Source organism: Haliotis cracherodii, unplaced genomic scaffold, assembly GCF_022045235.1.
Source record: "Haliotis cracherodii isolate W230 unplaced genomic scaffold, xgHalCrac1.p SCAF_4, whole genome shotgun sequence".
In the NCBI taxonomy this organism is placed as follows: Eukaryota; Metazoa; Mollusca; class Gastropoda; order Lepetellida; family Haliotidae; genus Haliotis; species Haliotis cracherodii.
Genome location: NW_027266297.1, coordinates 22,545,671 through 22,610,944, shown reverse-complemented (window position 1 = coordinate 22,610,944; position 65,274 = coordinate 22,545,671). Strand labels below are relative to the sequence as shown.

The 65,274-nt window shown below is 40.2% G+C and overlaps 2 protein-coding genes across 2 annotated transcripts; both read right to left on the bottom strand.

The window, feature by feature from the left end:
- Window positions 1-28,671: 28,671 nt before the first annotated feature.
- On the bottom strand, window positions 28,672-50,472 carry LOC139479323 (outer membrane protein A-like). Its single transcript, XM_071262183.1, has 2 exons — window positions 50,399-50,472; window positions 28,672-31,081 (listed from the first exon to the last, which is right to left on the bottom strand). The coding sequence occupies exons 1-2, from the start codon at window positions 50,470-50,472 to the stop codon at window positions 28,672-28,674; spliced, it is 2,484 nt and encodes an 827-aa protein (XP_071118284.1).
- Window positions 50,473-51,609: 1,137 nt separating this feature from the next.
- LOC139479779 (transcription factor Jun-like) lies at window positions 51,610-53,109 on the bottom strand. The gene has a single exon (XM_071262651.1). The coding sequence runs from the start codon at window positions 52,932-52,934 to the stop codon at window positions 51,987-51,989; it is 948 nt and encodes a 315-aa protein (XP_071118752.1). The 5' UTR covers window positions 52,935-53,109; the 3' UTR covers window positions 51,610-51,986.
- Between the last annotated feature and the right edge of the window lie 12,165 nt (window positions 53,110-65,274).

The following is a 65,274-nucleotide window of genomic DNA, read 5'->3' as shown; positions in this document are numbered from 1 at the left end:
AACAAATGTATATATGGAACGTAACCATGTCCATAATCAAAAGAAATCTATGCAGAAAGCAGAGTCCGTTGTACGATTCCAGCTGTAGAGGAATATGACTTTATCACTAACATGTTTTTTGTGAATCACAATCAATAACGGGTGATACTATAGCTATTCGCGAAAAGGTGCGAGGTATCCTAACCCACCGCTGGCATCCGTCACAAACACTGACAACAGTGACGTGGTTATTAACACCATTCGTCAGTGTGATGTACGTATTTATTATCCCCCGCCCAACAAAGTTGGCGGGGTATATAGAAACGCGCTCCGTCCGTACGTACGTCCGCCCGTCACGTTTCGTTTCCGGAGCATAACTCATAAACCGTTCAATATTTTTTCATCAAACTTTGCAGGTCTGTCAAGTACATGCTGAACTGGTGCCTTTTGCTATATAGAAATTTTAGAATTTTTTATTTTTTACTTTTCCGTGGCAACAAGATAGACTTAGGTTCCAAACTCTTCTTTTTTTACAATTTCCATGACAAGTTCCACCTCAGTTAAAAAAGGTTATGGTTTGTTTAGATTTAATTATATCATAAATCTGCAACAGGGGTGGGGGATATAGCCACGTTAGTGGCAAACTCTTGTTGGTAATTAATAACTTTCATCTCCACGTTCTGTTACAACAGGATATGGAAACCTTCCACTGCTTTGGTATTGACGATAGGTGGCACGGGTGACCTAGTCGCCTATAGCGACGCAATTCGCTGTGCAGAGATGCGTTACTTCGGCACGCCTGAAATCTGTGCGTTCGAATCCCGGTTCGCCCCGATTATGTTTCTAGGTTTGTCAGTACTATACACGTGGTCGTGGGTTTTACCAAAGTGCATCACTTCGGTTTTAAATTTCCTACCATATTCCGCTAAAACGCCGTGATATATAACCATGACAAATGGAATATTGTTCAAAGCGGTGTTAAACCCAACTCACTGACATTGACGATCATTTGACGTCGGTACATTCAAGTCGTCATGCATGTGCTGTAAATTTGTTGAGGCGGTTCTTAATATATAGACTCACTCACTCTGAATAGATGGGCACTACTGTTTAATACATCCTGCCTTCTGTGGGTTAACAAACAATACAATGTTATCTTACACTGTTTGTAATTTCTCTAGGATCTGATTACTTCCGCGATATTGTAGTTAAATAACTGTCAGGTCGTATGCACCGAACAACCAAATCCCATTGAGATACAAATTGACAACACAAATATAAGAACTGGCAGTATTAGCATACAAAAACTGTTTTCGGAATAATATTCATATCGAAGTATTAAAATATATGAATAAACATGACCGACACATATCAAGTTTTAAAAGCAAAAACAAAATTAAGAACGTCAGACGTCGTGACAGTTGAACAAATGCCAATATCATTTGAAATTGTGTTGTATAACTCTAACCAGTCAGTGTTTGGTGATAGAGAGGCAAGTAGCTCCTTCTGGCTTCTTTAGGCAAGGCTAAAATCATTAAAGCCTGAAATGATTTGTAATCTCTGTTTTCAAAGACGATGTGGTTGTTTATAATTTTCAGGTTAGTTTTGAAATACCACTTTGATGGTAGTTGAAGAGCCAACAGAAAGAGAAGTGTCAGTACTCTTTTTAAAGATAATATGAGACTTTTTGAGAATTATTTTCTTAACATATGGTACTAAAACTCCCATTGTGTCCTCCCTCTTTTTTAATCAGAGTAAATGGTCATTTCCGTTTTAGATATACAAAACAACACACACACACACACACACACACACACACACACATACATAGGCAAAAATGTATACATGGCTACATTGATACATTTGAACATTATCTAGGGACTGGTCATTTATTAAAGGGGTGGGTGGTATAAAAACAAGTTTACACAAATTGAGGAGTCAGCAAAATAATATGCATTCCCGAGACCAGTCCAAAGCCACCCCTGCCCTCAACCCATTATATATTACAAGCCCCTACTGGATTTCTGGCGCGCTTGTCATCTAAGGGTTGTCTCCCTTGGATCATCCCAGCCCGGTGATGCGGCGGGTTGATAAACGCGTCGGGGGCCGAACTCAATCTGGAACCAAGTCCAGTACTTAAAAAAGCTTATATAAACGGTCTTTTCGTCTAACTGTGCAATTGTGTGATTTTGGCAGTTCGCGTTCTGTAGTCGTGTAATTTTGTGAATAAAAAATCTCCAAATGAGTTTGTAATAGTGTTCGAATACCTTCTATTTTTTACACATATATAGTCCAAGTGTTGTTTTTTAAAGCAAACTGTGAAACCTATGATTGGGTTCGAATCCTGGTTCACCCCGATTATGTATATAGGTTTGTCAGCACCATAGCCGTGCTCGTGGGTTTCACCGAAGTGGTAAACGTCTGAGACCTGCATCACTTCGGGCTTTCCTCCCACATTAAACTGACACGGCGCGATATAACTGTAAAACTGTTAAAAGCGGCGTTAAGTCCAACTCACTTAACTTAACTTAAGATACGATAATACTAGGGGCAACTTCAGATTGTATAGCACGGGGCGAATATATCAAGACACAGGTATATCAATATCGCGTTTGTATAAATTGTTTAAGGCGTACCAGGAAATATTATGACTAACATGAAGACGCTACAGAAGTGTGTCATAGACAACGTTTACAATTTCAGCATTACTCGTCATCCGAGCTGAATTAAGATATTGGGTCATTGGCGCAGTCAGGTTGTATTGCAGTTCTCGAGTACTTTGCTTTCCTACTATGACACACCAGGAATGGAATTTAGCGTGAATAATTCAATATTACCACCACAGCAGAAACGGGAAGAAAAAGTCAGTTTGTTAGTGAAGAGGTTGCTGTGTGCGCTGGCCCATGAGATGGAAATGCTTGAATCATCGTTTTCTGTTTAAATTAAATGACGGGGAGAGCATTGGCACACAGCAGGGTAGACGCAGCTTTAATATTAATTGATAGTATGTTGATAGTGTGCTCACGTGCCGTGACGTTTCCCACGGGCTAGTTGTGTATCGGCAAGCTGGAATTTGTTTTGTTGTAACTACCATCCTCATGTCAGCGTTTGTGTCTGATCTACTTTCAGCCTAATAACGCAGGCCATTTAGTTTTGAGTTCTTATGTGAAGTCTCATATGCTGAAAAATGATATATTCATATTTATAAAATTAATGAACATTTAGCATTTCAAGTATAACTCTTTACGAACATGATAACCTGGTCACAACGAAATATTGATGACGAACTACATGTGTATATGATAAACAAAACACACGCTTTGACTTAATTTATTGCATCTTTGAAAATAAAATGTGTTAAGCTTGTTTCGCATTATAAGCTTGTTTCGCATTATAAACTTGTTGAAGCTTAACCTATTAGATGTTTGAACTTATATAATTGAAGAGGGGGGTAGTAAGATTCAAGTTAAGAATATATAATTAGTTTAAACATATTTTATTCACAAATTGAGAAGGATTAGGAACAAATTATCCAACTAAATCAGTCGCAAACGGGAAAGAGAGTTCTCAATACTTTTGCATGTGCGGCGACTAAACTTTAAATTACCATGTGTGACCTTGCTTATCCTACGCTTGTTCATGCCGTCATCCACTAGTTCTGCTGACGCCCATTTGGTCATGTAGAGCCGACCCGTGAAGTTCCGGGGTAGAATAGGTCTTCAGCATCCCATGCTCGCCGTAAAAGGTGACTATGCTTGTCGTAAGAGGCGACTGACGGGATCGGGAGGTCAGGCTCGCTGACTTGGTTGATGCATGTCATCCTATCCCAATTGGGTGGATCGATGCTCATGAAGTCAATAACTGGATTGTCTGGTCCAGACTCGATTCTTTACAGATCGGCGTCATATAGCTGGGATATTTCTGAGTGTGGCGTTAAACAACAAACAAACAAACAAATCATGTAGAGCCGTCATGGTGTTGCTGTCATATTGTAGATTATGTCGAAGACAGAGCGCAAGCTGTAAATATATTGAAGCGCTCCACAAATCCCTTTGTACTTTTCTCATCCTTCGTTGCGGCGAAGTTCGTGTCAAGGTCTATTGGGCCGGTATGAGTCATCCTCGATGTGCCCATCAAATGCACCACGCCGGAAAATCCTCATAATTCACCTCCTCTACACGTCTAGAAGGGGTTCCTTCAAACACCACAGCCTCAGCGCTCAGTGTGCTCAGCGGAGAGACAATTGTCTCCGCTAATCCGGTTATAATCACCGCCTATCTTGATGTATTGAAATAAGATGCCGGGTTATAAACTTTATGGGGGATGTTTGTTGGGGTTAACGTTTAATGGGTTTTGTTGAGGGTTTAGTGTTTTGCATGAATAGGATAGTGTGTGTGCGTGATATACAGGACCTGGATATAGGGAATAGCTCCAAATAGGAACGGTAGTATATATTATGGCATTATACTATGCGGCAAAAATGTGTGAATGAGAGAGATAGACAGACAGACATATGAGGTGAGGCAGAGAAGAGAGTTTGTCTCTCAGACTCTAGAGGAATTTTTTTTAAAAATTCTGACTCAAGTTTAAAATGATTTGGCATGTCTAGGTTGCTTCAGTTCAAGGAAATTAAGCATTCTGGACTCCATTTGAATTTTATTTTGTAATTTGTAGATAATATTTAGATAAGATTTAAATTTACTTAATTTCTTGGACTAAATGTTAGCCTAGGGGAGAGAAAGAGAGAGAGATATTAAGGGATACATCCGAATTCGGTGTATGCATTATTATAATGTGTCAAGGCTCACGAGAGAAATATAATTCGTCATTTAATTGTATTATCATTATATGACCTTGATTTTATTGATGGAATATTTGTCGAAGACATGCCTTTAGTGTACATCACACATGAAGCAACAGACGTATCAGCTCCCTGTCGAGGTAAGCAGACTTCAGGGCCAAGGGGGCCAAATATTTGTACAAGTATCACTTGTCCCCAACTTGATTCAAATAAAACTGTTTTTTACAAAAAATCTAGGGGGGCAACTGCCCTCCCTGTCCCCCGGCTGGCTACGGCACTGATAACAGTACTTTGTATATTGTATACTGTTAACGACATATGTCTCTCATAACCCACCTTGGGTGGCATTTGTACTCTATGTATATATATACTGAGTCAAATTAAAAACTTCACATTTTAAAAAGTAATCTCATATATGATATACAACGGACAAATGTATCAGAGAAGGTAATTTTTAATCATTAATGTCCAAAGAAGGATTTTAATTAACGGTGGTAACCATAATTTGTTCCAGGCACCTACGGTATTCGGTAATAACATCAACAGTTTAAATCATTAGTCCCAAGCACGAGAATCTGATGGCACACAAGTTCAGTAGCGTGTATGGCCACCATGTGCGTTGACAACTGCCACACAACGCCTCCGCATGGAGCTTGTGATGCTTGTGAACACATGAATGGAAAGACGACACCATTGTTGCTGCAATATGGTGCCAAGATCTTGCAAATTCTGTGGTTGGTTCTGGAGAGTGCGCAGACTTCTGCCAAGAGCATCCCAGACGTGTTCGATGGGATTGAGGTCTGGAGACCTTGACGGCCAGTCCATGACGTTAACTCATGACGGAAATTCCTTGTCAAAATTGCTGTGTGGGGTCTGGCATTGTCGTGTTGGAAGATCAAACCGGGTCCATGTGCTGCCATAAAAGGCAGAAGTTCTGGTGCCAGTACCTGGTCGCGGTAAGCAGCAGCGTTGAGGTTGCCACGGATGACAAGAAGCCTGGAACGTGCATTGCCACAGAAAGCACCCCACATCATGACACTACCGCCTCGAAATCTGTCAACTTCCTGTACACAACACTGGGCGTAACGTTCTTGACGGCGCCTCCACACCCTCACCCTACCATCAGCAAATCGAAGATTAAATCGGGATTCATCACTGAAGACGACTTGATTCCAATTCTTCTGAGTCCATCGTAAGTGTCGCTGTGCCCACAATTGACGTTGACGTCTGTGTAATTAAGTCAGAATCAGCCCGCAGTTTGGCCGTCGTGCTTGAAGGTGCGCACTCAGTCTACCCCTAAACAGTTCATTTCTGGTTGATGGAGCCGTCAAAAATCGGTTACGGAGGTGACGTAAGAAACAGTCCGTCGACTTCAACCCATCGTCCTTGCGACTTCAGCTACGGACGTTCCCGTCTGCAACATGCCGATGGCACGCTCACGTTGCACATTTGAAAGGCGTGGCATGACAAATGGCCGTAAAGACTTGTTTTTTCTTCTTTTCTTTCTTTTTTTGTTAATGACTGCTAACAAGTATGGCTGAAAACACGTGCGGTATTATGGCCACGTGACCAGTTGCACGTGAAAAACCACTTTTGCCACTATAGTGCTGTGCACATGATTTTGATCGATTCACCTGCACAAAAACGGGTGTTATCTGAAGAAAATACGTGGCCATTACTGTTTAAATACACAATAAGGGCCCACAATGATAACTGGTCAAAATGTTAAAATTTAAGGAATGTGAAGTTTTGGTTCAGTATATTATCGTACTTGTCTGTATTTTTTTAATGCTATATTCTGTACAAATCGCGAGACTATAATTTGCTAATTTGTGTTGTATTTGAATTGTATCAATTCTGCAAGTAATTTTCAACAACGATTTTACGAGGGTTGGGCATTCCGTAATTCAGAGTAAGTCATTCTTTATATTACCCATTGTCTTTTTTGTTGAACATATGTAGAAATATTGGGGTGATCTCAAGTAATTACATTAGTTCCGCTACTGTATTTTTGGAACGATGTCACGTCGTTTGTGACGTCATGCACAATGGATGACGTTATTTTCAAATTATTTGCGACAATACATGTGAGTGTGTTTGGGGATAGTTATAATATCCTGCATTAACAATAAACATTGTATTTAGCAAGCCTTGGTGAGCTAAATACATAGTGTTTATTCCTAATATAGGATATTTACCATTCCCAAACACACAAGCGTGATAACCTCTTTATCATATAATGTTTCATATACAGTGGCGAAGCAACTTATAAGTAAAACAATAAGTGTTTTACTTGCCTTTCGCGGTAATCCATCGGTCTGTCCGCTGGAGTCACTGCCCTTTGTCAAAGGGAACCTACTCTAACCCTAGTCCATGAGACGTCACGGCCACGTTCAGACGTTGTTGACAGTCGGCCTATCCCGTCATAACGTTAGGAATTGCAGTCATATGTACACACAGCGACAAAACGAAACAAGGTAACAATTCAAACATATTTCGCCCAAATCCCACTATTTTAATTTGTGGAAAAGGTTTCAAGTTCTACAAGCACAGATATGGCTACTGATCCCGCCTGGCTAGGCCTTGTGCCCTCGCAATTTATTTCTAAATTTATATCTCCAAAGTTGCCAAAACTTATAAAAATGCCTTAGCTACGTCACAGTTAGACATTGATTTTCAGTATATTAGACTGTTCTTTTGATAATGACATCAATTATCCCTGTAGTTTATCCAGTTTCGCGATGGTTAATTCTGACTCGATCGCCGAATGACAAGGGCGACGCCATGTTTGTTTATAAACGCTGAAAGTAGTCCTACTTGACCTTTGATATTTGCATCTCTATCCGCATATGACCCCAACGGATATCGTTTTTATCCGTTGGCTTTATCCTGCCGGGAAACCTACCCATCATATGATAAATTCATTGACGTCATTGTTCGTTTGTTTTACGCTGCACTCAGCAATATTCCACCTATGACCACAGCCTGTAAGTGATCGACTCCGATTGATCTTATGAGCAGCGATCTACGCCCTTGGGCTTCGATGACATGCACTCAGCCTAGTCTCCAAGCCTAACCACCCTATCCATTTGATCGTCTCTGCCTAAACAGTAAATACCTGTCATGCTATATAGTCTCTACTGTTAAAAAAAACATGTTGTTATGGTAAACTTTTGAAACGTGTCACACTTCGTTTCACAGATTCAGTTTATAAATAAAGTGACATCGTTTAACACATAGTCCAGTGATTGATATCATGAGCATCATCCACGCAATGGGATACGATGACATGCACCAACCAAGTCACCGAGCCTGACCACCCAATCCCATTAGTTGCCTCTTACGAGAAGCGTAGTCGCTGTTTACGGCAAGCATGGGTTGCTGAAGACTATTCTACCCCAGATATTCACGGGTGCACGGTGAAATGAATCGCTTCAAACATCTCGAATTCTTACAATAAACATTAATATACTTCTTTTTTTAAAATATCTTTGTCTTCAGTTAGAACGACTTAAAAAAAACGAAAACGAAAAGAAAACATGTTGATTACCATTACCATTTATTTGTGATACATTAAATCAGAAGCTTAAAGGAATGAATGTCATCTGTTTCAAGCGCATATTATTTTTTTAGCAAAGATTATTTTTGTGTTTATTTTCACATTGAGAAGATTATTCTTTTTAATGACCAGAGAAAGTGTGACTGTTTTCAGCCTAAAAATGATTTGTCGAATCAATAGGGATGTAAACACGTCAAGAGCAAACACGTTAGTTTCAAAGTAAAGCTTACTAGTTCTCGTACAGAAATCATTACATAATCGTTGTTAAGAAATGCCCAAAGTGGTCAACATTATCAATTTGTCCCTTGCCTTGCCTCTACCGTCAAACCAAAGTACCAAGCATACACAGGTTTCTATACAAAGCTAGCAGGCATTCCAGCCACCATGCTTTGGTCAAACAGCGATTCAAAAGTTTGACATTTGTGTGCATAAACCAAATGTGTGTGACCTCGATTACTCCTGACATTGATCTTGAAAAGCGCCCAAGAAAAGCATGCATTTTGTGTGCACGACCCCAGTGACCCTAGTCGGCCCGGCCATGCTGGGGGGCTCGAACTGCTTGAGACATGCGCGGCTTCAGACGTAAACAGAGGCTGGGGCTGCCGATACACCAGCTGGCGAACAAATACTCATCGGGGCTTTCGAATGTTTGAAATGTTCCGAAGACCGGATTTTTTATGAATAATATCAGTGACGTCAGAAGGGCTACTTGACTTTGTTCCCGGTTGAAGTATGAAGCAAGTGTATGCCGTATGTGAGGATATTTCGGTATAAACGGATATCCAACTAGATAGGAGACAGACAGATACACGAGGGTGAACAGTAGTAACGATAACTCCGGATGACGAATATCATTTCGTATAGTTGGTTGTTCGTTGTTTAATGCCGCACTCAGCATACGTGGGATATACGTGGGAAGGGTCGGTTTCATATGTATTGTTTCTAAAAAAACCGATTTGGGTTTTATGCCGCTTTAACAGTATTTCGCTTCAATACAATTTGTCAAATGTCATTCTCGATTATCCGTATATTAAATGTGATACACTGGATAATCGAGCAAGGTCCAATGGGGAACGTATAAAAAGTATTGCAGTTCGTGAAACCTAACCAGAAAACGATTTGAACGAGACAGATATTATTCAAGTAAGTGTTGTCAACGATTTTTCAAAATACGTAAATCCATGGAGATATCGGAAGCGTTTGCATCAAAGTAATAACGCCATGTTTAAAGACGTTTTGTACATATACACATCATTTACTTGTCACATGTAACATTAACATGGAATGTCTACTACCTTAAAGACCGAGAACGGTGGAATTTGCTTCAAGTTGTTGCTAATTGTTTATCAAAATGTAAGTGACAGGTGGACATGAGATTTGGAATCTACTGATAAGGGCAAGGGGACTATGATGGCTGGAATGACCTCTTTGTTTATACACAGTGGGAGCTTGCTTCTGCTGCCTGTCTCCCAATCTCAAGCATCTCCCCACTGTTAGTCCTGCACCATGACTGTGGAATATATTTATTTTATGAAAAAAATAATAATCTAGAAACGCATACAAAAGCAAGTTAGCCAGCTCCAGCTAGCTCTATTCCACAGCATAGGGAATTTTTATTTTATTTTAAGAGTCAAGAAGGATATTGTGTTATATAAGATTTCAGAGACTAAATGTTAGTCCACCCAACTGTCTGCTGTTAGCCTTGCTCCTTGTATTGAATGATAAGTCCATGGGTGTAAAGTTGTTCTATCCTTATAATAGGCAAGTCTAGATAATCGGTCAGTATGAGGATGCAAGTCTTTTATAGGACAACTTATTATTATTTATATAATCTAGAAATTATTATTTAAAAGATTGATTGTTGCCTTAGAGACTTGTGAAAGTCTATTTCTTTTGTCTACTTGCCACTTAGGTATGGAAAACAAGGAAACACACACAATACACTTTATACACTATAAACACTATATGCATGTCCTTATATCACCGAGTCAGTATCATGTAGTCAGTCACCAACAGACAATGTTTGCTCTTCAGAGTGGGTTTTTTATACAAATGATCCATTGTGCCAAGGTATTCAGCATGAAAACAGTAATATTAATTACCACTGCTGAAAGCAAACACCTATTTCTACATAATATATGTTGGTTGTACAGTTCATGTTCTCTGGGAATAATCATACATAAATATAAATATTTGCAAGTCAGCATTATTATGAACAGTTACTGGAAATATTCGGCAAAACTACAATGAACATTCTTCAAAGAAAAAGTACTACCTCTACAATAAAATAAAATTGTTTGTTATCCCATCTTGACGTCTGTGGCAATAAGGATACAATAGTACCAGTAAATTAATATTGGTATGTCAGCATTATAATGAACAGTGTCTCAAAATGGCATCTAGGATTCCGACAATTTGCATTTGTCATTGCAAATAACTTCTTCCACACTAGATTTGCTACTCATACCACTTCTGTTGTGATAAATATACATGAACATAAATGCACATCTTTCATTACTCGAAATTCGGGATCAAAAATCAATTTTCATGTATGGAAAAACTATACACAAGGTACTGGTGGGTTATAGCCAACAAGGGAGGCTGAAATGATGAGCGATATGTTGCAAAGAAAATGAATGTTGGTGGAGGAGAATGGGCAGTAACCAACAGAAGAGAGATAATGCCACTCTGTCTTGATGAAGACAAGAAGTTTATACCCCAACATAGAGGGGCAACCATACCTTGGACATAAGTGGGAATAGGACGACATATATTCCCAAGGAATAATACCTGTAATGTTCAACATATAAGATTATGTTTGTTTGTTGTTTAACGCCGCACTCAGCAATATTACAGCTATATGACGGCGGTTTGTAAAATAACTGGACCCGACAATCCAGTGATTGACACCATGAGCATCGATCCATGCAATTGAGATCGATGACGTGCATCAACCAAGTCAATCACATAAGTGTCAAAAGGACAGAAAATTCAATGATGTAAATGATTTCATTGGATTTATCAAGGACAATTATTTTTTATTATTATTATTATTATTATTATTATTATTGTATCAGCAGATAATAACCAAATAAACCTGTGTGAAGACTTTGCCTAGTTGACCTGATTAGACATCCTGAACATTTGTGTTTTGACTGTTGAACATCTGGTACATATCAAAGTATCAGCATGGTCATTTGTTGGACAGAAAACATGGTAAGAGACCTTATCAGATGAAAGTCCTGACAGGGGCAGTGTGCCTGCCAGTTGGTTTCCCAGGGAAACTAATTCCACCGTTCACGGTCTTTAACTGCAAGCATAATGACAACTGAAGTTATTCAATTTTGCGATTCGCGTGTGCCCAATGTCTGAAATAACATCTGTTCCTGATCACATTATCAGCACGAAAATAGATCACTTCTCCATTTTCTTTGTAAATTGGGTGTTGATTCCGATAAAAAAAATATTGGCTGTCCCTTAACCTATCTTGAAGACATTAATCTGAAGTTACTCATTTTAATTTCGATTTTGTAAATAATTAATAAGTCTTAGTGGAAGTCACTTTTATCGCATTCAGAATGTGTCGAAAACAAGACTTCCATCAATTATATATCACCGCATTCAATCTTTTGTTTGAAAACTCCCCACAAATTGCCCTTTTTGTAAGTTATACTGTTTCCTATGCACACTATTCTTTTTTATTGAGCTAAAGAGTCAAAGTAATCATGACCTAGATTTTACTGCATTTTGATGTAGTCCTCTATCATATAAGTTGGAATACACACATAATATAGGGACCAGCCAAATCGTGACAGCTCGTTAAACTTCCTGTGTGTGTCGAGTTGGCAGGAACGGAAACAGTGGAAGCCATGCATCTAGACGACCCGGACATTGATGGTTATGCAGGGCTGTTTGATGGAAAAGTAACTAAAGAGGCTGAATCTCTTATCTCTTATGGGGATCGTTTCAAATTAAATGGAGTTTGTTTCTATCAAAATTATATATTTCCAGGGACTAAGCTTGTCTGTAGTGCCGACCCTGAAACAAATATATCCAATATAGCCCATGTAAGTCTATATTGTTTAGCATGTCTGAAAATGAAAGTTTCTGGGCTGCTTTTTATTATATGTTATAACTATAATGTACCAACTGTTTTTTTCTGTACAAATTGTTCGTTTCAGACACTAGCTGTTAGTCTATAGGACTAAGCGTTAGTCTACTGGTTTTACAGTCACCTTTGTTGGTGAAGCTTAGTGTCAAATTCACTGTTCGTGTATGACGATATCCGCCAACTGATATGGAAGTTATATGATATTAATTAATGATTTAACTCTCACTGTTGGTTATGTGATTATATACATGATAATGGCGAATTGTGAACAAATACTATATAGGTGAATTGAACACGTATATCAAATTTTTGATGTACCGTTTTGTTTCTTATTTTTACAGAAATTGTAGCGGTTAAACTGTTTCATAAAGTGTTGATATAAGATAGTCAGTAATTATGGTTTAAATCACAGTATTTTAGTTTAATGACGGTGTATCAGTTTGGGAGGAAAGCCCGAAGGGATGTAGGCCTTATGTATTGATGTAAGACATATATTTGTTTATACTGGAGAGTATAAATATTTAGTAAATTACCTAGTCTCAAGTGGACGTATTTCGTAACTGTAACCGCAACGTCACGATACGCCCTGCTACACCACATACAGCCCATACACAGAGATTATGTTGAGAGGGCGTGAGGAGTGGGACATAATGCGATAACACCCGACTTACAATCACTTAATAATACGCAAGTTAATATGATTGGGTCTTATTTATAATCAATTGTACAATTTATTGAAATGATATTAACTGATATATTATTGATAACATTGGTGAATAATAAGATATGGACGATTACACAAGGTGGATATTAGATAAGTCGTGATTACTCATTTGAATTGCGTGATGTGAGGTGAAATGTGGTTTAACGTTGCGTTCTAGATTATTGCACTTAGATCGTGTGTGGCTGCTCGTTCTATCCCAGACTAATGTCAATTGGGATACCATGCCGCAGTTTAACATGGATGCCCCACCCAGACACAGTACACTGACTCCAAGCCGACCAGTCCTTGTTGTATCTCCGTAATGCGGTAGCGCCAGGCAGGGTAACAACAAGTACCACCTTTCAACGTTTTTTGGTATGACGCGACCGGGGTTCGAACCACCGACGCTCTACCACTAGACCAGGGAGGTTGTCGATTTGTATTGGAAGAGATCAGTTATGTTGTAACCTTCAAATTATCGACAAAGGATTGACATGGGAGTGTATACTTATCTCATAGTCAGCTACAGTGACGTTCCGCACATGATCAACAACTGGGTAGGACGTGGTTATTTAGCTAAGGTTAATTAAACACAGAGATTAAGAGACACAACACATAGGATAGGAAACAGTGACAAGGGATGGATCCTCTAGCACAGTGGGATAGGAGCTTATGGTGATTGCAGCAATTTGAAACATCAAAGTACGATTCAAATTAGCCTTGCTTAAAGGCTGTAGTTAATGATAAGTCCATTGGTGTATAATAATTCTATCTTTATGATAGGCAAGCCTAGATAAGCGGACAGTCTAAGGGCGTTAGTTTTTTATAACTTGTTCTTTTATATATATTTAATCTAGACATTTTGATTTAAACTAATTATTGCCTTAGAGACCTGTGCATGTCTTGATTCAAATATGACCATGTGTCCCACCTGCTTGGTGGTCGGAAATAGACATTCATCCTGAACACAAATATCAACATTTAAATACAAGGAAACATAGGTATATGACGTTTTATATATATATTTTTATAGAGTATATGAAGTTTATGTATATGATTGGGAAGTATGGAACAACTCATTGTTCACACAAACAACTAAAACATGATATATAATGATGTGAATAAATATAGTATCACTCTCGTCTGTGTTTTTGTGGTGGTTTCAACCCCTGGTAATCCCTGAAGAATTCAGGAGTGGGCTCTTCTATACTCATATCCCCTGAATTGATAAACCAAGACTAGCATAGCAAACCCAGATCACCAATAACTTTGAATTGTTGGATAGGCATTTCTTAGACGTTGACAAAGTAGGCACAATTTATGGATAACAACTTCTTTGTTTTACTGGGGGCGGTCGGGTATCCTGGTGGTTTAAGCGTTCGCTCGTCACACCGAAGACCCGGGTTCGATTCCCGACATGGGTATACAATGTGTGAAGCCCATTTCTGGTGTCCCCCGCCGTGATATTGCTGGAATATTGCTAAAAGCGGCGTAAAACCATACTCACTCACTCACTTGTTTTACTGTAATGGCGACGTTTCGGTCTAGATCCGTGTGACCTTGTCAAGCACCAATTACTTATGTCTCTCTTATGGGCAAACATTAGGTGACGTGGATGGACGCCGTGTGATTGCTACTGTGTTTACTTATGTGGGTTCGCTTTGCAGAGATGCCTACCCTAGGCGTGGGTTCGCTTTGCAGAGATGCCTACCGTAGGCGTGGGTTCGCTTTGCAGAGGCGCCTACACTAGGCGTGGGTTCGCTTTGCAGAGATGCCTACCCTAGGCGTGGGTTCGCTTTGCAGAGATGTCTACCCTAGTCGTGGGTTCGCTTTGCAGAGATGCCTACCCTAGGCGTGGGTTCGCTTTGCAGAGATGCCTACCCAAGGCGTGGGTTCGCTTTGCAGAGACGCCTACCCTAGGCGTGGGTTCGCTTTGCAGAGATGCCTACCCTAGGCGTGGGTTCGCTTTGCAGAGATGCCTACCCTAGGCGTGGGTTCGCTTTGCAGAGATGCCTACCCTAGGCGTGGGTTCGCTTTGCAGAGATGCCTACCCTAGGCGTGGGTTCGCTTTGCAGAGATGCCTATCCTAGGCGTGGGTTCGCTTTGCAGAGATGCCTACCCTAGGCGTAGGTTCGCTTTGCAGAGATGCCTACCCTAGGCGTGGGTTCGCTTTGCAGAGATGCCTACCCTAGGCGTGGGTTCGAACACCAGATTTGTTAAGTTTCTGGTCTGTTAGCACTATACCCCTGGTCGTTTGTTTCACCAGAGTAGTAAAAGTCTTAGACCTGCATTACTTAAGACTTTCTTCTCACGTGAATCTAACATAACTGATGTAATATGTCGAAAGAGGCGTGAAACTAAACTCACTCACTAATATGGCTCTTCATCTTGTGAGCTTCATCCCTTGGCTTCATCCCTGGTCAGCAATTGTTAGCCAGTTTGTTATTTTAATAAATATCTGTTTAGGTTTTGTGTTTTGAGCCCTGTCTTTCTTGATACAGCACCTTTTGGTCACAATGAATCAAATCTATCAAAGAATCTTTATTTCACTTCATGACATGAGATAAGGCGTAGGTATTGGAAACAAGTTGTCTTCGGACACTCGATTACCAGTTATGCGTAGAATCGTTGTCTGTTGATATCAATGACTTCCACGTTTGAAATGCATATGCAAAACCCAATCGCGGACAAACCTGATGCGATGACGTGTTTACGTTACCATTATCATGTATGGCACAGATAATGAAGTGTAAGATTCTGTTGTCATCGAAATATCTACCATGCCTCTAAATGTATATGTAGAGTTACCCGCCCTTGCCTCTAAACCATCCTCTTTATGCATAAAACGAACTATATAGATCTACATAAAACAATCAGATTTAGACTCCCCGCTAATAATACGCCGTCGGCAATGACATGTCATGACAATTCATCCAACGTAGGCCTTTTTTAGTGACAGATTCATATTTGAGAGCCAAAGAACATCGCAGCCGTTGTTGGTTCTCAAACGCACGACTTGCACGGGCTGTATGCGAAGGGTCCGCAGGGAGTTGAAAGTGGGTCAGAGAGTGAAGGCTTGTTGTTGTTTATGAACAGCTCAAGGTGCACTATTAAAGACACAAGACGACACATCTCCGCTAGACATACTCAGTTCATTCCAGGGTCAAGTGCCCCTGGCATTTTAGTGTCAACCTTCAATTTGTATATACACACTGAACTAAACATTTGAATATATCGAATACATTACTTATGGTGTGGTACTGAACAGTATTATTTTGTGAAGCAAAAACAATTGACAGAAATGTTCAGTTGGAACCTTAAGCCGTCGCCGCACATGCATGCAAGAGTCTGAAGATTTTAGGAAGATATTAAATCTTGCTCTACTTTGTAATTTATGTGTGTGAATCTTAGATGTTCATGGGTACATCTGTTTATAGTTACATCTCGAGTTACAAATTGCTAAAAACTATTTTACACACGGCTAGTATATATGTTAAGGCAGAGACCATAAAATATTATATGGTCTCTAGTTAAAGTCACGAGTGCAAGGAGCGCATCGTTTAAACAACTTTAGAGGTATCAAATGAGAAATAACCAGCGATCAGTGCTGTCATCTGTCAAATAAATCAGGAAAATTATGAGGCCAGGGTCCTGTTCCACAAAGCGCTATGACTATCGTAAGCCTATGTTAATGCATCATGAGAGTTACGATCACCTCAGCACTAAGACTACCATAAGCCTATGTTAAAGCTTATGGGAGTTACGACCACCTTAGCGCTACGACTATCGTAAGCCAATGTTAAAGTATAGGAGTTACTATCATCTTAGCACTAAGACTCACGTAAACCTATGTTAAAGTACATGGGAGTTACGATCATATTAGCACTAAGACTATCGTAAGCCTATGTTAATGTATCATGGCAGTTACGATCATCTTAGCGCTACGACTTTCGGAAGCTTATGTTAACGTATGGGAGATACGATCACCTTAGCGCTACGACTATCGTAAGTCAAAGCTAAGTATATGGGAGTTACGATCATCGGGAGTTCGCTTTGTGGGACGGGGCCTGGTCGACATAACCGATATAACACAAATAGCCGCTGCTGTTCTCATGCACCGTAATTTGATATATATTTACATCAACAGTGGACTTTAATTTCCAGTATTCAGTAATTCCAGTTGTACACAGATCGCTTAAATTTTCGCATCTCTAAATGGTATCATTACAGCCGAATGGCGTATATCTGTATTAAAGCTCGGCAACTAGATCTGTTGATGTACAACAGCTGGTTCGAGATGTACATTTTAAAACTGTGTCACATGAAACTTGTTTTTGTTGTCTCGTCTGGTAGGTTTCTGACGCCAGTTTATTTTCACATCGAGACAATGATAGACTTTGTAGCGCCCGCGTTTCCTGAGCGGAAAACGAAACATGATTATTGTCGGGAACTGTGTCCACTGATGTGCATAAAAACATTTATTCATTCCTAAAATTTATTTTGTCTGTCCTGCTTGAAAGCATGTAATAAATATGTACATGCAACTGCATCTATCTCGAACGCGGACAGCTCGAAATATTGCACCTTTGTCGAACGTTACCAAACCACAAGTCCATGTTTGTAACTCGAACACCTGGTTATATCGAATGAATCGTTTAATCTGATAAAACATGCACTGACATTTATATTAGGGACTGGTGGGGATGTGGAGATTTGTTTTCATTTAGTGGGTGATATCCTCCTTTGACGCTGTATTAGCAAATTGTTTGATTAAAACTGACAAGAACAGTATCAATATGTCACACTGTTACATGTAACTGTCTCCTTGTATCACAGCCTCCGCTAACTATTCATCCCGATGCTGTCCACGAAATCTGATAAGTCAATAAATTATTTTTTTTAGAAATAGTAATTAAACCATCCGTGGCTTTTTAAAATCCAAAAAGTCAAATATCTCTGAGAAAGAAACGTTCTTAAAGCCCCCACGCTGAAGATTCGCGAATCGATGAAACTTGACCTTCTATCCCGAAACGAACTCGATGACCTTTCCGACGTTATGCATGCTGTTTGTTACGGTCCCAGCCAAATTTGCACACACTAAATCCAGGTCGTTGCTTCACATGCGGAATGGCAAAAACATGAAAATCTTGAACTTGAATCGATAAGACGTTTATGTAAACTTGCAGAGCTTGTCCCGGCTTGTTGTATGTTGTGTGTAGACACAGACGAAACACAATGAATTGTTGCTTTAAACGACAAATTTATGAAGAAATGTCTCATTTTGTCATCTTGTGACCTCTTTGGCGAATTTGTTCCGAGGAAAAATTCAAGATTCTGCGTCGCTATGTTTGTATTCAATGAGATAATAGTTTAGGATTATCAATAATTAATCTTTGACGCAGTTTAAGTATATAGGGCAGGATTGCAAACTATGGCAATCTTCTAACTAACAGCTATAATTGTTAATTACTTTCATGAATGCGTCCCTTAATATTATGCATTTGGGAAGTATTGACGCACTTTGTATAATTACCGTTTACCTCATGGTTTCAGAATGAATATGGTACCTATCATGTTAATATGCGAGCATCATAACATATTATTATCATTCATATTTTGTTTTCACGAATTAACAATATGTCTGGAAATTAGACACACACAAAATTATCTAAATTTATTTTTTCTACCGTTCTACATTTGTAAAACAAATGTTTCTCCGTTGTAAGTGTTTAACGCTGCAGCCATCAATATCCCAGCTGTATGACGTCTGAGTGAGTGAGTGAGTATGGTTTTACGCCGCTTTTAAATATTCCAGCAATATCACGGCGGGGTACACCAGAAATTGGCTTCACATATTGTACCCATGTACGCCATCTTCGGCGTGACGAGCGAACGCTTTAACCACTGGGCTACCCGACCGTCCCTTGTGACGTCTGAAGAAAGCCCTATCTGGACAAGGCAAACGAAGCTAGATAGGAGGACACTGTTGTTTTGTTTTTTCATGAAATGACGGCAAGATAGACACATTTTTTATGGATAACAACTTCTTTAATACTGTAAAAAGGCGACGTTTCGGTATAGATCCTTATACCGTTGTCAAGCAAGACTGAATGAGGGACATAGTGCAGAATATACTGTAAAAAGGCGACGTTTCGGTATAGATCCTTATACCGTTGTCAAGCAAGACTGAATGAGGGACATAGTGCAGAATATGTACTGCCTTTTTACAGTATTAAAGAAGTTGTTATCCATAAAAATTGTGTCTATCTTGTCATCCGTCAACTTCTAAGTAATGCCTATCAAACAAGTTATGAAATGACGGGTTTCAAATGACATTTCCAGGATGTAAACACTTTTCAGTCATATTTAACCATAAGGAATAGAATATATGAAAGTCAATTTTTTCATTAGGAGGAACACAACGTTTCGGAGTACTAGTATATGCTCACCCCTTCATCAGGTGAATAAATGCTATGAGGCAGAGTTGGTTGGTTGGTTTGTTGTTTAACGCCGCACTCAGCAATATTCCAGCTATATGACGGCAGTCTGTAAATACTAGTAATCGAGTCTGGACCAGACAATCCAGTGATTATTACAATGAGCATCTATCCACGTAATTGGGATACGATGACATGCATCATCCAAGTCAATGAGTCTGACCACCCGATCCCGTTAGGCGCATCTTACCACAAGCATAGTCGCCTTTTACGGCAAGCATGGGTTGCTCAAGATCTATTCTACCCCGGATCTTCACGTGTCTATGAGACAGAGGGCATATTTATGTACCACATATACATGTATCACGTCTAAATGCCTTTCAAAGACTTGATATTTAACCATGTTACGTACAAACGTGGCATGTAATACCCTGTTATCATCAATGATCTTATTCTTGCGATGGCATTATCCAAGTCTAAACGAAATGCGCCTATCTTGATTGGTAACACCAGAGGTATGGTAAGTAATATTTAGTTTTTGAAACGACATGACTCGTTCACTGCAGAACGGCTGACTCAGATTTCACCGAGGCGAATTATCACCTCAGTTTGCCCATCCTTAAAATTCTAACTATGTTTAAATCTCCAAAACTTCCTTACTTTCAAAAGCAGTTTTTACTGTATGGCTTCTCAGTGCGTGTCGTACGGTGGATGCTACTATCCGGGTTCGTCAACCGGTTTTGTTTTGCTGACGCAGGTGGCATGTGTGTGTAACATCCACCGTCAGTTTCCGTTTACAACGTGACTGTCAGTTGAACATAATGTTCGGGGGCGGTCGGGTAGCCTAGTGGTTAAAGCGTTCGCTCGTCACGCCGAAGACCCGGGTTCGATTCCCGACATGGGTACAATGTGTGAAGCCCTTTTCTGGTGTCCCCCGCCGTGATATTGCTGGAATATTGATAAAAGCGGCGTAAAACCAAAACTGACTCACTGAACATAATGTTCTGTCATATTAGCAAGTCCTACGTAGGAGATAGTAAATACCTAAGATACTAAGTAGTAAGTCCTACGTAAGAGATAGTAAGTCCTACGTAGGAGATACTAAGTCCTACGCAGGGGATACTAAGTTCTACGTAGGAGATACTAAGTCCTACGTAGGAGATACTAAGTCCTACGTAGGAGATACTAAGTCCTACGTAGGAGATAGTAAGTCCTACGTAGGAGATGCTAAGTCCTACGTAGGAGATAGTAAGTCCTACGTAGGAGATACTAAGTCCTACGTAGGAGATACTAAGTCCTACGTAGGAGATACTAAGTCCTACGTAGGGGATACTTAGACACAAAATAATGTCCCCTTGGCCCCACTACGCTTCCATAGCTAGCACTATAGTTTTGTTCTATTTTTGTTCAACAGTAAAGTGTAAGGGTCCCTGATACAAGATGTCCCGGAGCTGTGCAGTCGGTGACAGTGACAGGTCACAGCAGTAAGACATATCTACTTGTGTCAACGTCATATGCCACATGCTACCAACATGCTATCGACATCGTGTTGTATCCCTAATCAACACCGTATTCTACACCCTATTCAACATCCTAATCAACACCATACTCTACATCCTAATCAACATCGTATTCCGTACCCCAATCCATATTACACGTCCTAATAAACATCGTATCCTTCACCCTAATCAACATCATATTCTACATCCTAATCACCATCTTATCCTACATCCTAATCAACATCATATTCTACATCCTTATCAACATCTTATTCTACATCCTAATCAACATCATATTCTACATCCTAATCAACACTCGTCACTATATGGCTGAGATACTGCAGATGTGACGTTAAATTTTAACTCACTCACTCACACTCCTAATCAACATCGTATTTTACATCCTAATAAACACCATATTCTACGTGTCAAACCTTTTTTCTTTATTTCATCCCATTTCCCTGTATTATCCCAATATACATCCCAATCCACATTCCAACCTTTATTCCCAGCCCATATCCCACCATTTATTACATACAATTCCACACCCAACTTCCAATCTCACCCAATCAGCGCAATCTGCCCAACTTTCTCAGCTGAGAATCCCTATTGAATGGTGAAAGTTCTTTCCAGTTCACACGTCATGTCCGAGAGTACTCGTGTCAATGACCATTCCCAGATCAACACATGCAATGCCACATTCCATGGAACTAGAGTTGTTCATCTATTATCTATTACTTTTGAACTTTGTCTGGCATAATAACTTATCAAGAAGCAATCGTTGAGAGGTGCCCTGCCATATATACAATCTGCATGCACATACAAAAATAATAACGTTAAGGTTTTCCTTTAATTGAAACCATTATTTCACGTTCTGGAGGTTGCTTCCAGTTCTTATGGTCACCATTGAGTTGACTGTCGGTACTCAGATAGACGCCGGGTACATTTTGTTAAGTACTATACCCGCTTGATGGAATCCCTCACACCTGGTACCCGTCTTTATCAGATCGGCCACGGCTCGGTGCCCCTTAACGGTTCTTTAAACACGTGATTATTAACACGGCGGCGAAAGAGGAAAGAAGTATTTTTCTAACCTGGACAGCGATTTTTTTCTACCTCCTGGGGAACAAAAGAATGTGCTTTGTGTAGTTCTTTGTTCCTGATATCGAGAATATGATCGGAATGTTGTGATTCAGTGATAAACAGGCACTTCATACCAAAGGCACTTGACAGTAAAAGTTCACAAATATATGCCTTCCGTTTACAATAGATCCCAAAATAAGCAATGATAAATTTAATGTCTTATTATATCTTCCTTTGTGGCATCTACTCCAGTATATAGAGGTTTTATGTGATTCGTATTTTGTTGATCGGCTGTTAGGTGTAAATGACATGTAATAATTGTTTAGTTGAGTGTTTCATTACAGTAACAGCAATAGCATGTACTACACCAATTCGTCACACACATGGATGTCGCGCAAATATTTTGTTTGTTGTTTGATGCGACAGTAAGCATTCCAGCTATATCACGGCGGGATAAAAAATAATCGTGTCTGGGCCAGGGAAACCAGAGGCTAATAGCATGAGCAACTATAGGTCAAGGCCCCATTCTTCAAATCGATCTTAGCTCCACGTCTATCGTAAGCCCGTGTTAAAGTATGGGAGTTACGACGCCTGTGTTAAAGTTACGATAATCTTAGCGCTACGACTATGGTAAGCCTATGTTAATGTATGGGAGGCAGTTACGATCACCTTAGTGCTCCGACTATCGTAAGCATACGTTAAAGTATAGGAGTTACGATCACCTTAGCGCTACGACTATCGTAAGCATACGTTAAAGTATAGGAGTTACGATCACCTTAGCGCTACGACTATCGTAAGCATACGTTAAAGTATAGGAGTTACGATCACCTTAGCGCTACGACTATCGTAAGCATACTCTAAAGTATAGGAGTTACGATCACCTTAGCGCTACGACTATCGTAAGCATACGTTAAAGTATAGGAGTTACGATCACCTTAGCGCTACGACTATCGTAAGCATACGTTTAAGTATAGGAGTTACGATCACCTTAGCGCTACGACTATCGTAAGCATACGTTAAAGTATAGGAGTAACGATGACCTTAGCGCTACGACTATCGTAAGCATACTTTAAAGTATAGGAGTTACGATCACCTTATAGCGCAATGACTATCGTAAGCCTATGTTAAAGTATGACAATTACGACCATCTTAGCGCTATGATCGCTTTGTGGAACGGGCCCCAGGATCCAATGACCCAATGAACCAGGTCATACATTGTGACCAACAGATCCCCTTTTCAGACGGTTCTCAAATTACAACAAACATTTGGTTCGTTGAATCCACACCTTGGGGGTGTCGATGCTGTCAATCGGTAAAATATATTCTTTGTCTCTTCAGAAATAATCGTGAATCTAGCCAATGTTGTAGAAACCTAGAGTGCATGCATGAGTGACAAGACATCGGCCCTTAAACAACCTGACTCCGGGTCACACAAACCAGTGGCTGAATGCACGAGCAGATCCGGGGCTCGATGACACATAGTGGGCACGGTCAAAAACTGTAAGCACCATCAGACAGATAGAATAAGTTTAATAAGTGCCACATGATAGGCAACAAAATGCACTCCAAAATGCTCCAGCTATATGACGCCGGTCTGTTAATAATAGGCAACAATAATAAAACATTTACATGCAAAGTGTCCTGTCCTCCAGTCTTAATTGGCACTGACGAGAAAATGCATCATATGCAGAGGCGTGTACAGACACGCTAAAAAGGTTTGTTTGTTTGTTTGTTGTTTACCGCCGCTCTCAGCAATATTCCAGCTATATGAGGCCGGTCTGTAAATAATCGAGTCTGGACCAAACAATCCAGTGACTGACATCAAGAGCATCGTTCCACGCAACTGTGATACGATGACATGCGTCATCCAAGTCAACGAGCCTGACCACCCGATCTCGGTAGTCGCCTCTTATGACATGGGTTGCCAAAGTTCAAATTTGATGAGTAGCGCGGGTCTCTAGAAGTGAAGAACATGTTATTCGACAAGACAACACAAATGAAAGTAGTAACGTACGACATTAAGTGTAAATTTCAAATGAACTGTTGATTTTATATTTCATTTAAGCATATATGTTATTATTTATCGAGCTATTAATAATAAAACTATTTACCTTGACATAACGAGCATCGAGCCACGCCATTGGGATACGATGACATGCATCAACCAAGTCACCGAGCCTGACCACCCTGTCCCGTTAGTCACATTTTACGATAAGCATAGTCGCCATTTACGGCAAGCATGGGTTGCTGAAGACCTATTCTACCCCGGATCTTCACGGGTCTGCTAAAAAGGAAAAACGTCAGAGGCGACTACCTGGATCGGGTGGTCAGACTCACTTGATTGATGCATGTCATCGTATCTCAATTGCGTAGATCGATGTAAATCACTGGACTGTCTGGTCCGGAATCGATTCTTTACACACCGCCGTCATATAGCTGGAATATTTCAGTGCAGATTTAAACAACAAACAAACCATAAAAAAAGGATAAAATAATACGACATATACACAGCACTGGCGCCTTCTAAACATTTCATTTACAGTGCAAGTAAGTACATTAGCAACTAGATTATAACTTTAACTCTTGCAACATGTACTGGTGGTGACCTATGTTCTGCCTGTAATCCCCACGGGGCGGATTCACAGGAAAGTGAGTGGATCTCATTCCACCATTGCTTGGAGTTGTACATTCGTATGACGATCGTTTGGGTGTGTAGTCCTTTTTCGGATACAATGAAAAAAATGAAACGCATTTATAATGTAGCCACTTCCAGGAAAGACTTGCCGACGTGTCGAGCACGGATAATGAACGCTCTCCCATATTACGCAACATGAAACTATTTGTAATGTTTGTTTGTTTATTTGTTTGTTAACGCCGCACTTAACAATATTCCAGCGGCGGCCTGTAAATAATAGAGTCAAGACCAAACAATCCAGTGATTGACATTCATGAGCATCGATTTTCGCAACTGGGATACGATGACATGCATCAACCAAGTCAGCGAGCCTGACCACCCGATCCCGTTAGTAGCCTCTTACGATAAGCATAGTCGCCTTTTACGGCAGGCATGGGTTACTGAAGACCTATTCTTACCCGCATCTTCACGGGTATATTTGTAATGGACACGGGTTGAAATACTCATCATCTCTGTGGAACGTTGATAGCATGCTCCACTGACTGACCGAATCTATACTATCGAGGGTCACGTTTTCCTCGAGAATACGTAAAAGTGAAAATAGGTTCAACAGAAATAGCTTGTGCAAAACACACCTTAGTGTAATTTACAAGGAACAAGGTCCTCCAAGATGTATTGGACGTTCATCTGAACGTGTACTGACTTAATATTTTTCGTTCTTTATTCGAAATTTTACTTGGATGGTTTATGTATACCGCTTAAACCACGTTCACCTAAGATGAAAATACTCATCATCTCTGTGGAACGTTGATAGCATGCTCCACTGACTGACCGAATCTATACTATCGAGGGTCACGTTTTCCTCGAGAATACGTAAAAGTGAAAATAGGTTCAACAGAAATAGCTTGTGCAAAACACACCTTAGTGTAATTTACAAGGAACAAGGTCCTCCAAGATGTATTGGACGTTCATCTGAACGTGTACAGACTTAATATTTTTCGTTCTTTATTCGAAATTTTACTTGGATGGTTTATGTATACCGCTTAAACCACGTTCACCTAAGATGCCAAGACATGTCTCTTGATTTAACGTGCTTGATTTAAGTAAAGAATTGTGTAGTTTTAATGTCAGAGAATTAATGTAGCGAGGCTGACACATTGTTACTGACGTGATAATCAAATCACAATGCCTACGCCACTCTCACTGTCACTCATGTATTTACGACGAACCAATAAGACCGTAAAACCGGTTATAATAAAATGTGCTGACCCGTACCTGGTTTCTAGCAAGTGCAAATGCCTTTCAAACCACAGGTATTTAGTTGATACTTCACAACAATAAATGTTTACCTCGTTATAACAACATTTTTCGACCACACAACAACTTGCATTAGGAAAAGGACATTTAAAAATCACTGATAAATATGATATGGGAATAATAACTACAAGAGAAATAGGGATCATAAAAATAATATCAAATACATATCTGTGGTATAATCGCGTTATAACGAGTACGTATATTAAATTCCAGCTTGTATATTTCGATACACGCATTGTTTGATCATTCAGGTGTTTACCTCTCACCTGTTGCAGAACAATTGAATACCTGGTTTAGACAGGTAGACATAGATACACACGCACCTCGCGACCCCCTCGGTACACAGAACATTACGCTAACAAAAGAGGGAGACCTACTCACAATAAGCTTAGCCGTGCTTCTCTGGACGTTGAAGGAGGGCGCAGGGATGTGCGAGCGTTCGGTACATGTGAAAATACCGCGCACGTGCTTACTTTGTCGAACATCTACCGTGGAATTTTGTGCACAATACAATCTGTGTGTGCATCTTTTTTCCATTTTGCTGTTTTCAACAATATATCAAATTGCTAAAATGTAATCCTCAGGTCTTTTGTGAAATGTCTGTAGAGTAAGTAGATAGTGTCACTGCGTTCGCGGATTACAGACGTCGAATCTCACGAGAATTCGTGAGAAAAGAGACACACTTAGACCAGGGAGTGGGAAAAGAGACACACACACATATTTTCATATACATGTATACGAATGTTGTCTTCGTGGGTATAACTAAGTATATGTATTCTGTTATTCCCTAAAAACATTATGGAGGATTTTGTCTTATCATCGAGCGACCCGGCAAAAGTGATTGTTTGTTTGGTTGTTGAACGCCACACTCTGCAATTTCCAGCTATATGCCGGTAGTCTGTTCACCTCGAAGTAAGTAATCGAATTTGGATTATGATCATGAGTATGACAAGCATGAGTTGTTGAAGTTCAAATTTGATGAGTAGCGCAGGTCTCCGGAAGTGAAGAACATGCTATTCGACAAGAAAACACAAATGACCTAGTGTTTCTGTATTTTCTTATTGAACTTCATCATCCTACACTGAAAACCATAGTCATTGAAGCAGATTGAAAGTAGTTACGGCATTAAGTGTAAATTTCAAGTGAAATGTTGATTTTCCATTTAAACATGTATGTTCCTCTCTATCGCGCAATAAATAATAAAACTATTTACCTTTAGTATAGATTTTAGGGGGTATAACACTTGTTTATTGATATAACGTTGTTGTGTTTTGTTCAGGCATGCATAATTTACCAAGTCGTTCTTAAAGTCAATCGCTTCCATCATTGCCACAGGTGTGTTGGTTTGTTGTTTAACGCCGCACTCAGTAATATCCCAGCTATATGACGGCGGTCTGTAAATAATCGAATCTGAACCAGATAATCCGGTGACTGACAACATGAGCATCGATCTACGCAATTGGGATACGATGACATGCTCCAACCAAATCAGCGAGCTTGACCGTCACACGTCAGAGCTTGGGCGTCACATGTCAGAACCTGTTATAAACAGTCACGATATCAGCTTCGAATGTCCTTAGTTACGTACACAAGGTACCTGAGACGCGTGCACAAGGAACGAATAACAGTAAGAGTAACATCAAACTGTGAATATAGTTGTTTGCCGTGAACATCAGCTGGGGGTCACACATCAGAATCTGTTATAAACAGTCCCACTATCAGCTTAAAATGTCCTTAATTAGGCACACCCGTTTCCTGAAACACGTGCACAAGGTATACTTTTCAAATATTAATCATGCTTTAAATGACCCATTTTTACTTTTGACAGGAGACTATATGTCATCTGTATATGACCTAGTGTTAGCACTAACAACCACATCATCACAACATCAACATCTACGTCTGAGTTTACAACAACAGATGAAGCTATTTAATCGAAGGAATTTATTGCGAATATCATATGGTCGCTGACGTACACACGTATTCTGTTAAATAAGATAGCTACGCGATATATCTTAAAGAACAATGAAGAAAGAGGCATGGTTTATTTCACGATAAAACACTGTTCTATCATGACGCCATTACAGGAGATTCGAACATGCGCTCGCAACTAGATGACGTTGTATATTGGACACAACGTTATTTTTTAGATGGAAGTGTCCAGTGAGTTGTTCGCCGTAGATATAGCTGGGCAACGTAGATAAACGCAATGGTCGAACAATCGCATCCAAAAGTGGAAGATATATGACAATCGGAATGAGGAGAAATGGTACAGATAATCGACATGTAGATTGTGAGAATATACGGGAGATACCAACCTTAACCCACCTGTTCATAAAATGGACTTGTCCTACATTGCTGATGTCGGATTCTATTCAGTGAGTCATTATTAAAATTAAGGTAACTATTTTTAAAGCTTGTACATTTATCAACATCTTTAAAGAGCCTGTTTATAGTGTTGAAGAAATAATACGACTCATGGTCGTCGTTTAAGTACAATAAAACACTGCAGGGGAAAAAAACACTCTGGACTGCGCCCCTCATGGTTTATTCTCCCTGCATTGTTTTATTGTACGGTACACAACTCCCATTTGTCGTTAATTTCTTAAATAACTGTGCAACTACACCTTCATACACAGTTCCATCTACTAGTACAACAGTTCCATCAAAAGTCACCACTGCGGTTCCATCTACTTGTACAACAGCTCCATCAATAGTCACCACTCCGGTTCCATCTACTAGTACAACAGTTCTATCAATAGTCACCACTGCGGTTCCATCTACTTGTACAACAGCTCTATCAATAGTCACCACTGTGGTTCCATCTACTTGTACAACAGCTCCATCAATAGTCACCACTCCGGCTCCATCTACGAGTACAACAGCTCCATCAATAGTCACCAGTGCGGTTCCATCTACTTGTACAACAGCTCTATCAATAGTCACCACTGTGGTTCCATCTACTTGTACAATAGCTCCATCAATAGTCACCACTGTGGTTCCATCTACTTGTACAACTGCTCTATCAATAGTCACCACTGCGGTTCCATCTGCTTGTGCAACAGCTCCATCAATAGTCACCACTGTGGTTCCATCTGCTTGTGCAACAGCTCCATCAATAGTCACCACTCTGGTTCCATCTACTTGTACAACTGCTCTATCAAAAGTCACCACTGCGGTTCCATCTGCTTGTACAACAGCTCCATCAATAGTCACCACTGTGGGTCCATCTATTTGTACAACAGCTCCATCAATAGTCACCACTCCGGTTCCATCTACTTGTACAACAGTTCTATCAATAGTCACCACTGCGGTTCCATCTACTTGTACAATAGCTCCATCAATAGTCACCACTCCGGTTCCATCTACTTGTACAACAGTTCTATCAATAGTCACCACTGTGGGTCCATCTACTTGTACAATAGCTCCATCAATAGTCACCACTGCGGTTCCATCTACTAGTACAACAGTTCTATCAATAGTCACCACTCCGGTTCCATCTACTTGTACAACAGTTCTATCAATAGTCACCACTCCGGTTCCATCTACTTGTACAACAGCTCCATCAATAGTCACCACTCCGGTTCCATCTACTTGTACAACAGCTCCATCAATAGTCACCACTGTGGGTCCATCTATTTGTACAACAGCTCCATCAATAGTCACCACTCCGGTTCCATCTGCTTGTGCAACAGCTCCATCAATAGTCACCACTGTGGGTCCATCTATTTGTACAACAGCTCCATCAATAGTCACCACTCCGGTTCCATCTACTTGTACAACAGCTCCATCAATAGTCACCACTGCGGCTCCATCTACTAGTACAACAGTTCTATCAATAGTCACCACTGCGGTTCCATCTACTTGTACAACAGCTCCATCAATAGTCACCAGTGCGGTTCCATCTACTTGTACAACAGCTCTATCAATAGTCACCACTGTGGTTCCATCTACTTGTACAATAGCTCCATCAATAGTCACCACTGTGGTTCCATCTACTTGTACAACTGCTCTATCAATAGTCACCACTGCGGTTCCATCTGCTTGTACAACAGCTCCATCAATAGTCACCACTCCGGTTCCATCTACTTTTACAACAGCTCCATCAATAGTCACCACTGCGGTTCCATCTACTTGTACAACAGCTCCATCAATAGTCACAACTGCGGTTCCATCTACTTGTACAACAGCTCTATCAATAGTCACCACTCCGGTTCCATCTACTTTTACAACAGCTCCATCAATAGTCACCACTGCGGTTCCATCTGCTTGTACAACAGCTCTATCAATAGTCACCACTGCGGTTCCATCTACTAGTACAACAGTTCTATCAATAGTCACCACTCCGGTTCCATCTACTAGTACAACAGCTCTATCAATAGTCACCACTCCGGCTCCATCTACTAGTACAACAGCTCTATCAATAGTCACCACTCCGGTTCCATCTGCTTGTACAACAGTTCTATCAATAGTCACCACTCCGGTTCCATCTACTTGTACAACAGCTCTATCAATAGTCACCACTGCGGTTCCATCTACTTGTACAACAGCTCCATCAATAGTCACCACTGCGGTTCCATCTGCTTGTACAACAGTTCTATCAATAGTCACCACTGCGGTTCCATCTACTTGTACAACAGCTCTATCAATAGTCACCACTGCGGTTCCATCTACTTGTACAACAGCTCCATCAATAGTCACCACTCCGGTTCCATCTACTAGTACAACAGCTCCATCAATAGTCACCAGTGCGGTTCCATCTACTTGTACAACAGCTCCATCAATAGTCACCACTGCGGTTCCATCTACTTGTACAACAGCTCCATCAATAGTCACCACTGCGGTTCCATCTACTAGTACAACAGCTCCATCAATAGTCACCACTCCGGTTCCATCTACTTTTACAACAGCTCCATCAATAGTCACCACTGCGGTTCCATCTACTTGTACAACAGCTCTATCAAAAATCACAATAATTTTATAGATATCGCTTGATCTCACCCAAGCGATATCAACTGTGGGAGCCAGTTTTGGATAATAATAATTAAATTTTAAACACATAATTGTCGGTGGGATCAAAGAAAGAAACTGAAAAACAAAACAGCTACCTCAATTGATACTTTGTATATAAGTGAAAACAATGAGGGACATATTTCCCAACATTTTACATTGTTCAATATTTGTGAAAGTTTGGGTTGGTACATCCGTCTTAATCATAACTTGGACATGTGTTAATTTTGTTGAAACACTAACGGTTGTCTTGGCAACCAAGCTAGGATTTGGATGATGCCACTACGAGGTAACACTACGTGCACTTTGTAATGTCGAGCTGATTTGGAGATTGTGATCATAATTTCCTTTAATCAAGAACAACACGTACCACTTGTGTTCATTTCAAAGACCTGGGATATTTTCATGTTGATAAATTATTTAGTTTTGACAGATGTCATGATCGATGTTAATCCATCACGTTTTTAATGCACACAATGTTGAACAGACGGACAAAACTGATTTAGTGTTCTCATAGGCGAATATGACCACCATTGTTCATTTTTTTCCCTAATACTTGGTATTAACATTTATATTTCATGATCCCCTACTTTTTAAGACTTTATGAACCATAGGATAATTGCTGTGACGTTGTTGCATCAGGTGATGGTGTTGTTGTTGTTGGTGGTGTTGTTGTTGTTGATGATGATGATGATGATGATGTAATTCGTAGGCTGCTGATGCAGTGATGTTGCAAGGAATGGCGATGATGTCGGTTTTTTTACGACGAGTGAGTGAGTGAGTATGTATTTTTAGCTTCCAGCAATATCACGGCGGGGGACACCAGAAATGGGCTTCATACATTGAACCCATGTCGGGAATCGAACCCGGGTCTTCGGCGTGACGAGCGAACGCTTTAACCACCAGGATACCCGACCGCCCCCAGTAAAACAAAGAAGTTGTTATCCATAAATTGTGCCTACTTTGTCAACGTCAAAGAAATGCCTATCAAGCAATTCAAAGTTATTAGTGATCAGGGTTTTTATATGCTAGACTTGGTTTATCAAATCAGGGGATGTGGGTATGGAAGAGCCCACTCCTGAATTCTTAAGGGATTACCAGGGGGTGAAACCACCACAAAAACATAGACTTCACACATTGTATCCATGTCGAGAATCGAACCCGGGTCTTCGGCGTGACGAGCGAATGATTTACCACTTGGCTACCGACCGTCCCTTACGACAACGAAGAAGAGGACGATATAAGGTGTTGTTGATGATGTTGATGTAGATACTGCTCATACTCGGCGTCGGGAATGGAAACTGTGTCGGCGATTTGACGAACGAACGCTGTAACCGCTGCCCCGAGTATGATGGCGATGGTAATGCCTAGGGCTTGGTCCAAATTTACTACATTGGTACCCAGTCCCCTTTTACCCGACCCTACCCAGGTACCCACGTAGGTTTCAAGCTGGGTACAAAATGTTAAATTGTTTTGCCGGATCCCCGACAAAACGTGTTTAGATATAGTGTATAACGAGCTGATCATGCATACACTGAAGTTGATTCAAACATGAAAGTCAGAAGGAATGCGTGCATAGTCAGAAAAAAATGCGAACATTGGTGACTTGATAAGTGTAACCATGGGATATTATTTTTATTGCCATTAGACAATATACCTCATGACTAACCACGGGTCCGGGTAGTCCTGTGGATACCCGGGTCCTATTTAGTACCCACCCAACCCGAGTACCCGAGTTACCTGTCCAACCCTAGTAGGTGTTGGTGTTGTGATAGTGCGCGTGTCTGGTGCCCCTAGTTGGACATTGCTGCACTATTGCCAATCAAAACATACTCATTGATTCACGCTATAGAACAACTAGCATAACACTTCATAATCGATGAGTTGCTAATATTGCACAAAACTATTACTCACTTACACACTCTGCCAGAAACGATCAGAGGTGAAACTGTGACTAAACCGAAAGAAACCATCGCCAAAAACTAATGTCTTAACCAGACGGTCTTAAAAAACGTTAAACAACCTTTCCAGTGCTGAACACAGGCGGAAAACACATCTCCTCGGCGTGGGCGCGCAGTGTGACATTTTCCTGTTCCCCATCCTCCGAGACAAACATCTAGTCTCTGAAAAGAAACATATCTTGCCGAAAAAATACAGTTGTAGTAATGTTCTGTATGTGAATGTGTGTGTGTGAGACAGAGAGAGAGACAGAGAGAGAGAGAGAGAGAGAGAGAGACAGAGAGAGACAGAGAGACAGAGAGACAGAGACAGAGAGAGACAGGGAGAGAGAGACACACAGAGAGACAGAAAGAGACACACACAGAGAGAGAGAGAGAGAGAGGGAGAGAGTCCCCTATAACTACCTCCAATAGGTGTTGTGTGCAGTTCTCGTTATGATTTCGTTAAGGAAAAATGCAACACGGACCTTCTTTGCACCAACTTTTGTTGAGATGCGTAAATATATACAGTCAGAAAGTTTCGCTTTGTCAGTTATTTTTGTTTGTTTTGTTTGTTGTTTAATGCCGCACGCAGCAATGCACCTCTTACGACAGGCATAGTCGTCTTTTACGGAAAAACTTTAATACCAATAAGCCATTGTTATTTGATCTAATTCTCAAGAAGAAGAATGTCATTTTATGCGCTGTCGGAACACATGGCCTTCGAGACAAGATAGTCTACTAAGTACATTTAAATGGTCATACCAAACTACTTTAAACTAATGTTACACAAATGATATAGTTATACACAAACCTTATACCTATATAAACAAAGGGGCGCAATCCTAATTAGAGATACGATATTGCAATTTTGAGTGAGTGAGTGAGTTAGGTTTAACTTGGTTTTGAATAGTATTCCAGTTATACCACGGCGTATCAGCTTGATTTGGGAGTATTTTGGTTATATCACGGCGTGTCACCTTGATGTGCGAGTATTTTGGTTATATCACGGCGTGTCAGCTCAATATAGGAGTATTTCAGTTATATCAAGGTGTGTCAGCTGAATATAGGAGTATTTCAGTTATATCAAGGTGTGTCAGCTCAATATAGGAGTATTTCAGTTATATCGCGGCGTGTCAGCTGAATATAGGAGTATTTCAGTTATATCATGTCATGTCGGCTTGATGTGGGAGGAAATCCCGAGGTGATGCGGGTTTTAAGTAATTGCATCTTGATTGAGACAGATGAAGAACGAGTTGGGTATGATATGGTGGCTCATTTCCACATCACGTGTCCGCTAACCGAAATGGTACAGCATAGCCATCAACTCCACACGTTAATGAATCTATCGTTCCCCATCACAAAAGGCACCACTGACTTAACTTTCCAACAACGTGACCTTGAAGTCTCCAGTAATCACGTCCTACATATAAATACGTTCTCGATCTACACCAGGTTGAGTCAGAAGGGAAAAAGTTGCTGCAGCTCATCGCTGTCGACGCTTTGCCAAGATTGATTACTCATTGGCAGCAATTAGCATAGAAAAACAACAGGGTCTGTCCGACTCTGTCGTGTGTTGGATGTGATACAGTACAGGTGAAATACATGCTTGTCCATTTCAGATGTCAATACGATCTTTTGGCTGTGCCTTCTCTTTATGTTTAGTATCAGTAGTAGTAGTAGTAGTAGTAGTAGTTGTAATAGTAGTAGTAGTAATAGTAGTAGCAGTAGTAGTAGTAGTAACAGTGGTAGTAGTAGCAGCAGCAGCAGTAGTAGTAGTAGAAGTAGTAGTAGAAGAAGTAGAAGCAGTAGTAGTAGTAGCAGGGGTAGTACTATCAGTAGTAGCAGCGGCAGTAGTAGTAGTGGTAGCAGCAGCAGTAGTAGAAGTAGTAGTAGTAGTTATAGATCAGGTAATAGTGATAGCAGCAGTAGCAGTAGCAGTTGTAGCAGCGGCAGTAGTAGTAGCAGCGGCAGTAGTAGTAGTAATAGCAGAAATAGTAGTAGTAGCAGCAGCAGCGCAGTAGTAGTAGCAGAAATAGTAGTAGTAGTAGAAGTAGTAGCAGTTGTAGTAGCAGGGGCAGTAGTAGTAATAGCAGAGATAGTAGTAGTAGTAGTAGCAGTTGTAGCAGCGGCAGTTGTAGTAGCAGTGGCAGTAGTAGTAATAGCAGAAATAGTAGTAGTATCAGTAGAAGTAGTAGCAGCGGCAGTAGTAGAAGTAGTAGCAGTAGTAGTAGTAACAGCAGTAGTAGCAGCAGTTATAGTAATCGCAGCAGCAGTAGTAGTAGTAGTAGCAGTAGCAGCAGTAATAGTAGTGGCAGCAGTAGTAGTAGTAGCAGTAGTTACACACACACCTGTTTAAGTCGTGGTTGTTGTAGCAGTAGTATACGTTAAATGTGAAGTAATAGTTGTAATTAAAGTAGCATTAGTAGCAGCAGTAGTAGCAGCAGTAGCAGCAGCAGTAGTAGTAGTAAAAGCATCATTACACACATAGTGTCCGGTGGAGTGAAGATGTTGAATTAGTCACCACGTGGTCAGCACGTGGTACCCTGCAGATAGCATGTCCAACAGAATAACTTCGTGTGCTATACTAAATGATGAATGTCCCATTCATTTTGTTTCAAGGAAAACGTACATTTCAAAGAAGAATGTAATTGATTTGGACTTTGTTGGGTTTTTATAATGTGTATGTACACATCCATGCACACTGCATGACTCGTCCACATTCCAGTACCCTGCAAACTCCTACAAACATGGATTTCTGAGACGCAGTTGTCTTGTGCAGTGGGCGAAGTTCCAGCCGAGGTTGATTACTGCACGGCCACAACATGTTGCAATCGTCGCGGCGCATGTGCCCGCCATCAGTTGGGAGAGGGTTAGATGGGTGGGGGCATTCCGCACGTGCACGTTAGAACTCTTCCGGGTTCGCGTAGATACAATAATGTTGTCATGAAAAAGGGAGATAGCATCTTCATCCTTGGAGTCTCTGTTACTTGTTATAAGAGAGTATACTCAGGATTGCGTTGTTGAAAAAGGTCGACGTGCCATGATACTGTCGAGATAATATCCAGTAAGCAGACTAGGTGCTCAGTGCCCAGGATGCCAGTATGAGCCGACAGAAATGTAGATCAGGTGGCTACATTGTGTCCCTTGTATGTCATCGTACCCCGACGGTTTGGAGCATCACCATACATTCCACCGTTTGTTTGTTTGTTTGTTTGTTGTTCATCGCCGCACTCAATATTCAAGCTATATGACGGCGGTCTGTAAATAATCGAATCTGAACCAGACACTCCGGTGATTGACACCATGAGCATCGATCTACACAAATGGGATACAATGACATGCACCAACCAAGTCAGCGAGCCCGATCACCCGATCCTGTTAGTTGCCTTTTACGACAAGCATAGTCGCCTTTTACGACAAGCATGGGTTGCTGAAGACCTATTCTACCCCGGATCTACACGGGTCCGTTTGTTTGTGTTTTGGACCATTCTTAATCAATCCATATATGATGTGCCTCATCCCACTCTAGTTAATGGTCTTTGCGCTACACTATCATTATCCCGGTCAGAGGATGAATGTGCACTCGAGTTTCACTCCCTGGGGAGTATACAACCCAAGCTTCCCGTGGGGCGCTAGAAGGTTAACCGCCCCGTGTGTGTGTGTGTGTGTGTGTCTGTGTGTGTGTGTGTGTGTATTTATAGATATGCCTTTGAAGGAGGCCTTGTACCCCTTTAAAGTACGACAAATGTTATGTCAACCAGATTAGCAAGGATATGATATATATGTCAATATCTAAATGCAGCCATGTCTATAGCCAATGTATGTGGCATTGTTATTCTACGGTATCGGTTAAGCGACTTTGGTGTGTATATCAAGAGAAGTAGGTGTTATTTCTTCCATATGTCTCCAGATCACGCCACATATACACTTATTTTTCCTAAGAACTACCTATTTCAACGGTTCCACAAGTCCCTTCTCGCCCCACACACGTGCGAGCACGTGAACACGAGCGAAATTGGCATTCCCACAGGTCACGGAAGCAGCGACATAAATATGTCATTTTCATGTCAATTACATTCCAAGTAATTTCAAACTGCAATCGGATCAATAATCCCTAAGGTATATGAGAGCTCTAAACAAAAGAGCATAAATTAATCACCGTCTAATTCACTCGATCATGTCACTTTCCGTCATCTTCAAAATCCAACAGACTGATATTGACATCCATTGTTGTACATATCACTTCATTGTCTGTCAATCACGACACATCATTGTTAGATGAGAGATAAAAGTTTAGGAAGTAAGTACTTAGTGGGCGAAATTTGCCCTTGGCTTTGATGCAAGGCAAACACCCTCCGGCCTTCGTCGAAACCACCCACACAGGGATTTCGGGCGAGACGCGAGACATTCCACTTATTTCCTGCAGACTTGTTTAACAAAATAACTTAATTTTCTTCTCTGTTTAAGTCCGTTTGAAGGGTACACTTATCCCAAAGTGCTAACAATGTATGCGCCAATAACAGATTTGTTAAAACACGCCTAGCTCCCTAAAAACATACAAAGTAAACCAATTTTTCAATTTAAACTGGTAGAGTTTGTGAGGTATAAGTAGTGTATTGTCATGGCCAGATGGAATTGGGCGTATTAATCATACGTTACCATAACATATTGTGTGTGTATGTGTGAGTGTGTGGTATGTGTGTGTGTGTGTGTGTGTGTGGTATGTGTGTGCGGTATGTGTGAGTGTGTGTGTGAGAGAGTGAGTATGTGTGTGTGTGTGAGAGAGAGTGTGTGTGAGTGGTTGTGAGAGAGAGAGAGAGAGTGTGTGTGTGTGTGAGAGAGAGAGTATGAGTGTGTGGTATGTGTGTGTGTGAGTGTGTGTGTGTGGTGTGTGTGTGTGCGGTATGTGTGAGTTTGTGTGTGAGAGAGAGTGAGTATGTGTGTGTGTGAGAGAGAGAGTGTGTGAGTGGTTGTGAGAGAGAGAGAGTGTGTGTGTGTGTGTGAGAGAGAGTATGAGTGTGTGAGTGTGGTATGTGTGTGAGTGTGTGTGTGTGTGTGTGTGTGTGTGTTTATAAACAATAAGCAAACTGTTAAGGCTTATATTCCTTCAGTTATCGTCCTTCGATAAAATATCGCTGAATATTGAAGTCGTTATTGAAAACATTCTCACGGGCCGCGAATTGGTGAAAAGTTTGTCAAAAATGTCGTTCCATATAATATGAGCATGCCCGCCCCACTACAATTTAAAAGATCGTTGTAGTGGAACCCTAGCGATTTCATACACAAGAGATCCGATCAACCATAAATGGTATTCGATCACTGAATGATACGGGACTGTCTCTGGACATGGGAGAGCACCGACAAAGTCGGTTTCCAACCATCCAGTGCCAGAACAGATTTACAAAACCGTTTATGCTTGAAACTCTTGACGATGTGGCAACTGCTGTTTTTTTTATGTATCGATCAACATATTTTATCGATAGGTTTAATTGATCTGAAACTAAAGTTAATACCACAAATATATCAAAGATACATATAAGTGTAAAGATAATTCAAAATATAGGATTATTAATCCACTCACATCAAGGCAACTCTATCAACATAATTATACATAACTGTATTATAGATAAACAACAAGCTACAACCTGAATTTCGCTTACAAATAAGACCCCTCGATCCCCATAACATACGTAACCTGTTCCCCCTATATTACAACATTACACCCATCGAGCATGGTATCAGAACGAATCTATTAGTAACAAGAGGTGTGTGAGGCTATACGCGAAAGGAATCCCACCGCACCCATATCGTACGATCGGCTTTTGGACCACGTGACCTAATTATCGACGAACGAGCCATTTGGCCTTCGCGCAGGTGATGTCATACCTATATTAAAATCTACGACGCAGAATGGGTTTCCCCGTTGTATGTGAGTCACACGCGGCCTTGTGGATGTCGAGGGATTCTCTGCTCGCATGACGAAAGATTAAGAATGACTATATACACACTTGATATGTAAATAAGTCGGCATACAAAGGGCGAGGGTTGGGTGGGTTAAGGGGAGGGGGACTGGGGGGTTTACGATGGGGATATTGAATACCACGTTCTGTCGGTTTACGCTGAGCGTAATCGTTTTGACAGCAGTACAGACATGAATTGTAAACGGTATTGAACAATCTTTACGTGTATTATACCTGTTTGTGGTTTTTAATATAGGTGAGGTTTGTGGTTTGATAGTAGGAAGACACATGCAAATGTCGTGAGACTTCCATTTCTTTCCAATACGGGCACTGTTACAAAGTGTACCGAGAGAGAAATAACACATGTAAACGTTTATTTCCATTGACATGTTTGGGTGTCATAGCCAAGTTAATTACCTCTGTAATTCGAACCCCGACATTCCGGAAACTTCCACTTCCGGGCAGATGTTAATATGGTCCGGCTTTATGGCTACCGTGAATGACACGAGAAAAACTAACGAATATGGTTTACATTCCACTATATATATATATATATATTATAGACCATTCATTATAAACCATTACCGCTCTCAACGAAGTGACTCGTGATGAAATATATTAAGGTATTAAGGAAAATAATTTTGTTCATTGACAATCTTCTTCCACGCGTCTGACTATAAATAAAAAGTTTGATAAAAGTATATTCATGCCAACTGATACAAAGGCTATCATATTTTCGTTTAAGGTACTTTCATGACATACAGAAAGAAAAGTAATAACATGTATGTAAGGTACTGCGTTTTCTATCCATTTTGAGTCATGAAAACTCATTAATATTTTTCTTATTTTCAACATTTTGATTTTGGACAAGGTAAGGGAATTTCAAATCTTATCTTGGCCTTTCAAATAGTACAGTTTGAAGACCTTTAACGCATCGTTGACAGGCCAAAGATAAAATGGTTAAAATGGGATTCGAACCTGACATATGAGGGACACTACTTTATACATCAACCATAGCACGGGCCACCCATGACTCAAGATAAATATTGAGACGACTCAACAGGAAACAAAATATATTTTGATAAAAAAACAATATTAATATTTGACACCTCGAATTGAAAAACCAACATCACGATGTCAATCAAATTAACGCAAATATAGAACATAAGTATGTAGACAGCTAGATGTATCGTATTAAAATAACACCAGTTAGAACCGGAAACTCGCTCCTTTCGTAAAATGACCTCTCTCTAGTTTAAAAAATTGCCATGCAGCCGTCACAACCAAATCAGACCGGTATGCGAGTTTCAGGATTAAACTATCTAATTATTGTTTTGGCTGAGACGATGTTTGTCATTGATTTACCTCTCTTAATTCAACGAGATGAACATGTCATTAGAATCACAGATTACCATATAAAACACTGAGGAATAATTTGGTCCGGATACATCACCAAATCAACGTTTCAAATACATTGTATACCACCCAAAGATTAAAATGGGCTTTTAATCAGGACGTCTATGTACTAAACACAGCTAGTATGTCAGTTTATGACTGCGTTCATCTGGACGTTTGTCTGTTCACAAACGTGCAATTTTGTATTCAAATAACCTCTTTTCTTAAACAGCGCACGTTTCGTGGGGCGCGAAAAGACTTGGAAATTTGCCAAATGAGCCATTGAAAATGCTGGCAAGTGTCCAACAAGCCAACACACCTCCGTCCACATGGCTGGGCTTTCCGAGTCTAAATTTAGCACGTGATTCATACTCACACGGCGCGTGACGTCACAAGGGAACCTAGACCATGTGACATGTCGGGCGATATGTTGGCAAACAACTGAACCATGCTGTTTCGTGGCAAATACATTGCTGAAATAAGGAGATACGTTGCATGTTTTTAAATTGTGAATTGTGAAACATTTGACTAGAGTTTTTTTCTGATCTGTTTTCAGTGTGTTAAGAACGTCAATTGTTTTCATGATGAACAAAACATATGACATTTGTATTAACAGAAATAAAAAAAACCCACATCACTGAACAAATTGTTTTATATATGTTCTTCAAAAGCTCCCTAACACATTCATCGTTGACACCAGTCGTGGAATGTATAAGATGTTTACAATATAGAGTTTTAGATTCATAGATCCATGTTAAGACAGTCAGCTGTAAGCATTACACACATTTTTTCATTTTTCCTAATATTTACTACAACTTGTGCACTCCGACGTGAAATTCCGACGCTCTTACCTGTTTATCATCACTGAAAGGTACATTGATACGATATATGACACCTATAAGTCACGTAATCGGTTTCATTGTTTATCTCGATTGCTCATACACCAATGAGTAAGAGACGAAGTATGTCACAACGACAGACAGGCTGTTGTTATCCATAGTAACCTGTATGTTATTACGCTACCTGGGGGTGGGGGTAATCCTTGAATAGATGCATGCCTTGAATAAACGCCGAGTCGTATTTTAGTCTACAAAACTGAATTGAAAATAAAGTGAATCCTACCAATTGATGTTTGTAAGGACCCGTACCGTATCAGTTTGAGGTACAGAACGTGAGAAATACAGGCTTTGATGTAAAATCCACTTCTGGAACAAATAAACGCCTGCCTTGAATAAACGCCGGGTTTCAGGACATTCCGTAATAATAATCGCCGGGCGTCTATTCAAGGATTGACATTTTTTTAACTGTGATACGACATATTCGTTGTATAGAGGTCGGTATATGGCCACTAGTGAGTTACCTGGGTTTAAGACCGCTTTGAACAGTATTTAAGTTACGGAATGGCGCGTCTGTGTGTAAGGAAAGCATGAAAGTGAAAGTGTACGTGAAACCCTAGTCTGTCCTACAGACCCTGATACAAATATATCAAATAGAGCCCATGCAAGTCTATAATGTTTGGCAAGTCTAGATTACTGCAGTATCAGGATCTGAAAATGAAGGGAGTCTATGGGCTCCTTTTTATTATATTTATATTAAGATAATTGAACAACTGCTTTTTTCTGTACGATATGTTCATTTCTGAGACTAGAAGTTGGTCTAGTGAAACCCCAAAGTACGGGTTTGGTGATGGCATGTCTTACTTCTGACAGATACGACTGCTAATATCATAGTGTTTTCAGGCACCACACATGTATAGGCTCAAGCTCCTCACAGCAATAGCCCGTTCGCGGAGCTCTCTATACTATTTCTGCCACCAGTCAAAGCTCCCCACTCTGATACAGGTGGCTACAACCATGCTTGGAGTTGAACTCGCAGCCGACTGACCTTTATGTTTACAAACAAGTGATGACTGTCGTGAAGCCGAATTCGCTTACCCCAGCTGAATTATTTTCTTTGTTTGTCAATATGAATTTCTGATTCATTTCAACTATCATGTATTGCTATATAGTAAGAATGTAAGGGAGAAGATGGGGGATTTTCCGTTCGTCTGCAGTCTCGAACCAATCTGATTAAACAAACAAAAAGGTAAATTCATCTGGGAAATATGGTCAGTCGTAAACCTTTTCAAAATTCACTATGACGGTATCCCCCAAGACATAAACAAAAGTATCAACGTTACTACATTTTGGGTTAGAGGGCAAATTTCAAGATTCTTGTAATGGCCGCGACCCCACTGGTGGCAGCGATGTTACCGAGAGTGTAACGAAGGTGTCACGCGCTGGGAAGGAGCTTGATATGGGCTTTCAGTCTCACTGACCATGAATAGGTCTGAAATCTCGAAATTAAATGTATTTATTATTGTATATTTTTTTTGATCGGTCTTATTTATAGTTGGTAACAAGTTAGTTAGTGTTTTTAACGACTATTTCGCGTAAACTGCAGGGCAAAATAAAGTATACACCCATGTTTGTTTGATGGTGGCTTAAATTGAAACACATAAGAAATTGTTATGCCATGGTGATATATTTGATGCGGGTATCAAGGCGATATTACATGCATCAACCCATGAAGATCCGGGGTAGAACTGGTCTTCAGCAACCCATGCTTAACGTGAAAGGCGACTAACAGGATCGGGTAATCGGGCTCGCTGACTTGGTTGGTGCATGACATTGTATCCCATTTGTGTAGATCGATGCTCATGGTGTCAGTCACTGGATTGTCTGGTCCAGACTCGATTATTTACAGACCGCCGTCATATAGCTGGAATATTGCTGAGTGCGGCGATGAACAACAAACAAACAAACAAACGGTGGAATGTATGGTGATGCGCCGAACCGTCGGGGTACGATGACATACAAGGGACACAATGTAGCCACCTGATCTACATTTCTGTCGGCTCATACTGGCATCCTCGGCACTGAGCACCTAGTCTGCTTACTGGATATTATCTCGACAGTATCATGGCTGTGTTAAACAACAAACAAATAATATAACATGCGTCATGTCAGAGCACCTCACAACAGGAAACTGTTAGTATTATTTTGGTCATATGCAATTTTCCTATGTGTAATATTTGAATATTCACCATATGCGTAAATCAAAAGATTTCTTTTTTTAAACATCATGTTTCAACAAATAGGCGGCCAGGTAGCGTAGTAGATAAGGCGTTCGTTCGCCACGCCGGTCGCCCGGGTTCGATTTTCCAGGATGGTATAATTGTGAAGCCGTTTCTTGGTGTTCTCTCCTGTGATACTGATGGAATATTACTAAACTCGACGTAAAGCCGTACTCATTTACTTTAATCTTAGCTCGAAGTCTTCCCCATTATTTAAGCTGCTCATGTTGTAGTAGAGAGGTGAGTTGGGTTTAACGCCGCTTTTAATAGAGTAGTGGTAGTAGTAGTAGTAGTAGTAGTAGTAGTAGTATATTGTTTATTAAAGTGTCACGCGCAATTGTACAAGTCAAGTATACATGGATTAAGAAATGACATTAATCTTCTATCATATTATTATGTATATTGTTGGATAAAATGCAATATTTACAGCACTGTAAAGTAAAATACCCATCCACACAATACATCCGTCAATGTATCTACCGACCTTTCGTCAATATCAATTCTTTAACATCCCATTAATTATAAGGTAGAAAGTATACCACAGTAACGGATGAACTACATATAAGTATAAGTAAGTATATTAAAAATCAGTTTTAAGACAAACCATTTATTGGATCGCGTTGATCTGGAATAACCATTTTGTCATCTTTTCTTTAACCATGATGTCTACATTCTTATCCCATGCAGCAACCACGCCAACAGACCCATGAAGATCCGGTGTGGAATAGGTCTCCAGCAACCCATGCTTGCCGTAAAAGGCGACAATGCTTGTCGTAAGAGGCGACTAACGGGATCGGGTGGTGAGGCCCGCTGACTTGGTTGGTGCGTGGATCGATGCTCATGATGTCATTAACTGGATTGTCTAGCCCAGACTCGATTATTTACAGATCGGCGTCATATAGCTGGAATATTGCTGAGTGCGGCGTTAAACAACAAACAAACCACGCCCATGTACCCACGCAACTCCTATCAACGGAAGTATGCAAGTTGCATGGAAACTAATGTCTGTAACTAATCCCGGAAAACATATATAATTGTATTTATTTATTTATTTATTTATTTATTTATTTGTTTATTAATTTATTTATTCATTTATTTATTTATTCACAATGAATACACATGTATTTTAATGCATGCCTGATAAGGCTTGATGTACAAGCCTTTGTTTTGAACACTCATGTCAAATGTTGATACCATGACGGCTTGTGTATGTGACACAAAAATAAACATCTCTCTCCCTCCCCCCTCCCCCCCCCCCCTCTCTCTCTCTCTCTCTCTCTCTCTCTCTTAAAATGCCGAGACTACATTTCCCAAGCCTTTGATAATTGCTACACACCATAAACAGCCAGCCAACTGTAAATTGCTTAAAGCAAATGTACATCAAAAGGCATTCTTTCCAGAGAAACGATTGATTTCAACCACTTTGGTGAAACTCTGTGTACATTAGTGGTCGCATATAGATCAGATAGGACGGGTGAGAGATGCCGGAGTAATGCAACCCTGAATACATCGTCAATACTTCCCAAGCCTATACACACCTCTGATGAAGTATTGCCATGTGTCCCGTGTGTAGTGAGGGGGTATAACATAGGCATGCGTGATATGCAACGTTAAACAGATTGGTATATGCACTCTTGGTATGTGGGTGTCAGTGAACTATTGACCATACAGCGTGTGACATTTTCTTTCTAAATACATCAAGGTACTGTGTTTAGGTGTTTGTTCGTCCAGAAACTGTCAACGTTTTGAATAAACTAGATTCATAATACTTCTTCGTGTGTATAAGATATTTGTGCTTATGTTGTTTTTTTATTTGATGTTTACACGATATACGGCTTTTCCAATGGACAAAAGACCTTGTCACGTGATCGCGAAACTGACGTTCATGAACGACACAATTTGGCGTTCGTGAAATGATGTAAACACTTACGGACTGCTTCCATATTCAAGGTTGCGGTGGGGTAGTCTTGTGGTTAAAGCGTTCGCTCGTCGCGCCGAAGACCCGGGTTCGATTCCCCCCATGGGGAATATTGCTAAAAGCGGCATAAAACCATACTCACTCACTCTATATTCATGGGGAAACCCCTGAGAAATCCCTTGCACGAGGACATACAAAAGCGTTGTTTCTGATCTTCAGCGTTTTGGCATATATTGAAAAACGTCAGAAAGATTGATTGCACGATCGTTCACGAATGTCACCGGACATCCTCGCTACGACCCACCCTAGTGAACAAAACGTAGAAATGCACATCCACTATCGTTCACAGGTTCCTTAACAACTTCGGAAATATCTCCCGTCACGTTTATCATGTTGGCCATTTTGACGTCTTGTACTTGATGTAAATGTGTTACGACGCTATGTCAAAGTGGCTGACTTACTGAGGTAGTTCTTAACAGACCTTTCCCACCGTATGATGATATTATGTGAATACGTGTCTTGTACACAAACTAAAACAGATGTTCCTGTACAGCAGAGTTGAGCATACATATGGTCATGTCACCCCTCTTCTTGGGAACTATTTTATTCCACGATACATCTAGTTGTTTTGTGGCTGTCGCGAGCTCGATCGTTCATACAGTTTGGCCCTCGTTCTATGAAGGGTCATACTTCAATGAACGCACACAAAGTGAAAGTCAGTTCTTAATTCAGGAAGATGTAATGAGGAGAGAAGCAGGTACTGTCATGATCATGCAATTTGAGTTGGTTCAGATACCAAACATTAAGCCTTTAAGCCTGTAATTTTTTTAATCAAAGCTTATTTTCAAATACACACAGTACACAAATCTACATCTTTCCTTGAACACACTAACCCTAGCATACGTATTTATATTTATACCCGAACATCTAGTTTCATCTCTGATTTTAAGTTATCTATTCATATAATTGTTATCGCTCTTTTGTCTTTGAATCTGTTTCGTTTGATAATCGAGACTGGTTATTCCCTGGCCTTAACGTTGTTGTTGTTTTTAATTTTGTACGCGCACCTTATATATAACACTGCCTGATATGGTGGACTGTAACAAAACTCTCTAGAATCTTACATTTTAAGAAATATTGAAATAATACATGTACAGTGTGGAAGTATACGTTTTTTCGCCATGCCAAATGAAGACAGTGATAATTACCTACATATATCAACATGGATCTTGGCAAATCTAACACATGCACACACGGAGAAAGCTCCGGCAAAAGATATATGGATATCCATTGCAAACATGTCAATCAAATTATGAAATGGAAGCAAATCAACACAAATCGTTTAGTATACAGTTTCATGATAATTTGCCATGAAACATAGAAAAAGAATGGAATAATTTCATCATTAATGCCATAAACATGAATTTCTGTAAAATCAGTTCATTTCCACGTGGGTTTGGTCTAATTTTGTCCATTGCATCAGGAGTATTTTTAGAACGGTAGTATATCGATTTGTTTAATCCGATAGCATGGAGAGCAATAGACAAGCCCCATCAAGGCCTTGTCACCTGATCAACGATTGCATTTAGCTCGTGCTGTCGGGGAATTCCTGGGAATAACCGCGTGCAGACATGTCCACGTGACATCGTTGTACATTGTAATAGATATTGCACAAAATGCAACGTTTTTATTAGGACGGGGAAATATTCTAAATTTTATTTGCTCAAAATCAACACATGTTCTAAATTTAGTAATATTTCCGGCCGGGTTGTTTCATACAAGTCATTTGTTCAATATCAGGTTTGGATAAAGACGAAGGTCATTTTGTAAAAAAAACTCTTTATGAGGCTTTCAAAATGATGCAATAATAGATTGCTGTTACATTCCTTTATTCTATAGCCTTTAGTAAGTCACACAGCCCATGTTTTAAGCATCATATACATTCATAACATATGTTAGTTATATTTGGGATAACACTGTCTTAGTAATATACTTTCATTAATATTTTGTCCAATCCAGTTCTGCTCCATATTAGAGTTTTATGTTCTTTATGTCACTGGTTTGTGATCCATGAGAAGAAAGTCATCTTCATCTTGTCAATAAATGAATTTCACCATCGTTGTGTCTGGCTTACTCATAGCCAAAAGGTGTTTTGTCAATTGTTTGAATTAATTATCCGGAGATAATAGTAAAGAGAGCCTATTGTGCATAGTGAACACAGACAAAAGAATGTCCAAGGATCTGGCACGTGACCGTGATATATGATGCACGTGGAATATGACACGAGCGGCTGTCAATTAAAGCAGACAAGTTCATGGATTAGAGTCCAATATACCCCAAGGGCAATTCACCTTACAGATCAGCCTGCCCGAGGGTGGTCGACGTCATAGCTATTTGTCTTTCACCTTAATCTCAGTTACTCTGCGTAATCAACCGCATCAATGCCGTTTTCCTTATTTCATTAAAAGTGTATTTCTTGTGTTCGTGTATTATCTGGCTTCCCTCATAGTTGATATCAATGATGGTTGATATTTTGGTGGCATCGGTCATATGACAAATGGAAAATATGTTTGATGTTTCTATTAAACTCTGCATTAGAAACTATTCGTTTTCATACACTCACAGTAATCCAGTATGGATGTCTGCGTGTATTTAATCTCAGGTCGTTCTTTATCTGTTTAAGTAGTAAATGTTACATGTACAATCCATGCTGGTGTGAATTTCGACGTCGTTAATGTTAAGAAGTATATGTGTCAGTTTACGAATGACAGACAGGTGTAAGCTTCGAAACCCGTTTTCTCATTTTACTGTCGATCTCATGTTTCTGGTGTTCCCCTCTATGCCATGATACTTAATTCAAATACATTAAAGGAATTAATATATTAAATGAGGAATTCATATATACTACTCAAAAGAAATTAAGGATCACTCGAATTTCTTTTCCATATGACTAGTCAACCTGTCACGACAAGACAGGTAGACTATAGTCATATGGGGGAATTTGGGGGGAAAATTGTGGTTTTCGGCAACCCACGTTTGTCGAACGAGGCGGCTAACGGGATCGGGTGGTCAGGATCAGTGACTCGGTTGGTGCATGGCATCGTATCCCAATTGCGTGCATGGATCGAAGATCATGATGTCAATCATTGGACTATTTGGTCCAGACTCGATAATTTACAGACCTCCGTCATATGGGTGGAATATTGCTGAGTGCGGCGTTAAACAACAAACAAACAAATTTGAGGCTTCCCGAACAGAATGAGTAAAATATAAGTGAGGGACAGGAGGGACCTTGTACGTCCAAAACTGAGTGTAAGTCATCGATCCCTACGTGGGGTTGTGGCTTTGCACACAGGGCCACGTATAGCCATACTTTACTGACTGTACTGGTTACACTAAAACTTTTTTTAGTGTGTCAGTACAGTATGGCTGTACGTGGCCCTGTGGCTTTGCAGGTCAACTTGACGTGTCATGTCTTCATGAGGTTTGAATCAATATTCATGATCAAAAGTACATACGTTAATGAGATCGAAAAACAACAACAGAAAATACATTAACATACTATTTAATGTATATGTGCATATTTGGATATTTACTACGCCACCGGTTGTTTAGGATAGCGCGTGTTGTGTGTGAGTCTTGATTGTAATAGGCAGCACGTCTTAAGCTCCGACTCTCTACTATCTGTGCTGTTGGTTCAATACTCAGACTTCTAAGTTGAAATAACCATACGGTTTCAGGAGTGTCAAAGATGTAGGCTTCTCTTACGTTGACTTTCTATAACCATGGCAATTATTGTATTTCAGAGGTGTCATTTGATACCCTGCTGTCAACTGTGAAGTTCTCGCTTTGAATGTAGCACGCGTGACAAACATGTAGATGTCGTGTCAGTGTCTTCGATATGACTTTTACAGAAACTGTTTTTATGTATGTGTTTCTTTCGTGATATATTTGTTTAAGAATGCATTATGTTTTGTTTTTACGACTCATGCCTTCGCGTTATTCATTAAGGGGCCCCTCGAGAAGATCCCCAATCTGTTCAAAATTAAGAATGAAAGTTGAGGGGTTTGTGTCATAACCCCAATGTAAACAGTTAAAGATTTATCAAACCTTTGGACCCCAGGACCCACATTCATTTTTTAAAGTTATATGTACACTCAAACCCTCTTGTCTTGAGCTCGGATGTTATTTTATCACTTTATTTTAAACTCACAGTCTGATACTGGCAAACTCTTTTTGTATTTGTGATACTGGATGTATCAAATTCGTGGGGGTCTCAAACTCTGGTTATTGACCCAAGTGTTAATGATTAGTTAAAACTTAGACTGATAGTGATATGTGTTGTACCCGTGAAGATCTGGGGTAGAATTGGTCTTCAGCAACCCAGGCTTGTATATGAGGCCCCTGGGTGGTCAGGCTCGCTGACTTGGTTGATGCAGGTCATCGACCCCAAATTGTGTAGATCGATACTCACGATGTCAATCACGGGATTGTCTGGTTAAGACTAGATAATTTACAATCCGCAGACATATAACAGGAGTATTGTTTAGTGGGGCGTTAAACAACAAACAAAATCATTCATGGGTGACAAGATTTCGTTCCCAAAGTAAGGCCGACACATATAGGGGATACTGTGCTCCACTTTAACACAACTAAAATCAGCAAATACAATTTGCTAGTCTTTACAACGGGAAGATTAACTTCAAGGTCATAACAACTGACACCAAAACTGCCGTGCAAAACTATAAACCCATGTTAGTGATGGTTGTTAAACATGCAACAAAGAAGATTTATCATTCGTTGGTGATGTATTTGAAAGGGTATTATATTTGTGTTTTGGACTTAACGTTTTGCAATGTTTCAGCGAATGTTCAGACAAGTAGCGTTTTGAGAAAGTTTGTAACGTTTTGGGCAAATCAGATTTTCCAGTGTTTACCTTGTTCTGCCCGGGAGTGTATACAATCGGAACAGCTCGTTGACGGGGGAGCAGTCCCAACTTCCATTACACATCTGGGGACCTTTAATCAGTGATGCATACAGTTTAATTTTGCATAGGTGCAAATGTGGCAGCTAGTTTACCCTTCCAAGACGCTGCAATTCACCTACTAAAAAACAGTTCCAAATTACCATTGACCTCTACGTCTATCCGTAGAATGTATAGGAAATAAAATCAAACATATTCTCTCACGGTCCTGCAGTCCGCATATTATCAGGAATGTTACTTCTAACAAAGAAAAACTACCGTATATTGTATTAATATGGATGCGATGTGACAGATGTTTTCCATATAAACGCTGGCCTAAATATTCTGATATTCGCGTTGCCCGGATCATTGTACCGTTATTTATTATTGCTCGGACTGCACGCGTGACCTCGTGACCCCTATATGACAGCTCCATTGAACTGAGCAGCATTTGACAAGGGCAGGGTCGCGAGTCCCGTTATTGATCTCGCGACGAGAACGGCAAGAAATCCCCATAGAGAATGTCAAGGCCTTTGTCTGAAATTCCTTGTTAACAAAAATGGCACAGCACAGTTTTATTCGCAAGATAAATCATTTGTGACGATTGTTTCACATCTGTTACATTTCTGTAGTGTTTTGTAATTGTAAACTGAAGTCGAATGAAACTGAATATGAGAAACGTCGTATTTCGTGTAATTGTACTGCAGATAATGACAAAAGCCTTTCGTGTTTACTCCTCTGTTGTGAAAAAGGGATCCGATATTTGTGATTAAGGAGTACATGTATGTGAAAATAAACTAACTCTGACATGTCTCCCAACTCCATGTATACATGCCCCATGGGTATATCAAACGTGCCAATGGACTTCACGCTAGGGTAGACACGCTTCGCACGGTGTCAGTGTAATATTGGTCTAATTTAACTCCACATTATACTTGTTTGACTTCAGCAACATTGCAATTTGACCTATTGTTAATACAAAACTCACGACCATCAACATTTTACAATTCTTCTTGTGAAAATGGCACAAACGTTAACTTCGAACAATCGAATTCAAATGGCGAAGCGCCCTTGTGTGAGGCTCTGGAGGAATGGGCTGACCTACTTGAGTACAAATATACATATGTACTGAAGTCAAACATGCGATGTGGGTAAGCGTTGGAAAATAACGACATACAAACAGATTTAAACTTCGATAACTTTTAATTTAGTGGGTGGAATGATTATATATACACAATGAATGAAATGACATCGTATCTCGCACTTGAGACACCGTACATTGCAAAGAATTCAAGAAACAAAAGCACCTCTGAATCTCAAAGTCTTGCATATGTACAAATGTACAAAAATAAAAATATCCGTACTACATGGTACTAACTGACAAATCGAACCGTTCAACGGTTCCAACAACATCAACCAGTTCTCGGACAGTTGAATCCGAGTCTGTCACCGTACCAGGAGTCATGTCTGAATATCACATCACATTTTGGCCATGGAAAGCACTGAGAATTCTGTCCCTGCAGTTTATAAGTCTTTGATCTCTGGAAACACATGTCAGATCTTAGAATGAGATGTTTTGTGTCATCATAATTTGACAGCCGCTGTTGACATGGTCAATTATCTGCCTTTTCAACTTACACACTTGGTCTCGGAGAGTTGTGGCAGTTGTAACAAGATCGGCATTTTGTCCCTTCAGATCTTTGACACGGTCCTCCAAACGTGAAATTCTCTCAAGTTTCCTCGTTCGGCACTTTCTTGCTGCAACTCGGTTTCTTGCCCTCTTCCTCTCCAGTTTGATTACCTCTTGGTTTTCCATGTTGATGGGAGAGAGGGGAGGCGTATTTTCAATACACGGGACAGTTTGTGGCTCCTCTTTCAACCGAGGAAGAAGTATGTCATTGTTACTCACAGACTTCAATGAACGTGAAGCAGACGACACAGTTAGTCCTCCAGGCAATGAGGTAGTAGTTGTCAGTCCCTGATTTGTCGTGGGGACTGAATTGAAGGATGAGACAGAGTTCGAGTTAGGGGCGAAGAGTGCCACACACCCCTTCGAGGTCTGGGGTAGCGACTGACTAGAAACCACACCCTTGCCTTGAATAGTGATAGGGATATTTTCTGTCTGGTTGGGATCGTGAAGTTCGGCCAAAGCATCCACAAATCCCCTCGCATAGGCTTCTTGCTCTTCTGTGACAAACTTCGGGAAAATAAACTGAGTTGGTGTCGGCGTCGTGGTGACCATGCCGTTTGCCTGAATGATCATCTTCTCAAGTTCAGGCGACGCCAGTTTTAGCATATTTAGGTCGGGAGATTGAAGCAAACTAAACTTCGACTTCTTTGATCCTTCGGAATTAAAGTCCAATTTCATGTTCTGCTTCAGCCTGTTCACGGCATCTCGATCCCCACTGCCGGAATTTGAAAACAGTCCCAGCGATGAATTTATTTTTCTCTTCATAGCCTGTCGCATTTCCCTCGCCGCATCGTCGGTCTCGTAGAAATTAGTTTCCATGATGAACACACTTTAAAACAGTATGACTGGGGGCAAAAGTTTCTTTACGTGAACTTTACCTCTGAAACCGTAATGGTCTCAAGTCAAGTGAACAGTCGTCTTGATATCGTGAAAGTTTGAACACACTGACTCGCTGTGATCGTGAGCACGGTCTTTTCTAACCTAAACGTGGAGAAGGTCTACCGCCTATTTAACAGATGAGTCACATTGCTAAAAATAGAATGACATCACTGAAGTGAAACCCCATTGGCTGCCGATGAGATCATACAGCACGTGACATATCCTATACATTTACAATGTGATTGGTTGGTTTAGAAATAGAACATTCGAAAGGCACCATGGGATATGTTTTTGGTGACGTAGTGCACATACTTCCTTATATGGAAGAGGGATTTCCCTCCATCTTGGGTAAAGGTCGTACTGAATGAACTTCACCCTGACACGCCGTAACAGCATTACAATCGAGGGGCTCTCGGGGATTTGTTGGTATAAAAACACTGATCGAATGACAACGTGTATGTTCTCTTGCATAAATCTATTTAGGTCAGGGGCCTAAAAGCTTGTAGATCTAGTTGAATTTGAGATTTACATTTGTGAGTTTGTGTTGACGTTTTGAACATTACCGTCTGCGATGTTTATCGTCGACACTTATACTATATTGACGATGTCGGCCTGTCATGTAGTTGATACCAACCGTATCAGTATCCAACTTTACGACTGTCAAAATGCGATCGATGTAGTTTCTGGTAAACATACGTTCAACAGGATTATACCTAGATCTATGATCTTGAAAATATTGAGATACGTAACAAATATTGACATTAGTTTTGTATTTGACAGTCTCGTATAAACAAAATGTGATTATGGAGAGACATGTACTTGATTGTCCTTCCCATTATTGTGGTCCTAATAACACTTTTCTGAGAATGTGGTCAAATCCTCCCATAGAGTCAGACCCTCTCCACAACTATTTTACATCTGTCATTAGCATAATTAAGGCCAAAATAATTTGCTGTGTTAGATTTATGCAGTTGATATCTTTAACATTGGCTTGACTCCTTGACTTTCATTGGTATCCTCCCAAGTGTCTTAGGTGCCATTTGTCATATGGTTTAAAACATAGGTTATGGTTAAATTCATTAGTTATCACAATGCTGATACCTACACCGCCCTACATAGTATTTACAATGCCTGTGTTAAGTTACACCCCTGTTAAAAATTGTATGACGTCCGAAAACCTATGGTCTGACAATACATATATATTACAAGGGACAACATAATGCAGTCACATTGGTGTTACATAGCATGAATTCTAGCCGTCAACAGTGGAAAGATGCCTTGAACAGTTTGTTTAAAAATCTGTTCAAAATTAAGAATGAAAGTTGAGGGGTTTGTGTCATAACCCCAATGTAAACAGTTAAAGATTTATCAAACCTTTTGGACCCCAGGACCCACATTCATTTTTTAAAGTTATATGTACACTCAAACCCTCTTGTCTTGAGCTCGGATGTTATTTTATCACTTTATTTTAAACTCACAGTCTGATACTGGCAAACTCTTTTTGTATTTGTGATACTGGATGTATCAAATTCGTGGGGGTCTCAAACTCTGGTTATTGACCCAAGTGTTAATGATGGGTTATAGCGAAAACGGCACCTCAGCAAAACGTCACCGATTGGCGAAAACGGCACCTCGACTCGAGCGAAAACGGCACCTTGACTCGAGCGAAAACGGCACCTTGACTCGAGCGAAAACGGCACCTTATTAATTTTTTTTACCTTTGTCAAATAAATGATATTAAACTTACATTGTAACTTGCAAGCGCCAATAATTGTGAGATGTTAAAACAAGTTTTATTGAAAACACTATACGCTTTGAAGTTTTAAGTACCAATACTCAATTTAAGCTGAAACTGTATTTAAGAGGCCAAACATGATGCTGTCAGATCACAATTATTCACAATGGCCTTTCGATTACTACAAAAATCGTTGTTATCGTTATTAAAAACAGAGGTGCCGTTTTCGCCCGACTCATAGTAGCCGTTTTTGCCAAATGCGGTGCCGTTTTCGCCAGAGAAATCGGTGACGTTTTGCTGAGGTGCCGTTTTAGCCTGCAGTTAGCCTGTTTAGTTAAAACTTAGACTGATAGTGATATGTGTTGTACCCGTGAAGATCTGGGGTAGAATCGGTCTTCAGCAACCCATGCTTGCCATAAAAGGCGACTTGCTTGTCCTTAGAGGCTACTTACGGGATCAGGTGGTCAGGCTCGTTGACTTGGTTGATGCATGTCATTGTATCTCAATTGCTTGGATCAATGCACATGATGTCAATCACTGGATTGTCTGGTCCAGACTTGATTATTTACAGACCGCCATCATATAGCTGGAATATTGCTGAGTGCGGCGTTAAACAACAAACAAACTAACAATTATATGTTTTGACCTCATGAACCACTACCTGTATTGGTCTTTTTCTGTATGTAGATTGGAAAATATAAAGAGGGGGATGGGGGCATCTTCCTGAGGCAAGGGAGTTAACCGAATATAAAAGTCCAGTTTCCACCCTTGCCGAACAGTTTTGACCAATCATTTTCCACCTATCCCGTTACTTTCATTTGCTTCAAACATTATGGCGTGTAAGACTAATGATTGATGTATTTCCAAAATAATATATACCTCCATACTGTTCTGGAACAGTGCATTCTACTCATATTTATTTTGCCACATATTGGCGAATATGCTCTTTACAGTCGATGCCAAAAGCTTTTGAATCTACTAACCCGAACCTGACACTCTGCATCATTTGCAGCAGATGTTAAAGTTAATACTTCTATTAGCAAAGCTTACTAGATTGAAGGGAATTTATCTCTACTAGAGCTACGGCATATATATATTTACAGTCAGTCGTCATACAGCTGGAATATTGCAACTCATGCTTGTAGCAAGGGGCAACTAACTGGATTGGGGGTGGGGGAGGGGGCAGAATCACTTACTTGGATCATGCATGTCATCCTATCCCATGCCATCCCATCTAGATTGATGCTCATGAAAGTCAGTCACTTGATTGTCTGCTCCAGATTTGATTATTTACAAACCATTGTCATATAACTGCAATATTGCTGAGTATGGCATTAAGCAACAAACAAAAGAAAAAACTGGACTGGAAGATTTTTATTTGTCTTTGAGGCAACTAGACAGATTGGAAGTTGAAACAACTACTCACTCTGAATAATACAGGTCTATTACCGTATTTGACGTAATAAGCGCCCCGCTCTAATAAGCGCCCACAGCGATATTTGCTAGTATATTGGCTAGTGAACAATCCCAATTAGCACCCCTTCCAATTGATCAATGTACACAAGACTTATTAATTCGCACATAATATGTGTGTTATATGCATCCTTAATCACGGAAAATAAATTTTGGAAAAATATATCTGTCGTATATAAACATTTCAGGCTGTCAGCAAAAAACGCGAAATTTACGATCTTTCAACTCTGTTGTTTTTTACCAAAATAATATTCTGAAAAGAGCCCCCTATTTCTATTTTTGAGAGCGCCCTGGGAGCTTACTATGTCAAATACGGTACTTTCCTTTTTAGGGATGGTTGCTTGCCCTGTCTCACATTACTTATCTATTTTGAGGCATTGTATGTATGCAAATAACATGAAACTGAATCCTTTTTTTATATGGTGTACATTCTACGGTTAGGATAAAGTGTAGCATTGCAATTGTAATCCAATCCAAAAGTCCAGTTGCTAGATTTTGTTAATAGATATGTATTTGAAGTCAGTGAGAATTTGGTAGCCAGGGATTTTAGATAAGGTAACTTTTGCTTCATAATCAGTTCTGGTTGACTTGCTGAACTGATTTTGAGTTCAAATCAGTTTCTGGAATCTCGATAACAAATTGATGTCTCACTCAAGCTTTTTAGCCGTCATCCAGCATGAGAAAAATGTTTTCAATCTATTCATCCTACCATGAACACCATTAGAACACAGTGCCACAATTTGCTATGAAGCAATTATGAAAAACTAATGTAGTGTAGATGATATCTGGAACAGGCAGAAGAATGTTCAGATAGGAGACGCTGTGTGGTGTGTTCCAAGGGCTTGAAAAGATGAAATTGTATCAGGAATAGTCTGTTGTGTTTTCCTGCCGAAAGTCTTGACCTAAGAAACTGACTAACACAACATTTTGCTGCATCTACAATCAACAAATGACAGGCCATTGATGGTCAAAACAAAAATAATAAGAAATGTTGTCAGGGTTGATTTGAGGTTAATTTCCTGAAAAAACATTTAGGTGTTTGTCTGAAAAAGGAGAAGATAAAATGTTCTGGGTGTTATAGAAATACATGTATGACAAAAAGAATTTAGAAATCTTTTACCTTTGTCTTTCACCTGAGGTTTATGATGCATGGATTGGACCTTCTCCTTTACAAAAGGTCTCCAGCAACCTATGGTTGGCATACAAGGCGACTTAATGGATTAGGTGGTCAGACTCAGTGATTTAGATGTTTGCATGTCCTCACATCCCGATGGCATGGTATGTTGGTCATAATGTAAATCAGTGTCAATAATCACTAGTTTGCCTGGTCAAGCCTCTATTATTCACAGACCACCATCATATTTCTGCAATATTGCCGTGTTAAACCGACTAACTAACCATGCGAACTGGGACCATTTAAATCAGTTCGATTTTTATTCCTTGTTCACATAAACCATTATTACCGGGTATGTTTGTTACCACTCTCTTGGAATTAAAACTGGAAGTGTCCAACTTGATTAATTATATCTGGTGTTAACTGAGGAGAAATATTGGGAAAATTAAATAGTTACTTGTGTGTGTTTTATGTTGAAATTAGTTGAAATGTTTAGATGAAATATATCAATCCTCTATTAATGATTGATCATGAAAACAATTGATAACCAAATTTAAGCCATCTTTCTCTATGCATCCTTACTTTAAATAAGTGATTGAAATAGGAATACTTGTAAATATACAAGCAAACATTGAAACAGCAACAGGCCTTGTGCATGTTTTTGTGCATCCTAGGCTATACTTTTAATTTTATTGTCCCCCCAAAGTTCAACAAGATCAATTAGATATTTCATTATTGCTTCCTTGGTTGAAAAATGAAACCAATCAATCATTAATAAATTCAATGAATAAGAACTACACTCTGTTATTGACTAGGGCAGCAGTTACATAGATCATGTGATCAGAGGAAGCACCACTTCATGAAAGTTCGGTTGATACAGGCATGGTTTTTGGCTTTTGGATTTCTTTTCAAAAGGAATTGGTTCTCACATGTCCATATCCATGGTAAAATGGTTGAGAAGGGAGTAAATGTTTTGACAAAAATAATTGCTAAGAAATGTTAATTAATTTATGTGTATATCATTGATGGAGACAAGTACTTACTTGATCTTGGCTATAAAGGTTTTCCAAGATATAAACAATTATTGCCTATAAAATGGATCTTAACAGCTTAAGACATGCTACCTGTAATGTAAACATGGTTACAACACCTGTACCCCTCACATCAACAAGTCATGGAACAGCATTTAATTAAGAAAAATAAATGATGAGTGGGGGTTGTTTATTGTACAATAAAACACTGCATAAAAAATAAACAATAATCTACCTACAGTGTTTTATTAAACAATAAATGAGTCGTTTATTTATTGTATGAGATGTCAACATCATGTACAGGCCCTTTAAGGATGTTGAAAAGTATTTCCCCAAATTTTCGTAATGATGATAAGTCCATTTTACGAACAGATGTGTTCAGTTTGTTATTTCCTGCATATTCTCACAATCAATTATCTGTACCTTTGCTCCTAATACTGATTGTCATATCTCTCCCACTTTGGGATGCCATCGTTTGGCCACTGCGTTTATCTGTGTTGCCCATCTATATTTATGGAGAACAACTTAATTGACACTTCCCTCTAAAAAGTAACGTCATCCAATATATGACGTCATCAAGTTTCAAGTGCATATTTAAATCAGCAGAAATGACGTCATGATAGAACAATGTTTTATCGTGAAATAAACCACGCTTCGTTCTTGATTGTTCTTCACAATTTATCGCATAGATATCTTATATATTGAACTAATTTAACATGTCTAAGGTTTTAAACAAGTTAATTTAAAATTAACATGATTGATGTTCTTTTACATCCAACATTGAATGAATATGGATAACAACTTTTAATGAATAAACACATCATGTAAAGATTTACAGCTTCCCAGCCCAGTGGCTTCTGAGGGTAGGCTATTGGGTCAAACATTGGTAAGATGTGTTCATACACATACAACATATTCATTCATCAATAATAACATTGATACATGCCAAATTATTGAGTAATCAAATAACAGAAGGTCAAAGTTGACTTATGTGCCAAAACAAAATTATTCAGAGGAATTGAATGTCTGCAATCTTTTAAATAATGCTTTGATATCTGAATACTTGAGGATAATAACTATATTCAATATGACTGCCATTGCGGCCATGTTACAAAATTGGACCAGTTTGCTTGATTAATGAAATCATGATATCACATTCAGCTTAATAACCGCAGCAGGTTTTCAGGCAATTTCTTAATTGTTTCATGAGGGTATGAAAAAGTCAAAGTTCATACTCACACATATTCTAGGGTCAAAATACACACTGAAAATATATTACTTTGGATATAACATACTTTTTACATTTCAAATACCATAATTATGAATATGAAAATGGGTGAGGACCCCCCCCCCCCCCACACACACACACCTCTTCTCTCTATATTTAATTACCATTCCCTAAATAATGTTCAAATTTAATTTTTGTTGTTGAAAAAATGAAACTGTTAATTGGATCATCTTTGCAACATTCTTCCGCCAACATTATTTCATCTACTCTACAAACAACAAATGTGTTATGTTAACTAGGAACGTGTGTGTGTGTGTGTGTGTGTGTGTGTGTGTGTGTGTGTGTGTGAGAGAGAGAGCCTTCTGATAGGGAATTATTTTACGTTATTCCACATCCTCTAGCAATAGCTCAGGGCAAAATAAGATTTCAATGTCAAATTCTAAAATTACATGTTGCTCAGAAATTGACAATCCAGATTTTGCATAATCTAGATGTCAATAAATCAATCCAACCCAGCAAAATATTTTCTTTAAAAGACATGATCTCAGGAAAGAAGGAAAAATCAATAGTTCTTCAGAGTTCCATCAGTTTGATTGGAGGGGATGTCGACGTTCCTAAATGGATTTACGGAGCACATTATTACAGCAGACTAATTTTTATGCAGACTGTATTGATTAAAGCTGTCCCAGTGTCTAGTCCATGGCTGAGGAAAGCCCTCTCCTCACAGCGAGGCAGCGATATGTTGATATGCAATTATATACGTGCGCTATTATTATCACGGTGACTCATCCAGGCTGTAATATAGGTCAGGTCAGGGAAGGGTTCACACAAACAAACATACCAGTATGTAGGGTGAGGGGCGTGAGGGGTGGGTGCTTGTTGACTGAATCATTTTGAATTTGTAAGAGCTTGCTAGTGGTTATGCATCATGTTAAGTTGGGTTGTTTCTGGACTTGTACAAGTACTTTTAACAGGGTTTGACTGTTGTTGGGTTGTTTCTGGACTTTGGAGGAGTACTCTCAACAGGGTTTGACTGTTGTTGGGTTGTTTCTGGACTTGGAGGTGTACTCTCAACAGGGTTTGACTGTTGTTGGGTTGTTTCTGGACTTTGGAGGAGTACTCTCAACAGGGTTTGACTGTTGTTGGGTTGTTTCTGGACTTGGAGGTGTACTCTCAACAGGGTTTGACTATTGTTGGGTTGTTTCTGGACTTTGGAGGAGTACTCTCAACAGGGTTTGACAGTTGATGGGTTGTATGGTGGACTTTGGAGGAGTACTCTCAACAGGGTTTGACTGTTGTTGGGTTGTTTCTGGGCTTTGGAGGTGTACTCTCAACAGGGTTTGACTGTTGTTGGGTTGTTTCTGGACTTTGGAGGAGTACTCTCAACAGGGTTTGACTGTTGTTGGGTTGTTTCTGGACTTTGGAGGTGTACTCTCAACAGGGTTTGACAGTTGATGGGTTGTATGGTGGACTTTGGAGGTGTACTCTCAACAGGGTTTGACAGTTGATGGGTTGTTTCTGGACTTTGGAGGTGTACTCTCAACAGGGTTTGACAGTTGATGGGTTGTTTCTGGACTTTGGAGGAGTACTCTCAACAGGGTTTGACTGTTGTTGGGTTGTTTCTGGACTTGTACAAGTACTTTTAACAGGGTTTGACTGTTGTTGGGTTGTTTCTGGACTTGGAGGTGTACTCTCAACAGGGTTTGACTGTTGTTGGGTTGTTTCTGGACTTGGAGGTGTACTCTCAACAGGGTTTGACTGTTGTTGGGTTGTTTCTGGACTTTGGAGGAGTACTCTCAACAGGGTTTGACTGTTGTTGGGTTGTTTCTGGACTTGGAGGTGTACTCTCAACAGGGTTTGACTGTTGTTGGGTTGTTTCTGGACTTTGGAGGAGTACTCTCAACAGGGTTTGACAGTTGATGGGTTGTATGGTGGACTTTGGAGGAGTACTCTCAACAGGGTTTGACTGTTGTTGGGTTGTTTCTGGGCTTTGGAGGTGTACTCTCAACAGGGTTTGACTGTTGTTGGGTTGTTTCTGGACTTTGGAGGAGTACTCTCAACAGGGTTTGACTGTTGTTGGGTTGTTTCTGGACTTTGGAGGTGTACTCTCAACAGGGTTTGACAGTTGATGGGTTGTATGGTGGACTTTGGAGGTGTACTCTCAACAGGGTTTGACTGTTGATGGGTTGTTTCTGGACTTTGGAGGTGTACTCTCAACAGGGTTTGACAGTTGATGGGTTGTATGGTGGACTTTGGAGGTGTACTCTCAACAGGGTTTGACTGTTGATGGGTTGTTTCTGGACTTTGGAGGTGTACTCTCAACAGGGTTTGACAGTTGATGGGTTGTATGGTGGACTTTGGAGGTGTACTCTCAACAGGGTTTGACAGTTGATGGGTTGTTTCTGGACTTTGGAGGTGTACTCTCAACAGGGTTTGACAGTTGATGGGTTGTTTCTGGACTTTGGAGGAGTACTCTCAACAGGGTTTGACTGTTGTTGGGTTGTTTCTGGACTTGTACAAGTACTTTTAACAGGGTTTGACTGTTGTTGGGTTGTTTCTGGACTTGGAGGTGTACTCTCAACAGGGTTTGACTGTTGTTGGGTTGTTTCTGGACTTGGAGGTGTACTCTCAACAGGGTTTGACTGTTGTTGGGTTGTTTCTGGACTTTGGAGGAGTACTCTCAACAGGGTTTGACTGTTGTTGGGTTGTTTCTGGACTTGGAGGTGTACTCTCAACAGGGTTTGACTGTTGTTGGGTTGTTTCTGGACTTTGGAGGAGTACTCTCAACAGGGTTTGACAGTTGATGGGTTGTATGGTGGACTTTGGAGGAGTACTCTCAACAGGGTTTGACTGTTGTTGGGTTGTTTCTGGGCTTTGGAGGTGTACTCTCAACAGGGTTTGACTGTTGTTGGGTTGTTTCTGGACTTTGGAGGAGTACTCTCAACAGGGTTTGACTGTTGTTGGGTTGTTTCTGGACTTTGGAGGTGTACTCTCAACAGGGTTTGACAGTTGATGGGTTGTATGGTGGACTTTGGAGGTGTACTCTCAACAGGGTTTGACTGTTGATGGGTTGTTTCTGGACTTTGGAGGTGTACTCTCAACAGGGTTTGACAGTTGATGGGTTGTTTCTGGACTTTGGAGGAGTACTCTCAACAGGGTTTGACTGTTGTTGGGTTGTTTCTGGACTTGGAGGTGTACTCTCAACAGGGTTTGACTGTTGTTGGGTTGTTTCTGGACTTTGGAGGAGTACTCTCAACAGGGTTTGACTGTTGTTGGGTTGTATGGTGGACTTTGGAGGTGTACTCTCAACAGAGTTTGACAGTTGATGGGTTGTTTCTGGACTTGTACAAGTACTTTTAACAGGGTTTGACAGTTGTTGGGTTGTTTCTGGACTTGGAGGTGTACTCTCAACAGGGTTTGACTGTTGTTGGGTTGTTTCTGGACTTTGGAGGAGTACTCTCAACAGGGTTTGACAGTTGATGGGTTGTATGGTGGACTTTGGAGGAGTACTCTCAACAGGGTTTGACTGTTGTTGGGTTGTTTCTGGGCTTTGGAGGTGTACTCTCAACAGGGTTTGACTGTTGTTGGGTTGTTTCTGGACTTTGGAGGAGTTCTCTCAACAGGGTTTGACTGTTGTTGGGTTGTTTCTGGACTTTGGAGGTGTACTCTCAACAGAGCTTGACAGTTGATGGGTTGTATGGTGGACTTTGGAGGTGTACTCTCAACAGGGTTTGACTGTTGATGGGTTGTTTCTGGACTTTGGAGGTGTACTCTCAACAGGGTTTGACAGTTGATGGGTTGTTTCTGGACTTTGGAGGAGTACTCTCAACAGGGTTTGACTGTTGTTGGGTTGTTTCTGGACTTGGAGGTGTACTCTCAACAGGGTTTGACTGTTGTTGGGTTGTTTCTGGACTTTGGAGGAGTACTCTCAACAGGGTTTGACAGTTGATGGGTTGTTTCTGGACTTTGGAGGAGTACTCTCAACAGGGTTTGACTGTTGTTGGGTTGTTTCTGGACTTGGAGGTGTACTCTCAACAGGGTTTGACTGTTGTTGGGTTGTTTCTGGACTTTGGAGGAGTACTCTCAACAGGGTTTGACTGTTGTTGGGTTGTATGGTGGACTTTGGAGGTGTACTCTCAACAGAGTTTGACAGTTGATGGGTTGTTTCTGGACTTGTACAAGTACTTTTAACAGGGTTTGACAGTTGTTGGGTTGTTTCTGGACTTGTACAAGTACTTTTAACAGGGTTTGACTGTTGTTGGGTTGTTTCTGGACTTTGGAGGTGTACTCTCAACAGGGTTTGACAGTTGATGGGTTGTATGGTGGACTTTGGAGGTGTACTCTCAACAGGGTTTGACAGTTGATGGGTTGTTTCTGGACTTTGGAGGAGTACTCTCAACAGGGTTTGACAGTTGTTGGGTTGTTTCTGGACTTGTACAAGTACTTTTAACAGGGTTTGACTGTTGTTGGGTTGCTTCTGGACTTTGGAGGTGTACTCTCAACAGGGTTTGACAGTTGATGGGTTGTATGGTGGACTTTGGAGGTGTACTCTCAACAGGGTTTGACAGTTGATGGGTTGTTTCTGGACTTTGGAGGAGTACTCTCAACAGGGTTTGACTGTTGTTGGGTTGTTTCTGGACTTTGGAGGTGTACTCTCAACAGGGTTTGACTGTTGTTGGGTTGTTTCTGGACTTTGGAGGAGTATTGTCAACAGGGTTTGACAGTTGATGGGTTGTATGGGTAGACTTGACAGGGTTTGACAGTTGTGCTGGACTTGGATGGAATACTCTTAACAGGGCTTGACAGTTGTTAGGTTTTATGCTGTCCTTGGGGGGACTACTCTCAACAGAGCTTGACAGTTGATAGGTTGTATGCTGTCCTTGGGGGGACTACTCTCAACAGGGCTTGACAGTTGTTAGGTTGTATGCTGTCTTTGGGGGGACTACTCTCAACAGGGCTTGACAGTTGATGGGTTGTATGCTGTCCTTGGGAGGAGTACTCCCAACAGGGCTTGACAGTTGATGGGTTGTATGGTGGACTTGACAGGGTTTGACAGTTGTGCTGGACTTAGGAGGAGTACAGTTCTTGGGTTGTATGCTGGGGAATCTTGATGAGGCAAGGGAATTAACTGACTGTAAAAGTCCAGTTTCAACCCTGGATTTTCTGGGCTCGATCGTAGTGCTATTACGAGTTATGTCACCTGTATGTCCCTCCTATTGACCAATCAGGTTCCACCTATCATATCACTTGCATTTGCTTCAAACAAAATGCAGCGCCCAGTGAAGACAATCTGATCGATAGACAAAATCTTTATTGTTATAAAATGATTCTATTTCACAAAGTGCATCAAATTATGTGAGCACCTTGATTTAAAACATGAAGGGATTTGGAATATATGTTCATGCTTTACAAATCCTGCAATCGACCTAAATTTGCACTGCAGTTTACGAACCAGATGTCGATTTCCTTACTTGATTTTTATTGGACTATGCATAGACTCGTTAGTTCAGCCAAAACATTACTCCATAATTCCAGCCTATTTCGGCAAGGGTGGAAACTGGACTTTTCTAGTCAGTTAACTCCCTTGCCATGGGTTTGGTTTGGTTTGTTTGTGGTTTAAGGACGCAATCAGCACTATTCCATCTATATGACGGTTATCTGTAAATAATCGAGTCTGTACCAGACAATCCAGTGATTGA

Excerpts from the sequence above, each read along its gene's own strand:
- LOC139479323 (XM_071262183.1), bottom strand. The coding sequence starts at position 50,472 with ATGTGTAATGGAAGTTGGGACTGCTCCCCCGTCAACGAGCTGTTCCGA. Across the intron at positions 31,082-50,398 it reads ACACTCCCGGGCAGAACAAG|AGCTGTTGTACAAGTAGATG; the intron begins GTAAACACTGGA and ends GATTTTTGATAG.
- LOC139479779 (XM_071262651.1), bottom strand. The coding sequence starts at position 52,934 with ATGGAAACTAATTTCTACGAGACCGACGATGCGGCGAGGGAAATGCGA.